We start from the raw sequence: 69,676 nt of genomic DNA, 5'->3' as shown, positions 1-69,676 counted from the left end.
TCTTAAGACCGTCTTCGTTTTAATCTCACATGAGGCAAAGATGTGTCGCTCTGGATAACCTGGGTTCATGAAATGAAATAATTTCAAAGTGTAGAAACAAATTAGCTTGATGTCGGGAGCATAAGGGGATTTTTTTTTCAACAGTTTTTTATTTAACAACACAAAAAGTTATATTGACCAGGAACTTCAAGACATTTTGATCAATTTTATTTCCAGTAATTTGCAATCCTTTTTGCTACGTCCAAAAGTTTGCTTGTGATTGGATTTTACTCTTATTTTTTTGTCCACTTTTAGATACGCAATTAAACACTCAATGTAATATTTTATACTTACTGTAGCCTACATTGTATCTTAGTATCCTGGTGGAGGGAAGTGTCTTGAGCCAAACAGTTCTCCCGGATCCGCACTTCTTATACATTGTAAAGGGGGATGGAGGAGGCGGTCCCAGGGTTATTCTGGGGAAAATAGATCAGTTTACAGGTTAATAATAGACTACAGATGCTTGGTGTGCTTTTGCCCTATTTGGGTGGCAACTGTAGCCTACTACTACAGTCTGTAGGCCAACCAGGACAGGTGGAATTACCCGGCATAATATTGTGTAGGGGCGGCATGGTGGTGTAGTGGTTAGCGCTGTTGCCTCACAGCAAGAAAGTCCGGGTTCGAGCCCCGTGGCCGGCGAGGGCCTTTCTGTGTGGAGTTTGCATGTTCTCCCCGTGTCCACGTGGGTTTCCTCCGGGTGCTCCGGTTTTCCCCACAGTCCAAAGACATGCAGGTTAGGTTAACTGGTGACTCTAAATTGACCGTAGGTGTGAATGGTTGTCTGTGTCTATGTGTCAGCCCTGTGATGACCTGGCGACTTGTCCAGGGTGTACCCCACCTTTCGCCCGTAGTCAGCTGGGATAGGCTCCAGCTTGCCTGCGACCCTGTAGAACAGGATAAAGCGGCTAGAGATAATGAGAATGAGATGAATATTGTGTAGGGGGGGAAGCAAATAGGCTATATTATAGCTTATGTGTAAAGATATGAGCTATAAAATAACTGTTGTCCAGTTACTTTCCAAAGTCTGTCATCATAATTTTAATTACACCCATATCATGCTGCTAGAGGCCATTCCAGGAATTATTTGGGAGCAGCGGACACATTACACATTTATGCACTGCGTAGTAACTGTATTCAAGATATCGCTCACCCTATATCTTGGATTTCGATATGTTGGTGGTTACATCAGCATAACACCAATTTATTCTTTATCATGGTGATGTTCAGGTTGCATATGTACTTTGTATATAATCACATGATCCACATGGTTTTAACACACTTCATATGTGGATGTGTGTGTGTGTGTGTCCATTTTCCATGTGCTTTCATTCATCAGCATGATTTGCTCACCACACATTGTTCACGTGATGTCACGTGTCTACTTGAGTTCACATGCACAGTTTCAATGTTGGCATGTTGACTTGTGATCACATAGGCCTATTATTCACACAATCAGAGGTGAAAATCCTGTGATCACATGGGAAACATAGTTGAATTCAGATATTCCAATAGTTTCCTACTTTTTTGTTAGAAATATTGCAGAATTAAAGGGTTTGGTAGGATATAAAGTTACTCTCATTCCATTGTACAGACTGGTTATCTGGAACTTCTCATGTTCAAACCAATCTCCTTCGTATGGAAGCGTGTTTCTGCCACAGAAGTCACATAGTATGTCATAATAATGAGAACGCATATGAGATCTCATATTTATGACTTTATATCTCATAATTATTAGATATGTCATAATTATGACTATAATAACGACTTAGCCTACTATTTCATAACAATGAGGACTTTTTCTCAAAACTAGCACTTACTAGGCCTATCTCATTATTATGAAAATAAAATCATTGTTATGAGAACTTAAGTCACAATTATAAGATATGAAATCATAATTATAAGACAGGACCTCGTTATTATGAGATAGAAAGTCATAATTGTGAGAAAATGATCTCATTAGGTGATATTAAGTCATTATTATGAGAACTTAAGTCATGTAATTAGGCTAAGGGAAAATTTTTTATTATGGTAGCTGAAACGGGCCGCCATATCTTCACTTAGATTTGTTTAGATTGTTTCATACTGTATGGTTGCAGGCTATAATTCAAGAGCAGGCTTTTTTTTTTTGGGGGGGGGGGGGGGGGGGGGGGTTCCCCCAGTAACTGAATGTATAGCGCCATCTTGTGCAAGCATCCAGTTAAATTGTTTTGTTCCTCAGTCTGGTCCTGGAGTATCTCCTGTCCTGCACATTGTAGTGTTTCCCTGCTCTAACACACCCACTTCAATTCAGAATGCACTTTTAACTCACTGATTAGTTGAATCAGGATTATTTGAAACATTCAAATGGACAGGGAGGAGTTTCCAAGGCCAGGTTTTGGAAATTTAAAGGTAGTCAGATGTTTGCTTTGAGGAGCATATCCACATGGATGACGCAAGTGGAAGCTATGACGTTTAAAATAAAAGAGAGAGAGAGAAAGGCCAATTTCTCAAATTAAATATTTAACAATTATTCCACAAAATGGAGTCGTACGTGAGCTGATAGCCGACGTGGCGCATAGAGCTGAGTTGGCTATTAGCCATGTACGATGAGATTGAGTGGAATAACTGTTTTATTCTATCCACATTCACTGGATTTTGAGAAACAGAGCATGTTTATTTTTATTTTTTGCAAATTTGATAAATAAAAACTATCCAAAATGTCCAACAAAATAATTTCCGCTTAGGCGGACTTCTTAAAAACCTATCGATGAGCTGCATGAATTGACTTTAGTGTTGTTTTTTTGTAGAAAGCATCATCTTGCTCTCATGCCAAGGTATAGAATAACTTTAGACATTTATTTAATTCTTCCTTGGACATTTCAGTGATGTAATTTTCAAAAGTCTTTGAGCTTTTGAACCGGTCTAAAAAAATTCAACAAATTTTAATGCTTAAAGATGAAGAATGTAAACAAATCAGTGAAATGACAGAAGCAATTTGTGAAAAACGTGATAATAATACCCACAGGAGGTCGGGTATTATTCACCACCCACAGAGGTAGCCGTAGGGGGCTGGTGCAGTGTGGATTAGGTGGCAGTCGAAGGCAGGGGCCTCGATGACCTGATCCCCGAACACAGCGGCTAGCTGTTGGGACATGGAATGTCACTTCACTGGGGGGGAAAGAGCCTGAGCTTGTGCGGGAGGTTGAAAGGTACCGGCTAGAGATAGTCGGGCTCACCTCCACACACAGCTTGGGCTCCGGAACCCAGCTCCTCGAGAGGGGTTGGACTCTCCACTTCTCTGGAGTCGCCCATGGTGAGCAGTGGCAGGCTGGTGTGGGCTTGCTTATAGCTCCCCAGCTCAGCCACCATGTGTTGGAGTTTACCCCAGTGAATGAGAGGGTAGCCTCTCTGCGCCTTCGGGTCAGGGAGAGGGCTCTTGCTGTTGTTTGTGCCTACGGGCCGAATAGCAGTATAGAGTATCTGGCCTTCTTGGAGTCCCTGGGAGAGGTACTGAGAGGTGCTCAGACTGGGGACTCCATTGTTCTACTGGGGGACTTCAACACTCACGTGGGCGATGACAGTGACACCTGGAGGGGCGTGATTGGGAGGAACGGCCTCCCTGATCTGAACCCGAGTGGTATTTTGTTATTGGACTTCTGTGCTAGTCACGGTTTGTCCATAACGAACACCATGTTCGAGCATAGGGGTGTCCATAAGTGCACGTGGCACCAGGACACCTTAGGTCAGAGGTCGATGATCGATTTTGTTGTTGTTTCATCTGATCTCCGGCCCTATGTCTTGGACACTCAGGTGAAGAGAGGGGCTGAGCTGTCAACTGATCACCACCTGGTGGTGAGTTGGACCCGCTGGTGGAGGAGGAAGCCAGACAGACCTGGCAGGCCCAAACATATGGTGAGGGTCTGCTGGGAACGTCTGGCCGAGCACTCTGTCGGGGAGGTCTTTAACTCCCACCTCCGGGAGAGCTTCTCCCAGCTTCTGAGGGAGGCGGGGGACATTGAGTCTGAGTGGACCATGTTCTCTACCTCCATTGTAGACGCAGCTGTTCGGAGCTGTGGCCGCAAAGTCTCCGGTGCCTGTAGTGGCGGGAATCCCCGAACCCGGTGATGGACACTGGAAGTAAGGGACACCGTCAAGCTGAAGAAGGAGTCCTATCGGGCCATGTTGGCCTCCGGGACTCCGGAGGCAGCTGACGGGTATCGGCAGACCAGGCGTGCCGCAGCTCGGGCAGTTGCGGAGGCAAAAACTCGGAACTGGGAGGAGTTCAGTGAGGCCATGGAGGAGGACTATCGGTCGGCATCGAAGAAATTCTGGCAAACCATCTGGCGCCTCAGGAGGGGGAAGCAGTACTCTGCCAACACTGTTTACAGTGTGGGTGGGGAGCTGTTGACCTCGACTGGGGACATTGTCGGGCGGTGGAAGGAATACTTCGAGGATCTCCTCAATCCCACCGTCACGTCTTCCATTGAGGAAGCGGAGGTTGATGACTCAGAGGTGGACTCGTCCATTACCCAAGCTGAAGTCACTGAGGTGGTTTTCAAGCTCCTCGGTGGCAAGGCACCGGGGGTGGATGAGATCTGCCCCGAGTATCTCAAGTCTCTGGATGTTGTGGGGCTGTCTTGGCTGACACACCTCTGCAGCATCGCGTGGCGGTCGGGGACAGTGCCTCTGGAGTGGCAGACTGGGGTGGTGGTCCTTCTTTTTAAGAAAGGGGACCGGAGAGTGTGTTCCAATTATAGGGGAATCACACTTCTCAGCCTCCCCAGGAAGGTTTACTCCAGGGTACTGGAGAGGAGAATTCGGCCAATAGTCAAACCTCAGATCCAGGAGGAACAATGCAGTTTTTGTCCTGGTCGTGGAACACTGGACCAGCTCTATACCCTTCATAGGGTGCTTGAGGGTTCATGGGAGTTTGCCCAACCAGTCCACATGTGCTTTGTGGATCTGGAGAAGGCATTCGACCGTGTCCCTCAGGGTATTCTGTGGGGGGTGCTTTGGGAGTATGGGGTTCAGGGCTCTTTGCTAAGGGCTGTCCAGTCCCTGTACAAATGGAGCAGGAGTCTGGTTCGCATTGCCGGCAGTAAGTCAGACCTGTTCCCAGTGCATGTTGGATTCCGGCAGGGCTGCCCTTTGTTACCGGTTCTGTTCATAATTTTTATGGACAGAATTTCTAGGCGCAGCCAGGGGCCGGAAGGAATCCTGTTGGGAACCACAGGATTTCATCTCTGCTTTTTGCAGATGATGTTGTCCTATTGGCTTCTTCAAACCAGGACCTTCAGCATGCACTGGGGCGGTTTGCAGTCGAGTGTGAAGCGGTTGGGATGAGAATCAGCACCTCCAAGTCCGAGGCCATGGTTCTCGACCGGAAAAGGGTGGCTTGCCCTCTTCAGGTTGGTGGAGAAGTCCTGCCTCAAGTGGAGGAGTTTAAGTATCTCGGGATCTTGTTCACGAGTGAGGGAAGGATAGAGCATGAGATCGACAGGCAGATCGGTGCAGCCTCCGCAGTGATGCGATCGCTTTATTGGTCCATCGTGGTGAAGAAGGAGCTGAGCCAAAAGGCGAAGCTCTCGATTTACCGGTCGATCTACATTCCGACTCTCACCTGTGGTCATAAGCTTTGGGTAATGACCGAAAGAACAAGATCGTGGATACAAGCGGCCGAAATGAGTTTCCTTCGCAGGGTGGCTGGGCACTCCCTTAGAGATAGGGTGAGAAGCACAGTCACTCGGGAGGAGCTCGGAGTAGAGCCGCTGCTCCTCCACATCGAGAGGAATCAGCTGAGGTGGCTCGGGCATCTCTTTCGGATGCCTCCTGGACGCCTCCCTGGGGAGGTGTTCCAGGCATGTCCCCCCGGGAGGAGGCCCCGGGGAAGACCCAGGACACGCTGGAGGGACGATGTCTCTCGGCTGGCCTGGGAACGCCTCAGTGTTCTTCCCGAGGAGCTGGCCAAGGTGTCTGGGGAAAGGGAAGTTTGGGCTTCCATGCTCAGACTGCTGCCTCCGCGACCCGGCCCCAGATAAAGCGGATGAAGATGAGACGAGACGAGGCGATAATAATAATTCTTGAAAAAAATACATTCTTACCATCAAATACGGGGCAGCATGGTGGTGTAGTGGTTAGCACTGTCGCCCCACAGCAAGAAGGTCCGGGTTCGAGCCCCGTGGCCGGCGAGGGCCTTTCTGTGCGGAGTTTGCATGTTCTCCCCGTGTCCGCGTGGATTTCCTCCGGGTGCTCCGGTTTCCCCCACAGTCCAAAGACATGCAGGTTAGGTTAACTGGTGACTCTAAATTGACCGTAGGTGTGAATGTGAGTGTGAATGGTTGTCTGTGTCTATGTGTCAGCCCTGTGATGACCTGGCGACTTGTCCAGGGTGTACCCCGCCTTTCGCCCGTAGTCAGCTGGGATAGGCTCCAGCTTGCCTGCGACCCTGTAGAACAGGATAAAGTGGCTAGAGATAATGAAATGAATGAGACCATCAAATACTTTTATTCCATATTTTGTTGCTTTTTTGTATTTTTGGAGGTTTTGTTTCTGAGTAGAGTTTTTATTTTGTCGTCGGTTGGTTCAGCAACACGCTCTGCCATTTTGTTTTTTCTACTCACGGTATTTATGACTTGCAACCATGTGATCAAAATGTGCTACGTCATGAGCGTCTGCCATGATGGTGGATATACAAAGCAACTAAGATGGCAGCCGCTGAAAGCATGTCTGTAAACAATTCTGAATTTTCTCAGCATTATCACGATTTGAATGGTTGAGTGAAGATTCGATACAAAGAGGAGATAGATATGTGTGGTTTTGACCAATATTATTTAAAAAAGTCAGACTTTTCTGAAGATAAGATGCTTCTACCGACCATCGAGTACCACTACAGGTCATTTTGTCCAATGCCTTTTTGTCCAGTAGTTGACATTTCGTCCAAAGCCTTCTTAATACGCACTATCAATTATTTTATATTTCAGGTATTTGTTTGTTCAAAAAAAGAAGCAATTCTCAATAGAATTTGGCCAAAGCAAAACACATTTTTATAAAGCAAATGAGTACCATAATACATGCGCTTTGACACTAAAGAGCGTACTAAGGGGCGTAACCACGTCTGCCCATGCCACTTGCTGAACCTGGGATGAGTTCACTCCCTTGTCATTGCAGGCTGCTCACTTGCATGTCTATGTTTCCGGCTGGATCATATTAAATCTTCAGGCGTGGAGCAGCACTCTCGCGGGGGCTTTGCTCGTGAATCCCGGGCCGAGGCACAGTCCTACCAACCCAAGACCATGCTCTTTCGAAGGGTGAGGCTTAGAGGGAGGTGCCTGTAAAATTTGGCTTCGCTACGAGCTCCATTGGCCAAGTTATTAATTTTTAAATCCGGCTGGATCAGGTTAAATCGTTAGGTGCAGAGCAGCACTCTTGCGGGGCTTTCATTCACGAACACAGGAATACCTGAAATCTAAAATAATTGATAGTGCATATGAAAAAGACTTTGGACAAAATGGTCATTGGATGAAGTGACCTGATCCCCTCGTTTCCTCTCCGTACTAAGCCACAGAGTTTCCTCACCTTCTTTTCGAATCACAGACGGAATTCTAAAAAATCGAAACATGCCACGGTCATGAGTGCTGGTGTGACCACAACCATATACAGCACAAAAATATGGCATAGCTAAAAGAACGCTTAAAGCAGCAGAGAAACAAAGAGAGTTGTACACGCGTGGATATGTTTTGTATGGAATGTCACTTGACCCCACATTTGTATCTCCACCAACATGGCCGACATCCGGGTTTCTATTTTGCTTTGATGTCACTTGCAAGTCAAGGATATGAGCTGATAGCCTAGTAGTAGAGTGAGTAGCCAGTCAGAGCACACAATTGCTCATATCCAATGAATGTGGATAGAATAATTCTATATATTTTATTTCAATTTACATGTATTTTACACAAATTTCAAGAGGAACAATACTGCAACTATGAAGCCTACATAGCTATATTATTATGTGACCATTTATTTTGCATCATACTGGAAATTCTGTTAATAATCACCTAAGTTTGTGTTCATGTTCCGTCTTAGTTCCTCAGAGGCAAATATCCTTATTATCCAATATTTTGGATGTTGATATCCATCCATCCATCCATCCATCCATTATCTGTAGCCACTTATCCTGTCCTACAGGGTCACAGGCAAGCTGGAGCCTATCCCAGCTGACTATGGGTGAGAGGCGGGGTACACCCTGGACAAGTCGCCAGGTCATCACAGGGCTGACACATAGACACAGACAACCATTCACACTCACATTCACACCTACAGTCAATTTAGAGTCACCAGTTAACCTAACCTGCATGTCTTTGGACTGTGGGGGAAACCGGAGCACCCGGAGGAAACCCACGCGGACACGGGGAGAACATGCAAACTCCACACAGAAAGGCCCTCGCCGGCCACGGGGCTCGAACCCGGACCTTCTTGCTGTGAGGCGATGGCGCTAACTACTACACCACCGTGCCGCCCCTCAAAATAAATCTCATCTCATCTCATTATCTCTAGCCGCTTTATCCTGTTCTACAGGGTCGCAGGCAAGCTGGAGCCTATCCCAGCTGACTACGGGCGAAAGGCAGGGTACACCCTGGACAAGTCGCCAGGTCATCACAGGGCTGACACATAGACACAGACAACCATTCACACTCACACCTACAGTCAATTTAGAGTCACCAGTTAACCTAACCTGCATGTCTTTGGACTGTGGGGGAAACCGGAGCACCCGGAGGAAACCCACGCGGACACGGGGAGAACATGCAAACTCCACACAGAAAGGCCCTCGCCGGCCACGGGGCTCGAACCCGGACCTTCTTGCTGTGAGGCGACGGCGCTAACCACTACACCACCGTGCCGCCCCTCAAAATAAATCTGAATCCTAAATGTTATGTAGTCTTCAACAGAGGGAGCAAGAATAAGCTATTTTTTTTTGTTCATAAATGGTGGAAATTGTGTGCCAATCTCACCACCCCTGTTTAAAATGGGTCTAGGTCACTAGATATTTTTTTCTGGCCAAATGTCGTTCCTTTGGGTCCCCTGTCCACCCAAGCTGACTGCAATCACCCCAAATAGGACACCCCTGTTATGGATCAGTGATAGAATAAGGCTAAACCTGTATTGAGAAGGCAGCTTGTAGTTTCGGACACTATTTAGCGCTGTAGCATGTGGTTTGGGACGCTGCCAAAAAGTTTCCTAGCAGGCGTATTCTGTTCACCGTTGGACAACAACCAGGACAGTTCGTGGTTTGAGCACATGCCAGCCCTGAGACAACGTTCTCCACGTTGACAGACACGTGACCTGAAACTGGCGCCTGTGCGTAAAGTTTGCTTTGGGTCAATACAATTATGGGCCGGAATGATAGCACGAGCTACGTGGACTCGGGTGACAAAGAGTTAAGTCAATTTTCTCGTCGAAGATGAACCCTGTCTGTGCATGCGTGTGTAAACTAGATCGTTTTTGACAAATGACCGGCCGGCGCGCCTTCTTCTAGTCCACTTCTAGTTTCCTCTGGTTTCCACAGTGCAGGGAAGAATTAGTGAAATCAGTGAGCTTGTGGAGTTGTGTCAGCCTGTACTCTTCAGAGCGAAAAAGAAATCGTTTTGTGCATGATCAAGATGGCACAAGTGGTCATTTTGGTTTTATGCTGCGCGCTGGAGAGTTTGGTCGTGGGGCAGCACGCGCAGGACCGAGTCGGACCGTGGATGCAGAGGATCCAGTGGGAGAACAACGGGCACGTGTACAGCTTACTGAGTACGGGCAGTGAGTACCACTCACCCTTACACTCCAGGAGGGAGTCCCGCGTGTACCTGAGCAGCCGAAGCCAGGCGGCCAGCCCACTTTCTCCTGCAGAAGCGCGAGACGCTTTGGCGCACTTTCGCGTAACGACGTCGCACCCGGGTGCCAGCGGAACAGCGTCCGCGCTCACGGGACATGACAACAGATACAACGTCCTAGCGAGCGGCCGCGCCACAGGTGCCAGGTATGCGCATCTGGTCTCACCTCCATCACGCCGAGGACTCACGGGGGCACCAGGCGCAAGACGTTACGCCACCGGTGCTGCGTCAAACAACACGAATTCAGCGCCTCTATCAGAATACTCAGGAAGCGGCGTCCCGAGAAGATCAGCCTCGATCACTGAGAACCAAGTTGTCCAGTCGCCCAGTCCAAACCCGGAAAGTGCGCGCTTGGAGAGTATGAACCCGCACCAGTCCTATCCTGATCCTCCGGTCAGTGTGGAGGAGAGCCCCGGTGATGTCGTAGCTACAGCGCCTGGTCCACTCAGAAGAAGACACCAAGAAACGACATCCGACAACATGGTCGGCGATGATCCTCGGAACCCACTGAAAAACCACAGGAATACCGTTTTCTATAACGTGTATCCATCTGGCCGTCGGGTTGTCACCGCGCGCACGCGCCGTCCTCCACCGGGAACTGGGTACGGCACGAGATATTTCCACAACGGTGAGCTGTGCGTCGGAAAGACATGAAGAACCATTTCCTTGCAGAATGATAGACTTAACCTACAACTGTTCATCTCGTTATGTGTGTAGGTCTCCCGGACCTCGTGCCAGATCCGTACTCCATTCAGGCTGGCTCCTATGTTCAGCGCATGCAGATGTATGCGCTCCGGTGCGCAGCTGAAGAGAACTGTCTCGCACGGTAAGTCATCACTGATGAACTGTGTGCTACGAAAAAGAATCCAAGTATACCATGCGGATCCATTATGCTAAATAATGTGCAATCAGATATTGTTGTTTTGTTTGTTTGTTTGTTTTTAAATCAGATCCACAATCCCAAGTCCAAAAATGTTGGGAAGTTGTGTAAACTGTAAATAAAAACACAATGCGATAATCTGCAAATCATGGCAACCTTATATTTCATTGAAAATACTGCAAAGACAGCATATCAAATGTTGAAACTGAGAAATTTTATTGTTTTTTTTTTGAAAAATATATATATGCTCATTTTGAATTCAATGTCAGCAATGCATTCCAAAAAAGCTGAGAGGGGCCAACAAAAGACTGAAAATGTTTTACGAAGTGGAAAATTGTCCTGAGGTCTGACGAATCAAAAGTAGAAATTCTTTTTAGAAATCATGGACACCACATCATCCAGGCTAAAGAACAGAGGGACCATCCGGCTTGTTATCGGTGCACAATTCAAAAGCCAGCATCTGTGATGGTATGAGGGTGCATTAGTGCACATGACATGGGTAGCTTACACATCTGGGAAGGCAAAATCTTTTTCAGGGAAGGCCTTCCTTTTTTTCAGCAAGACAACGCACAAAACTGCTTTCTGCACGTATTAAAACTGCATGGCTCTGTAGTAAAAGAGTCCAGGTGCTAAACTGGCCTGCCTGCAGTCCGGACCTATCTCCCATTTAAAACATTTGGCGCGTTATGAAGCGCAAAATATGACAAAGGAGACCCTGAACTATTGAGCAATGTATATCAGTATATCAGACAAGAATGGGACAGCATTTCTCTTTCAAAACTACAGCAATTGATCTCCTTAGTTCCCAAACGTTTACAGTGTTGTTAAAAGTAGAGGTGATGCAACACAGTGGTAAACATGCCCCTGTGTCAACTTTTTTTGAAACGTGTTGCTGGCATCAAATTCAAAATGAGCATTTTTTTTCAAGAAACAATAAAATTTCTCAGTTTCAACATTTGATCTGTTGTCTTTGTACTATTTTCAATGAAATATAGGGTTTCCATGATTTGCAAATTATCACATTGTGTTTTTATTTACAGTTTACATAGTGTCCCACCTTTTTTTAATTGGGGTTGTAGGAACCAACAACAATGAACAACTACCTGTGCATGAATTATCACTCATCAGTACAGACCACACCCACACAAATACATGTCCCCATTCATTCATCCACCTGTTGTTGGTGTTACTGTATTTGTTCTTTCTAAGGTCAGCTTACAGACCAACAGTTAGGGACATCGACTTTAGGGTTCTGCTACGCTTCCCTCAGAAGGTCCAAAACCTTGGGACAGCAGACTTCCTGCCTGTAAAACCCAGACACCAGTGGGAATGGCATAGCTGTCATCAGTAAGCACGATTATACAATTACTTTTTTTCCTGAAGAAGTCCATCAGGAGCCAAAGTGTAAATTGAACGTTGTGGGGATTTTACTGTAGATTTAAATGTAATAAATAGGCTACAACTTCCTTTGTGAACATTCCGTAGGCATTACCACAGCATGGATGCGTTCAGTGTCTATGATCTATTGGACATAAACACTGGCCGTAAGGTGGCAGAGGGACACAAAGCCAGCTTCTGTCTGGAGGATACTGGCTGTAGTCCAGGCTTCCGTCGGCGCTACGCTTGCACTGCGCATACACAGGTACACCCACATACAGCACAGAAACAACACACAACCAAATGTAGACTCGCATGAATGAGGACATACAATGCTCATGCACACACACACACATAACACACTGATTACTTTATGTGTTGTAGGGTTTGAGTCCTGGATGCCATGACACCTACGCTGCTAACATTGATTGCCAGTGGATCGACATCACAGATGTTCCTCCTGGTAACTACATCCTTAAGGTGAGAAGTGTACTTCGTATTGACTCTAGCACTCAGATATAACGACAGAAGTGCTTTATAGCATTGTTTCTTTGTTTTTAATGTCTGTAGATCACAGTTAACCCAAACTACTTGGTTCCTGAGTCTGATTTCTCCAACAACGTGGTGCGCTGTGAGATTTTCTACAGCGGTCATCACGTCCAGACTCATAATTGCAGGATAACCAGGTGAGATGAATGTTTTCTTATTGTTTTACTTCAATCATTATTAATCCATCATCAGTTTTTCATTCATTTTACTTATCTTGGTGGATTGTAATCTCTGGTGTCATTTGATTTAATTATTAACAATTCATTTTTAATCCTGCTGCTGGATTATAATTACATTCTTGACATACTTCAAAGACTTAGTGAGCAATTCACTTTTGTTTCTGCAGGAACTAAAACTCTTGGACATGTTAGTCAATCTTTTCCTCTAAATTTCTCGGTATTTTGTAAGCTGGCAGTTTATACAGTATGTCATTCCTTTCATTCGAATATTCAATAAAAACTTGAAATATTGTTGGAATAACGTGTTGGACTAGTTGTACTGTATATGTATTATTTGCTTAAATATTTCTTTGTCATTTTTAGTCTAATAGAATATCGTTTGCAGTATTAGAGTACAAAAAATACATTTTATAGCACATTTAATTTATAGCTTGTTATGAATATGTGCTTTGTGTTATTTTATGTGTATAGACAATTGCTTTTGAATTATTTGTATTTATTACATATGGAAATATAAGGGTATGGTATTCTTTTTTTTTTTTCTTTTTTTAATTTTAAGACCTGAGTATGTTTTTCTTGCTATTTGTGTTTAATTATGGTGACTCCAGAGTAGACCACTAGAAACGGTAATGACATGAAGGATTTCGTTCATGTATGCTGCATAAGAATGCAAAGATGCCTCCAAAAAAAATGTCCCAGTGCTTTCATTATTAAAAGAGACATTCCATGGCTAAGGCTGTTTCGCTGATACACAATAAACATCTTCGACTCTGACACCGAAATTGAGTTGTTTTTTTTGGTATTCAATTATAAACCCACTGAAGACTGTTTTGTCTGTCTGAGTGGACTATCAAGGTTGAAATAACAGACAGAATGGACATGCACTCTTTGCAAAAGCAAACACTGCTGCTGGTTCAATAAAATGAAGTCTGACCAATTGGTTGAGACAGTAGACTTTGCAGTATTTGGAAAGTTTTTGCATAAATGAGGCCGTGCATGTGTCAAGGACAAAGTCTTTCCTACCAGTCATTTTTTTTCTAGATAAATCGGGTGAATTTGCCTTGATTTTAATAACTTTGATATTTAAATCATATTTAATATGAGCACAATAATGCAGTATTTATTATAAACGGATTTTCTCATGCTGGTAAATGTTAATGATTCCCTCTTGTCATTTCCAATAAGTAATGGATAAAGAAATGGCTTTCTGTATTCACTGAAGTTGAACTAATGCACATTCCTCTGGTGTCATTTTGAGTAAAAGAATGCAAAACAAAATAAAACACATATCTTTCTAAATAAAATGTAACTGTCCTAAGCACACATACCAGAGTCTGTTATATGTCTGTATTTCTCTGCATATTACATTACATTACATTACACTGTAAAAAAAGAATAGTTGAGAATACTTGAAATTTCAAGGCAACAGTCTGCATTAAGAATTTTATGTTTTGCCAATGATGTGCCCATGATAATCCAAACTATGATAAAACTGTTATCTTTATTAAGAATTCTTAATTAAGTCAATTTTCAATTCCTCATTCTGCCAACATAGATTTCTCTTTTTGCTGAACAGTGGCATTCACAGTAGTACAAAAAGGCAATTGAGGTTATCAGACCTCAATTCAGACCTGAGGTTATCAGGGGGGGCTTTTTTCACCTTTATTTGGATAGGACAGTGTAGAGACAGGAAATGAGCGGAACGGGGAGGGATCGGGAAATGACCTCGGGTCGGAATCAAACCCAGGTCCCCAGATTTATGGTATGGCGCCTTATCCACCTGAGCCACAACGCCATACCCACAATGTGGGTTTTAAAAACTATTTCAATATTGAAGTTTTGTAATTGTGTAGAACAATGAAAAAAGGCATGTATAGTTTAATGATAAATTGTGATAACCTTGGGGGCGTCGTGGCTCAGGTGGATAAGGTGCCATACCATAAATCCGGGGATGTCGTGGCTCAGGTGGATAAGGTGCCATACCATAAATCCGGGGACCCGGGTTCGGTTCCGACCCGAGGTCATTTCCTGATCCCTCCCCGTCTCTCCCGCTCGTTTCCTGTCTCTACGCTGTCCTATCCAAATAGAGGTGAAAAAAGCCCCCCCAAAAAGTCTGATAACCTCAATTGCCTTTTTGCACTACTGTGAATGCCACTGTTCAGCAAAAAGAGAAATCTATGTTGGCAGAATGAGGAATTGAAAATTGACTTAATTAAGAATGCTTACTAAAGATAACAGTTTTATCATAGTTTGGATTATCATGGGCACATCGTTGGCAAAACATAAAATTCTTAATGCAGACGGTTGCCTTGAAATTTCAAGTATTCTCAACTATTTTTTTTTACAGTGTACTTTAATGACATTTAGCAGACACTGTTATCCAGAGCGACATACAACAAATCCAGAGCAGCCTGGGGAGCAGTTTGGGGTTCGGTGCCTTGCTCAAGGGCATTTCAGCCATTCCTGCCGGTTCAATGAATCAAACTGGCAACCTTTTGGTTGCAAAGCTGCTTCTCTAACCATTAGGTCATGGCTTATATTTGTAATTAAAAACATAAACCAGTTTGGTTGTAAATGCAACATAATGATTTCATTATGTTGGTAACAATAACCTGGATTTAAGTCCATAACTGAAATGATATGAGTGTAAAGTGCAGATAGAGGCTTTCTGATTGTCTTCAGACAGGACTCTCTGAGGATCTCGGTGTGTTTGCTCACAGTGACTCGTGAAGACTAAGCTGGGACAGTATTAAACTGTCTTGCGATGTGTTCACCGTGGAAGAATGACTTTCTCTCTCTCTCTCTCTCTCTCTCTCTCTCTCTCTCTCTCTCTCTCACACACACACACACGTTCTCACATTCTGAACAGGATTTACGTCACAAGTTAGGATATAACTGGTGTCTGATGACCTGGTATTCAAGTTCATATGGCTCAAGTTCTGTAAACTCACATTTATGCAGCCACGCGTTAGCTGAAATCATTACACAGCTCATAATTATGCTATTATGCACCTCATCAGTTGAACAGTAATGTGAAGGAAGGCCAAAAGCCAAATCTGAGGCTAATGAGAGCACTGTTTAAATGGAGAACGGTTTGTCCTGGCCAGCTAAAAGCTGAAGCTCAGCCAGAATACCCTCCTTTTCTGTTTTTAAAGATGTCTGGAAAATCCCCCCCGCTTTCTCTTCTCCTTGCTCTGTTCTTCCACATCTCTGTATTCCTGCCTAATATTGACTCACATGGACACTCGGGCTGACTGGCAGATCAGGCCGGTTCTCTCCTGCGGCTATTTAGGGTAAATTTAAAAAAAAGAACAGCGAATTCACTCTTTCCTTGATGTCAATAAAGAGGCCTGCAAAGGGTCTTTTGTAGCGGTGGGGAACTCGCCACAAGGCATGTTGCACAGTGAGCTTTTGCACTGAAAGACAAGGAGCTGTTGAGTCTGCCTGCGTCAGGGGCTGCCCATGGTGAGCTTCTCTCAAATATGTCACGCAGGGGAGAAGAAGGAGGTTGCTGTTTGTCCAGCTGCCTATGGACACCTCAGGAGGAATCATCTGCTCACTGGGTGTCTGCTCATGTCCTCTTATATTAAGCACCATAGCACAAACTATGCACTTATATGATTAACCATCTGGATGTAATGTACAGTAACTGGGATGTGTGTTGATGTGTATGATACTGCTCATCACCAAAAGTGTACTGATATCTAACTATCCATCCATTATCCAGAACCGCTTATCCTGTGCAGGGTTGCGGGCAAGCTGGAGCCTATCCCAGCTGATTGTGGGCAAGTGGTGGGGTAAACCCTGGACAAGTCGCCAGGTCATCGCAGGGCTGACACATATGCCGCTTTTCCACTACAAACGCGGCTGAGTCGGGCTGAGCCGTGCCGTGCTGAGTCGGGCTGAGTGGGGCTATTGGAGTTGCATTTCGACTACCACCGCGCTGAACCGTGCTGGCTGGAAGTGGGTGGACACATTGGGTGGAGTTAGCGAAAGTGGGTGGACGTCACGTGATGTCGTTAAGCGGCGCAAACAGTGACATCAGTGAGCTTTTAAGCGGTAGTCTCACGACCCGGATAGTAAACAATAAACATGGAGGACATGGAGTCGCTAGTGTTGCTGGTCTTGGTGCTGTGGCTTGTTGTCACCGACAACGCCAACTGATACTGGCAAGAGCGTATAGATGAGGCAAGGCGCATAAGGCTTCAGAAATTCTCGTAATTCGTAATTATTATTCTTCCGGGTTTACGGTGTTTACAGATCCCAGCGTGCTCGCGGGGCGTGTGTGGGCATGTGAGGACACTCCTCCTCACCAATCAGTGCACAGGGGAGTGTCTGCTCACGCCCCCAGCCTCACTCAGCTCGGTTTGGCTCGCTTCAGCCCCACTCCAAAACCGTGCGAGTTTTGGGTGCTAAGCAGGGCTGAAGCGAGCTGAGTCATGCTGTTTTGAGATAGTCGAAACGCGAGCCATGTCGGGCTGAAGCGAGCTGAAAAAGGGTAGTGGAAAAGGGCCATAAGAGACAAACAACCAGTCACACTCACGGTCAATTTAGAGCCAACAATTAGCCTAACCTGCATGTCTTTGGACTGTGGGGGAAACCGGAGCACCCGGAGGAAACCCACACAGACATGGGGAGAACATGCAAACTCCACACAGAAAGGCCCTTGTCAGCCACTGGGCTTGAACCCAAAACCTTCTTGCTGTGAGGCGACAGCGCTAACCACTGCACCACTCGGTATCTGACTAGCTATCTTGAATAACTTTTTTTTTTTTCCCCCTCTCTCTCTCTCTCTCTCTCACACTCACAGAGCCTAAAGGTTAGAGAAGCAGCCTTGGGCCCAAAGGGTTGCCAGTTCGATTTCTGGGACCGGCAGGAAAAATGTGAGGGGAGTTGAGTGAATGAGCAGTACTTTCCCCTCCCTCTGTATCATGGCTGAAGTGCCCTTGAGCAAGGCACCTAACCCCCAACTGCTCCTCGGTTGCTCTAGCATAGCTGCTCACTGCTCTGGGTATGTGTGTGTGCTCATTGCTCACTTGTGTGTGTGTTCACTGCTTCAGATGGGTTAAATGCAGAGGAGGAATTTCTTCTTCTGGCTAAAGCTGATCTCATACCAGAGCTGCACACTGTTAATTTCTGTAAATATCTGCCACAACTCGCTCACTCACATCCGGATGTGCAGTGATGTCATGCAATATTTTAATTGTGGAAATTGGTTATGTCAACAATTTAGGCATGCATTCATTATATTACATTAATGGCATTTAGCAGACAGTCTTATCCAGAGCGACATACAAAGTACCCAGAGCAGCCTGTGGGGTAGTTGGGGGTTAGGTACCTTGCTCAAGAGCACTTCAGCCATTCCTGCTGGTTCAGGGAATCAAACTAACAACCTGAAGATTCTTTCATGGAGAATCTTCTCCATGAAAGACTCCTTCCATTGATGTTAAATGCACATCTTCTTGCAGAAACCTTCACCATATCAAAGATTATGCAGCTTTTAAGCCATGCATGTGGAATGTTCACCATTCAAATTCCCATATTTGTTGTTACTATGAACATGGTAACAGATTACATGGCAGGCATATAGCAGATGCTCTTACACAGAGTGACATACAAAGCACCCAGAGCAGTTGAGGGTCAGGTGCCTTGCTCAAGGGCACTTCAGCCATTCCAGCTGGTCCAGGGAATTGAACCAGCAACCTTTTAGTCCCAAAACTGGTTTTCTAACCATTAGGCCAAGGCTTCCCCCATGGGAAAGCTTTGTGAGGGGGTCATCATTTCAAATTACAATCAGGTAAAAATTGATTTGGGTGTCCAAGATGGCTGCCGTAAAACTGCTTTTCATTTTAACAGTCCTAAACTACATACAGTCACTGGAGAACTGGTTGAAATTTGAAGAGAAGATATCCATAGAAAATATTTTTGGTGAGGTAGACTTTCATTACTCGTTGGCTGCATTATCTGTCGTTAGAGTAGACTAACAAAGCAAAAATAATATGCCTTGAATTGATCAAATATGGGTGGTGTAGTGGTTAGCTCTGTCGCCTCACAGCAAGAAGGTTCTGGGCTTGAGCCCAGTGGGACCTTTCTGTGTGGAGTTTGCATGTTCTCCCTGTGTCTGCATGGGTTTCCTCGAGGTTAGGCTAATTGGTGGCTCTAAATTGACCCTAGGTGTGAATTGCTGGGTTTCAGTCACGTGACTTTTCTTAATGGTTTTACCAGAAGTGAAATAGCTGGTGGTCTAAAACGGCTGCTGTAGTGCAAACAACTAGCGATAACTTATCAGAGTACGCTCGTAATCTAGAAGCCACTGCTCGCTTTAGATCTATTCAGAAGATTGCTGTGTGCAATGGAATCGACCCCTACAGTCTGGGAAAGAAGGATTTGTCATACGATCTTGAAAACTACCCTTCAGTCGAGTTCCCCGACATCTCGAACTATCTGGTGTTGCAGACGTCCTTCTACACCGCAAAACAGATGAAAGCATAGAAGAGTATGGAGGCTTACAACTTTTTTGTACGTGGCTGGGTAAAGGACCTCGCTATCAAGTAGCTGCCAAATGAATCCTGTATTGTTTTTGCCCGTGTAAGTATGTTTTTTTAAGCTTTTCGTTCATGTCTTTACAACGAAGTGCTGCAAGTTGAAGTGTAAACAAACAACAGTTTGCTTGATTCTCACTTGTGCTGGCTCTTATCTCTCAGGTAAATCATTCACAAAGATCATCAGAAACCCCTTTAAAGACCTGGATCTTCGTTAAACAAGACGGAGAAGTGATCACGGCGCATTGTAACTGTATGACTGGGTAAGAATTTTGTCACGACCTTCATGCATATGGACTTTGTGAGGAGTGAGGAGTAAACAAAGAAATAGCTGGGGACTTTAGCACTTCGTGACTAAAAAAAGTACCGTAAAATAATGACACATAGCACGAAAAGTACTTGGAAAACACTAATGACATAGCTGAGAGGGATATACAAACCTTTCACCAAGTGATCACTGCAAACTCAAGCATGCTTCGACTCCGCTACCTTAGATTAAGTGAGAGGTTCAAAAGCCACCTTTCTCGACGTCTTTCTGTGAAATCCTGTGTTCGTTCACCCTTTTTTATTAGTTCACGGGGAACCCTGAAGAAACTTTTATCAGTTTCTCGGTTTGATCAATTCGAACAACCTAAAACGACACAAGCGTAAGGCATTTTTCATGCGATCAATGCACCTTCTTCGTACAAACGCTTTGTCAACTGATCTTTGGTAGATCACCAGCTAAAGTTTTGAATAACTAATGAGGCGGCTGTGCCATCACGTGAAACCCAGCAATTGGTGTTTGTCTCTATTGCCGCTTTTCCACTACAAACGCGGCTGAGTCGGGCTGAGCCGTGCCGTGCTGAGTTGGGCTGAGTCGAGCTGAGTGGGGCTGTTGGAGTTGCATTTCGACTACAACCACGCTGAACCATGCTGGCTGGAAGTGGGTGGACACATTGGGTGGAGTTAGCGAAAGTGGGTGGACGTCACGTAATGTCGTTAAGCGGCGCAAACAGTGACATCAGTGATCTTTTAAGCGGTAGTCTCACGACCCGGATAATAAACAATAAACATGGAGGACATGGAGTCGTTAGTGTTGCTGGTCTTGGTTCTGTGGCTTGTTGTCACCGACAACGCGGACAGATACTGGCAAGAGCGTATAGATGAGGCGAGGCGCATAAGGCTTCAGAAATTCTCGTAATTCGTAATTCTTCTTCTTCCGGGTTTACGGTGTTTACAGATCCCAGCGTGCTCGCGGGGCGTGTGTGGGCATGTGAGGACACTCCTCCTCACCAATCAGTGCACAGGGGAGTGTCTGCTCACGCCCCCAGCCTCACTCAGCTCGGTTTGGCTCGCTTCAGCCCTACTCCAAAACTGTGCGAGTTTTGGGTGCCAAGCAGGGCTGAAGCGAGCTGAGTCGTGCTGTTTTGAGGTAGTCGAAACGCGAGCCGTGTTGGGCTGAAGTGAGCTGAAGCGAGCTGAAGCGAGCTGAAGTGAGCTGAAAAAGGGTAGTGGAAAAGGGCCATATGTGTTAGCCCTGCAATGATTTGGTGACTTGTCCAGGGAGTACTGTTTGCCTATAGTCAGCTGGGATAGGCTCCATCTTGCCCGTGACCCTGCACAGGATAAGCGGTTATGGATAATGGATGGATGATCAAATACATTTTGGGTATATAGAAAATTGCATGAAATTATTTCTGAACCACAGACTTTAACTTTAATGCAGCAGGTCGTGTGCGATAGATCCTCACAGCTCCAGGTTCCCTGATTTGATCCTGAGGTCAGGTTTCTTTCTGTGCATGTTCTTCCTGTGTCTGTGTGGGTTTCCTCTGGGTTCTCAGGTTTCCTCTTACATTCCAAAAACACGGCAGGAGGTGGACTGGCTAAGATAAATTGCCTCTAGGTGTGAATGTGTATGTGGTGTGAATGTGGTGCGCTGTGATGGACTGGTGTCCCATCAAGGGCCCATTCCCTTCTCATGCCCAGTATTCCCGGTATACACAGTCACAGATAGATGTGCGTTTGTGTGTGTGTGTATGCATGTGCATATGCATGTAACCCGGACACTGCACATTTGTGTGTGTATGTGTGTGTATGTGTATGTGTGTGTGTACTAGCCCCGTCACTGGTGCGCTGTCTTACACACATAGCAGAGAAATTCCTCTGCCCCTGAGTCACCACAGACAAGCAGAGGAACGGGATAAAGCCTAATCATCATCCAGCAACGATAACATCCACAGTGACTCCTTACACAACTCTCAGACACCAAGACTAACGTACAGCGTCCACATCTGGCACTGTTCATGGCTGTATGCATGTTCTCAACCATGTTATAAAAAGTGAACAGTTCAGGCAGCGCAGTGAGGCAGCTTCTGTTTGCACTACAGGACACAGACTGTGGTTTTTCCTTTCCTAATTGGAGTAAGCCTGTCATTATTTACTGAAAACATAATTTCTTAGCTAGTTGGCCGGTGTGTCCTAAATGCTTACTGAAACAAGAACCTGGTGTTTTAAAATGTTCTTGTTTAAAATGGTACTCAATAGCAGACATTATCTGCTCAAAGAAGGAGAGGAAAGTAATGGAATGAATCAACAACTCAAGATTTTTTAAGGATGTTTACTACAGAATTGCAAAATAATGTTTGTCAAGCTCATGATGGCTTTAGTTGTACTGTATTTATTGCTAGTAACAAATTAAAGGAAAAACCATCAAGTCTGTTCATAAGGTGTCGGGCCACTACAAGCAACCAGAACAGCTTCAGCGAGCCTCTTGCCCTGTGATTTGGGGCGGGGTCACCCTGGAAGAGACCACACCCATCCGAATGTAAATGTTTCATCATAAGAAACTGAGAAAAGCTTTGTTTTTACTTGCAGTGACATTTCCTTCTAAGGGAACAGGTGAATCCAAACCATGCTAGCAAATCGCAACCACAGCATACTTCTTCTTCTTCTTCTTTTGTTTGGTCACTGTAGATCTCAATGTTTTCATACAGCAATAGGATGGATTTCCCTACTCAAACCTGATATTAGAGATGATGATCTCATCCAGTTCTAGTCACAGGAAGCAGCTATGTGCCAAAACCAGCCAGGATGTTTTCTTCTCCACTTGGAATCTTCTCTGCAGGTACCAACACCAAAATCAACTTTTGGTTAACTTTCTGTCTACATGTACTCATATGTGGGTGTGAAACCATAATGTTTTGGGTGTGGAGGAAACCAAAAAATGCTCGGACTCTCCCACTCTGCCCTTCAGACGTAATAAATACAGGGTTTATAAAAACATGCATGACTTTGTATTTTTGGCTTGTATATCTGAACGTTTTCAGATTCAGCTTTACCTGTTTACAGAAACCATAAATATCCCTATGCTTCTTATTATTCAGCATTGGTCCTTAAGCCTGTTTTAGAAAGCTGTTTACTCTGTTTATTACAGGCTATGTATTATTACAAGGGTGTTGGTACATTTCCAACCACAAAGCACCAGGTTTATGTTAACTGGACACTGATATAACACAGCAGAGCTGAGAGAAAAAGAAACGTACTTCGAAAAAAAACCAGCCAGTTGGATTAAACCTGTCTTAAAACTGCTCTAAGGTTATTTGATAAAACTAATTTTAAAAACATATCTGAGTTGCTAGCCACTGGTGGTAGCAAGCTAGCCAGTTTATGATAGCTAGTTAGCAAAAAAAAGTGGGGGGTCGGGGTGGCTTGAGAACACAAATCAGATCAGATAACAAAATATTCAAAGAACACAGGTCAGGTAATGAAAACTCACACACTGTCAGAAATAGGGGTACAGTAGGGGTTCATTTCTGTCCCCTAACATACAACCTACACTAATGTACCCCTTACGGCTCATTATTGGACCTCAAGGTAACTATTGGCCCTTTTCCACTACCCTTTTTCAGCTCACTTCAGCTCGCTTCAGCTCACTTCAGCCCGACATGGCTCGCATTTCGACTACCAAAAACCAGCACGACTCAGCTCGCTTCAGCCCTGCTTAGCCCCTAAAACTCGCACCGTTTTGGAGTGGGGCTGAAGCGAGCCAAAGCGAGCCGAGTGAGGTTGGGGGCGTGAGCAGACACTCCCCTGTGCACTGATTGGTGAGGAGGAGTGTCCTCACATGCCCACACACGCCCCGCGAGCGCGCTGGGATCTGTAAACACCGCAAACCCGGAAGAAGAAGAATTACGAATTACGAGAATTTCTGAAGCCTTATGCACCTCGCCTCATCTATACGCTCTTGCCAGTATCTGTCCGCGTTGTCGGTGACAACAAGCCACAGCACCAAGACCAGCAACACTAACGACTTCATGTCCTCCATGTTTATTGTTTACTATTCGGGTCATGAGACTACCGCTTAGAAGCTCACTGATGTCACTGTTTGCGCTGCTTAACGACATCACGTGACGTCCACCCACTTTCGCTAACTCCACCCAATGTGTCCACCCACTTCCAGCCAGCACGGTTCAGCGCGGTTGTAGTCGAAATGCAACTCCAACAGCCCCGCTCAGCTCGACTCAGCACGGCACGGCTCAGCCCGACTCAGCCGCGTTTGTAGTGGAAAAGCGGCATAAGTGTACTTTTTCAGGGCCAAAAAGTTACAAATATGTTCCCAAGCAGTATATAAAGGGTACAAATAAGTACCTTAGAGGGTACCCATATGGTCCAATCCCACAGAAGAGTTACTGTAGCACAAACTGCTGAAAAAGTTCATGTTGACACCTTTCTGTTTTCACTAGCATTAACGTTTTCAGCAGTTTGTGCTACAGTAGCTCTTCTGTGGGATTGGACCATATGGGCTAGCCTTCGTGTCCCATGCGATGCCCCATCAATGAGCTTTCAACACCCAGGATCCTGTCGCTGGTTTACCGGTTGTCCTTCCTTGGATCACTTTTGGTAGGTACTAACCACTGCATACTGGGAACACCCCATAAGATCTACCATTTTGGAGATGTTCAGACCCAGTCATCTCGCCATCACGATTTGGCCCTTGTCAAAGTCACTCAGATCCTTACGCTTGCCCATTTTTCCTGCTTCCAACACATCAACTTCAAGAACTGACTGTTCTCTTGCTGCCTAATATATCACACTGCTTGACAGGTGTCACTGTAATGAGATAATCAATGTTATTCACTTCACCTATCAGTGTTTTTCATTTTATGGCTGATTGGTGTAAAGCACTGCTGCATTGCTCTCTTTAAGCCCAGTGTACACAGGCGATTTTCCGTCGCTTGGTTGTGCAACTTTTTGACACAAGCGAAAAATTGCTTCGTGTGTGGATATTTGCGAAGGCGATTTTTTGTTGCTTGCGACAGATCGCAGGTATCAAACATGCTTGATATTCTGTAAGAAAAAATTACCAGTCACTGACCTGTTGCAGAAATATCGCCGCATGTGCATGTCTTTGCAATAATGAAGCGATCACCTCCAAAGGCTAAGCCAATCCCCACCCGCGAAGTAGTCACATGATTTCCACATGACTTGCATCCCTCTCCCCAAATTCCCACTGGTCACAGATAACGTGCACATGTAGCTACCCGAGAGGGAAAAAATCTAAATACGCGTGCAACGGAAAATCACCCGTGTGCGCCAGGCTTTAGGTAGAGATAAAGCTGGGGCTAAATCCCATTGTAGGGCTATCAGCAGGTAGTCAAAAAGCACTGTGGGTAATGTAGGAAACTATTAACCAAAGTGAAAAAGACCAATATGCTGAAGAAAGAAGTATAAAATAATAATGTTTTTCTTAATGCAACTTAATCTTTGATATCATAGTTAATTATAAAATGTAATATATAAGTTTTTCAAGGTGGATTTTTCCTTTAATAATGTATTTATACCAGCAACAGAAATAAATAAAGATGCAGGCTCCATTACAGTCCTGTGCAAAGCCAATTGGTATAACTCTTAGCACACCCCTGCCATTCGACAGCTGATGAATACTTTGGCTTCATTGTCTCATTCTTTCTCTCCTCCTCATTCTTGCTCTACTTTTCCTCCTTCCTCCTTCCTCCAGCACTATGAACAGCCTGTCTGCTCAGAGCATCTCTGGGACTCGCTCACCTATTCTTAGCCAGGCGAGACTGGAGCACTTGATTACTTTATTATTCTTGGACCAAATACGGCAAAGTCAGAAGGTCGGTTGTTTGAATGAACATTAGTTTTAGGGTGTTGTTTTTGGTGCAAACAGCAGTCTGACATTCCACAAGGATAGACATACCATTGTGAAAAGGAGAGAGGGAAAGTAGACCGAGAATTCATAAACGCAGCTATCCATCTGTCACACAAAACTTCTAAAAAGAGGGTTATAATGTGGGGAGGATAGATACAGGTTCAAAGCCTGTCTAAATCTCACGCTTACCTAATGCCTGAGGTATCACCGAGGCCACTGAGTACACTGATGTTTTGTGTGAGCCATTGCTTTCCAATTCTACAGCTCCACTGCTCATTTACAGCCATGTATACTGTAATAAATCATTTCCTGCTTAGTTCTGAGTTGTAGAAATAAACACAAGGGGTCTGGAGAAGTATTGACTTCATGACTGTGTTTACTTATGTGGGTAACTCCTCATTTTTTATTCCTCAAACAGGAACAACACATTTTCTTTGGGTTTTTTTGAGTGTAAAATACCTTGCTTTTTTTAAACATGTTCTTGTTTTCAGAAATAAAATGGACATGAAATGTTATTTTTATTAAATACATTTTAAAACTGGGATATTAGAGGAGATATTTAACAGTTATTCCATGAAATCAAGTCGTACATGAGCTGATAGCCGATAAGACGCGTAGCACTGAGTTGGCCATAAGCCATGTCTGACGAGATTGAGTAGAATAACAGTTTTATTATGTCCACATTCGCTGGATTTTGAGAAACAGAGCATTTTTATTTTTTGCAAATTTGATAAATTAAAAACTTTATACAAAACATCCGACAAAATCATTTCCGTTTAGAATGTAAACAAATCGGCAAAATGACAGTAGCAATTTGTGAAAAATGCTATAACAATAATAATTCTTGAAAAATAAAAAAGATATGTTCTTACCATCAAATACTTTTATTCCATATTTTGTTGTTTTTTGTGTATTTTGGGGGGTTTTGTTTTCAAATAGAGTTTTTATTTCATCCTCAGTTGGTTCAGCAACACACGCTGCCATTTTCTTCTTCTTTAGGGTTTTTTTGGTGGTTGGCAAACCAACTTAAAGGAGAACTGAAGTCATTTTTCAACTTGCTTTATTTCTTAATTAACGTTATTCCATTACATTTTTGGTTTTAGTAACCTTATATCGTGACTCGTATTGGTAACTAATTGCAATTAAATATTATACTTATCGGCCTTTTCGGTTTTTAGCCATGTTGAATTTAGTTCGTTTGGTCCACGGCAGGCGTCACTTATCCACGCGATCTTCACGAGACTTGTGCGAGACTTCGAAACGTGAAGTGTCAGCCAGGTGTCAGTGCCACCATTTTGAAAACTGTTTTCCAAATGAAATATTGCACAAAAATGAGTTTAAATGACGATTGCTGCCGACTTTTTTCAAACTTTCCTGATTGCTATCAAAACAAACAAAACTTCCGGCTTGATTACATCAGCATTCAAATGAGTCTTTTGACAACGTTGGCAGATGTTGGTCACTTTGATTTCCGCTGTATGTTTTACTCCCGTCCTACGATGTCTCGCACAGGTCTCAACAAATCTCGTTTACAGCCATTGCTTTGACATATGGACTGATATATTACAGAGCATATTTCAGACACTCATAACTTGCTATAACAGTGACAAAATAGCTATCAAAAATGCATTCCTATATTTAATAAAATGAGATAAATAGAATTTTGATAATAAAAAATTTGCCTTCAGTTCTCCTTTAACATTTTGCACCATTCCTAACACTCCTTGCCGTGCTAAACTGGTTGGTGGGGGAATATATATATATATATATATATATATATATATATATATATATATATATATGTTTCTTTTAAATACTTGATAACAAAGCAATATATCTGACTTCATGCGCTCTGCCATTTTGTTTTTCTTTACTCATGGTATATGAGCTGATAGCCTGTTAGTAGAGTAGTCAATCAAAGTGCATGATTGCTCATATCCAGTGAATGTGGATAGAATTTTTTTTTTTTAATTTTGGTTGAATATTAAAAGATTTATCACATGCCAGTCTTTAGAAAGCCACTGATGTAGAATTGTTGCATTTTTGTGAAACATGATTTAACTCTTGGAGTATGTGTACAATAACTAAATCAACAACACACACCATTTCTCAAAATGAATATCCTTTCAGAGTTTTCTTCAGAAGAAAAATATAAAATACACAGCCAGCTCATCTACTATAAACCTCCTACTCATGTTTCTGAAAATTGGTTGAAGTCAAATGAAACAAAAACACACCCTAAACCTTTAAATAATGGCACCATTATTTTTCCCAATGGGAGTATGTGGACTGTATTAATAAGAATGTACAACTGCATTACCCAAATAAGGATCCATGTCCCAGACTTAGACTAATGAGCTCACGTAACAGGTAGTCTCAAGTCCAGAGGTCCTGTCAATCCCATACACCATCACTCTTCTGCAGGACAGCGGGTGGAGCCGTAACAGAGGGACCCGTGGTATTTACGGTTTTCCCTATTTGACATTTTGAGCTTTGTCTGAGTTCAGCAGTAATGATAGATTAGATGTAACGGAAGACAGCAGTTGGTGGAGTAGACATTGGTTATAGAGTAAACACAAGTCGTGAAAATAATGGACTTGGTTTGTTGTTCTAGTATATTGGCATTGCTGTGGAATTTAGCGCCAAGCGTCTGTGGCACCACATGCTGGTCAAAACAAACAAAAAAAACCCATCATGACTAAATATTTACAGCACTGTACTTCAGTGGTCACATATTAGTAACTAAACATTCAAATTAGGAAAAACACAAGCCCATCCTGCCAAAAGGAGGTCAAATAATGCCCACAACTCTCATACACATTAAACTACTCTATATAAAGAATAAAAGACAGCAGAGTGTGCTGTTATGGGAAAATAATCCAATAACAGCAAGTCTTTTATTCATCTTTTCCTGTAGCAACTTGCGAACAATTATCATTGTTTTATTAATCAATTACATTGTACTGTATTTTTATCCATTTATAGTTACAGTTCATGTTGTTGAGTAACCTTGAAACAAGTTAGCTCCTATTATCACTTAACTTAATTACAGGTATTTAGCAGACGCTGTTATCCAGAGTGACGTACAACGTACCCAGAACAGCCTGGGGAGTAGGTGCCTTGCTCAAGGGCACTTCAGCCATTCCAGCGAATCAAACCAGTGACTTTTGGTCTCAAAGCTGTGTCTCTAACCATTAGACCATGGCTTCCTGTAAGAGTGTATTATCTCATTATTAAACCCTTGATTTGATTTAAAGCCAGCAGTACTGGGATAAAAAATAATAGTAATACTCAATGTCTTCTGAACAGTGAGATTAAGAAAAAAAAATGTGTTGTGGATATGAAATCAGGGACGAGAGCAAGGCTGCTAATGTGCATCACTTACAGATACAAATTAGGGTGTATATGAGAGTAACTATGACTTATAACATTTTGAGCAAGGCCCAGGGCCTTGCTCAAGGGCCAAACAGTGACAGCTTCATAGTGCTGGGGCAAGAACCCCTAACCTTCACATAAGTAACCCAGAGCCTTAACTTTTGAGCCGCAGGTACACAGGTGGGCAGGTGGTCTAAGAATTGAGACACAGCCCTTGGTCTAAGAATTGAGACACAGCCCTCGGTTTAAGAATTGAGACACAGCCCTTGGTTTAAGAATTGAGACAGACCATGGTCTAAGAATTGAAAACAGACCTCGGTCTAAGAATTGAGACACAGCCCTCGGTCTGAGAGTTGAGACATAACCCTTGGTCTATGAATTGAGACAGCCCTCGGTCTAAGATTTGAGACGCAGCCCTCGGTGTAAGAATTGAGACACAGCCCTTGGTTTAAGAATTGAGACACAGCCCTCAGTATAAGAATTGAGACATGGCCCTTGGTCTAAAAACTGAAACACAGCCCTCGGTGTAAGAATTGAGACACAGCTCTCGGTCTTAGAATTGAAACACAACCCTTGGTCTAAGAACTGAGACACAGCCCTTGAGCTAAGAGTTGAAACACAGCCTTGAGTGTAAGAATTGAGACACAGCTCTCAGTCTAATAATTGAAACACAGCCTTGAGTGTAAGAATTGAGACACAGCTCTCAGTCTAATAATTGAAACACAGCCTTGAGTGTAAGAATTGAGACACAGCTCTCAGTCTAATAATTGAAACACAGCCCTCGGTCTAAAAATTTAGACACAGCTCTTGGTCTAAGAATTGAGACACGGCCCTTCGTCTAAGAATTGAGACACGGCCCTTGATCTAAGAATTGAGACACAGCCCTCGGTTTAAGAATTGAGACACAGCCCTTGGTTTAAAAATTGAGACAGACCATGGTCTAAGAATTGAAAACAGACCTCGGTCTAAGAATTGAGACACAGCCCTCGGTCTGAGAGTTGAGACATAACCCTTGGTCTATGAATTGAGACAGCCCTCGGTCTAAGATTTGAGACGCAGCCCTCGGTGTAAGAATTGAGACACAGCCCTTGGTTTAAGAATTGAGACACAGCCCTCAGTATAAGAATTGAGATACGGCCTTCGGTGTAAGAATTGAAACACAGCCCTTGGTCTAAGAGTTGAGACGCAGCCCTCGGTGTAAGAATTGAGACACAGCCCTTGGTTTAAGAATTGAGACACAGCCCTCAGTATAAGAATTGAGACATGGCCCTTGGTCTAAAAACTGAAACACAGCCCTCGGTGTAAGAATTGAGACACAGCTCTCGGTCTTAGAATTGAAACACAACCCTTGGTCTAAGAACTGAGACACAGCCCTTGAGCTAAGAGTTGAAACACAGCCTTGAGTGTAAGAATTGAGACACAGCTCTCAGTCTAATAATTGAAACACAGCCTTGAGTGTAAGAATTGAGACACAGCTCTCAGTCTAATAATTGAAACACAGCCCTCGGTCTAAAAATTTAGACACAGCTCTTGGTCTAAGAATTGAGACACGGCCCTTGGTCTAAGAATTGAGACACATCTCTCGGTCTAAGAATTGAGACACGGCCCTCGGTCTAAAAATTTAGACACAGCTCTTGGTCTAAGAATTGAGACACGGCCCTTGGTCTAAGAATTGAGACACAGCCCGTGGTCTAAGAATTGAGACACAGCCCTCGGTCTAAGAATTGAGACACAGCCCTCGGTGTAAGAATTGAGACACAGCTCTCAGTCTAAGAGTTGAAACACAGCTCTCAGTCTAAGAGCTGAGACACAGCCCTCAGTGTAAGAATTGAGACACAGCCCTCGGTGTAAGAATTGAGACACAGCCCTTGGTCTAAGAATTGAGACACAGCCCTCAGTGTAAGAATTGAGATACGGCCTTCGGTGTAAGAATTGAAACACAGCCCTTGGTCTAAGAGTTGAGACACAGCCCTCAGTGTAAGAATTGAGATACGGCCTTCGGTGTAAGAACTGAGACACAGCCCTTCATCTAAGAATTGAGACATGGCCTTCGTTGTAAGAATTGAGATATAGCCCTTGGTGCTATCGGTGTGGAAGACATGCACAATGGAGAAGAAGGTCTTCATAGGGAAGAGTGATAAATATCTCATCCAAGACTTAAATAAATACAGACACAGAGCCTGTCAAGGCTGGAGACACTACTCTACTGTGCAAATATTCTATCGAAGCCATACTTCTTCTGGTATTACATCATGAGTTTTCATTTTGCAGGAAACAGCAGGTTATTTAAAAAGAATATTAAGGTAGATACAAATAAGGTACTGTATGAATCTTTCTTGCAGGTTTATTTGAAATGATGACATCACTTTTTCAGAATATGTTCCAAAAGTCTCCTTTTTTATTTCATGTGAACGTCATCAAAGTTCAGGGACACTTTTCTGGCCTGTAGCGCCCTCTTCTGGACAGCATATATCAATGATACAGCTTAAATACAAAACTAAATGCCTTATATTTGGCTTTAAATAACTCATGAACTAATTGCAGTATAATGTGTATGGTTTACAAACTGATGCAGAAAACACAGGTTGAATATAATCCTCTGATACTCTTGCTTTTTTCTCTTAAACATTTAACCAATAATAAAGAATAATACAGTAATACACTTTCAATTCTCTTTGGTTGTCTGAACAGTCCACTCACAGGCTTCGAATCCCATGCAAGCTTTGGGAAGATCTTGCATTATAGGAACAGCTTATTCCTCTGTAGTGCCACCTTTAAGGGGCAAAAGCTCAGAGGGTGGTTCACAAGTATGGCAAAAAAAAAAATTAATTAAAAGGGCAGCTTGTTCTGATGGATGAAGTGCAGTCTGGGTTGGTGAGAGAGAGAGAGAGAGAGAGAGAGAGAGAGAGAGAATGAATTTCTAGTGCTTTCCATGGGAAAGTTCTGGTAAGATGCCCTTCCACTGCTGTTAGATGTACCTCTTCTTTTTGGCATCCCTATAATTTAAAAAAGAAAGAAAGAAAGAAAAAAAGTCAGTGTTCAGCACTTAAAAAGCTTTTTAATGCACAAAATCTTCAAAGGAGTTCACAGATTTATCTATGCTTAAATCAATACCTAGGCACAGATGGTTCAGACTGTTTTTAAGTGCAAAAATGTACACCCCCTGATGACCCGAACCCAGTTTCTGAACAAAATTGTTTTGCCATGACTCTGTCTTTCTTGAGCCTTCATCAGAAATGTGGCGAGACCTGGAAAGGCAAAGTTTGTGGCATGCAAATTATTCAATTTAAAGCAGGAAATGCAAACTTCTGAACTGATTTTGAACTCACTTTGATTTCTTCCACTATTAACAGCATAACACATTGTATTTGACTACTGTTAATATAGCCAAGGGTGAGATGGTGGTGTAGTGGTTCGCACTGTTGCCTCACAGGAAGAAGGATCTGGGTTCAAGCCCAGTGACCAACAGGGGTTTTTCTGTGTGGAGTTTGCTCGCCCTGTGTTTGTGTGGGTTTCCTCCAAAGACATGTAGTTAGGTTAACTAGCTACTCTAAAGTGTGTGTGTGTGTGTGTGAGAAGCAGAGAATTTCTATAATAATCCAGTAGAAGGCAATGGGAAACCACTACTGTAATTCTTCCCTAGAAATTTTGATGGCTGAAGCTGTCAGAACAGACCTCCCATCAGGCAGAATGCTGCTGAAGAACATCTCCAAGCCTAACACAATCGTCTTTTTAAATTTGTCCAAAGCACAAAGACTTTTCTATGCATCTGTAAAACTCCATGAACAACCCAAAGTGCTACATTTCCTGCCTCATCCATTTGTAGGTTTTATTCTCTGGATTTGAGCAATAGCTCACATTCGAGCCAAAAAAAATTAGGATGGCACCATACCAAGCCTGCTCTTGTTTTATGCCATGATTTAAGAGTGTGATTAATGTGTTCAGTGCTGGAGGACAGCAAGCTGATTAGGCGAGAGCTTTTCAGAGTGTTGCTCTTGCCACGGTTTAAATGCAGCACCAGAGGTGCCAGAGCATACATTTGGAACACATTATGCTGATTATAAAATGCCATTGATCAAGGATGAGAGTGGAAAAACATGTACTCATGATGAAAGTAAATCTACTAGGTTGTCCTAACAACCTTTCACTTTACATAACAATCATATATATATATATATATATATATATATATATATATATATATATATATATATATATATATATATATACACACACACACATTTTTCATACATTATATGTAGGTTATGTAGGACTGTGATGCTGGTCAGTCTTACAGGTATAAAAATGGGACCTTACACTAACCTTGTAACTATGGCAACTCGCCATGCTGTCAGATGTAACTCTTAAAACTACTTGGACACCTGCAGAATGTATAACAATTGATTTAAAAGACTGAATCAGTGGTTCGCTCGGAATAGAAATCGAACAGAAAAGAGTGTTCCTACAATAGTACAGTGTGCTCTCTGAGTAATGACGCTTATGTAAGGTTGTTTTGCGGCCTTTTATAGCTTAATTTAAAAGAGACAGACAGACAGACAGACAGACAGACAGACAGACAGAGGAAGCTTATCACAAAATGCAACCAGTCTCTATGCTTTTCAAATCCATACATCGGGCAAGCTTGCACTGTAAGCTCAGACTAATTAGGTCTGTCATTCTGGTGACGTTCAACTTCCTGAAAATAACCAAAAGCATCCTGTCATCTGTTGAATCATCCTAAGTGTCTGTACATCTCAGTGAGTCCAGAGTGAAAATAAGTGCAGTGTTATCAAGCCAAGGCTTTCTGAAAGACAGCGTTTATTATTCACACAGCACTCTGAAATAAAATGCCCTCTCGTTTTATTGTCTCTTAAGCTTTCAGGTACTTTTTTTTTTTTTTTACAGCGCTCATATAAAAAGTAGACGAAGGTTGATACGGTTTTATTGCCCTGCACTGGACTGGACTTTGATTAGTCGTGCTGGTTTTACTTGACATGGAAATTAGATGTCCTAATCTCTTTATTGACTGATTCAGAGGGCAATGACGAAGCTAAATAATGGTACAGCGGAAGGATTTTTTTTGTCTCTGGTTTGACACAAGTGACAATTCGCAGAGTATTTAACATACCAGATCCTGGGACGTTTGGAATGTTAACTCAATAAACCAGAATCAGGTCAGGCTAGCAGAGCACCATATGCTCAGACACTCATAACCATGTTGACTTTATAGTCTGTGTGGGCTACACAGTATAACACACACACACACACACACACACACACCATACTGGTCTCCTGTCAGACTGTGGGAAGTTAGATTGCATTTTAATGAATACCACCAGGAAATAATGAAATGTTCATAGCAGCCACTGCTGCAAAGGGAGTCACTGGTGAGGCCTAAAGATTCAAAACCAGTTTCTTTATCTGGTCGAAGGTCACTGGACACTGATTGTCCACTCCAAGCAAGTTTTATTAAAACATCTGCTGGGATGGATGTGTAGACAGAGCATTTGTTTAGCTCATGTTTACTTCTCGATGCTTCCTGCTTTGGGTGTTGAGGTACGTCATGCGTCTTCCCAGCTGTAGGCAGCTGCCATTTTGCAATGCAAATACTATACAAAGCCGCTTCGTTCAGTCCATCACTGAGCCAGGTGGCGTCTAATCAAAACCAGACTGACTCAAACATGGCTGGAGAAAGAAAAATAGCTCGTCGTAGCACATTCCATCCACAAGAGGATGGCAAGCAGTATGTGATCTGCCAAACCTCAACCACTGTTTTCAAAACATGGCAGAGGAAAAAATCAGGCTCTTCCTGTACACACAGGATTGTTTCAAAAGTTTGAAGACTAAAACCAGAGTAATGCAAGATAAATGTTTAGCTTTTAAAAATCGCCATTTCCTGCCACTGCTAAGCTGAAACACACCAAATACTTTCCAAGTGATTGCACCAGTAGATCATTACGTGATCCTCTAATCTAAAAACATACATTTCCATATGTTCATCATACAAGCTCATCCATCATAAGTCATGTGACTTGTCAACAAACACTTAAACTAAAGCAGAACATTAGTATCGCTTCATGCTCCTTTGTGCACTCTTGTTCTCGACTCATAAATACCGTAAATAATCCATTATTTTTTAATGTTTCTGAAACACGCTTGATTGCATGCAGGATTGATGAATAATATGGAAAAGCTGCATGCTCCAGGGCCCTCAATGAGCCAATCTTCACACTCGCCTGAGTTGATTAGGTCTGAAATAAACAGCACTCACCACCACTGACTTCAGCATGCAGGAAAACAACAACACAAACAGAAACCTAAGAACCCAAAGCACAGTCTACGGGCAAACAGATGGAACAAATCGTTCATGACTCACATTAGAACCATTTTAGCAGGCAAATGTGTGTTTTCTCAAATGGCAGTTTCAGTTTCTGTAGAAATGATTCACCTTCAACAACCCCCTTCTGCTTCCCAGAATGAATGACTAAAGGAGTAGGAGTCTTGGTGATGTTGATGGTTTTTTGTTCCTCTTTCAATATTGGCCAAGTACGTTTTTCAAATCAATTTGCTTTACAAATAAATGTCGTAGATTATGGTGTACGCACATTTGCCCCTGAAGCAGTCAAGAACTATGGCAACACACACAAATGCAAACACTGTACTTATTCTTAATGAAAATCGAGAGTGCCCATTGTCCACTCACCCTGTGTTACCTAACCATGTGGATGCTGAGGGAAAAAACATCCTATTTACGTTCTTTGTGTGTCTGTGTGTGTGGGTATGTGTTGTCCTCATGAGTGCAATCACAGCTCTGAGCCAGTGGAACTTCCCTTGTCACCCCACCTTTACACCATGGTGGAGCTTATCTGTTTCTGTTTTCCAGGGTAAGGAGGTGCCTTCAAGACATGTGAATCCTTTGAGGGTACTTTGACCAGTCCATTTTGTGGGTATGGTGGGGGTCTCTGAGTTTTAGCCAAGCTGATCTGTGTTAGAGGATAAGGAGGGTCGGGATTCTTTTTATGATCTGTTCTGTTTCTTGGATGCTGGAGCTCTTTGACTTTGACTCTAGGAGGTCTGGTTCGCAGGCAGTCTCCATTGGCAGTGCTCTTTGTCCTCTGGATCTCCGGAGCAGACGTATGATTCATCCGGCTGCTGTCTACAGACTCAACAGTCACCCAACCATGAACACGAGAGGATGGGTTTGTGTGGATCTTTGTGGTAGAATGGCTGTCAGGGAGACAGAAAATTGCACCAGCCAAGCTATGGTCTGACAGGGAACGAGTGGTCTGTGATTTGACACTAGCACATGTGCTGTGTCTTTGTGGTGATTGTGCATCTCTGTTTGCATTATGGACAAGTGCCACAACTCCAGTACGGTTGGCTTGGTGCATGGATTCCTGTGGCAGACCATTCAATGGGCCTTGCTCCTCCTCTCCCAGGTCAATGTTGGAAGTCAGAACATCAATCTGTTGGACCACCTACACAGACAAACACAGTTGTTGAAAATGGATGATCCAAAATATGCTTAAAGGATTATTCAATGTGCAGCCCAGATTTGTGGAGTGGCTTTGAAACATAGAAGTGGAATTATCAGGCAAAAGTGTTAGCCAACTCGCTCATTATATTCAGCTATGGAGTATCTTGAGAATGTTGGCTAAATTCTTCCTAGTGGACCTACCGCTTGTGGGATCGCTGCTTGTTAAATTAAAATTTTATGTCTAATGCGCTCGTAAATCAAGGCCATTTACAACGTACTTGAAAGGATTCTAAATACTAGCTTTACCCAACAATTTCTTAACTAGACATCATTAAAAAAAAGGTTGCACCCTACCGTTTCAACCCACCAGGTCTCAGCAACTCATCAGGTAGTTCTTTTTAATCTGATTCCCTAAAATTACCCCCAGCCACTTAACTGACATTTAGACCGCAACTAAAGGACGTCTATTTCAACGTACCACCCAGTTATAAATAATTTACCATTTCATCTCATGTAGTCCATTACTACTAATGCAGATCTACATAGCACATAGGTATCTTTAGTTATTGATTTTTATGGTGCTTCTTTTTCTAATGTTCAGACTGAGACCCTCTTAAAAGAGTAATACTCAAATCTTCTGAAGTTAAAATAGCCCTCTACAGCGGCTGTGATTTCCTTTTATTCTCCGGCCCAGATCTCCAATACCCTACCCAGATAAAGATACATTAAGATGTCCATTAAGACTACCTAAAGATTTCCAGCACTGATGCCCCATACCATGTAACAAGGAGAGGCTTTGATCTCATCTACATGTATATGCTTTAGTTCCTGCTTATTTTGGCTTAAGCTCATGTTCTAAAGAATTCCACGGTACCTTATCTTTCTGTAGTTGTAACACTGAATTCCTTACCAAGATGTCTTACAAAAAATACACTTAAAGGTCATCAACACAAGCTGGCACTGGATATTGTTCTAATGATGGCTAGGGTTTTACCTAACAAGGCTCCTTCTTACAAAGATCTGAAACAATGTCAAGATTAATACGAACAATAAGAGCAATATGGACTGTATAGTACATTTCCATTTATTCAGTTGTATGAAGCAAGTTATAATTGGGACAAGATACAGTGCAAACAGAGAGCTGAGTAATTGAGTATCAGGGGTTTTGCTCAATGCCAAACAATGGCTCTTTGGTGGTCCCCAGATTTGAACTTTCAATTTTCAGACCACTAGCCCAAAACTTTAACCCCTGGGCTACCACTGTCCCACTTTTTCATGCATCAAAGACTATAAAAAGGAAAATCTGGCTGCTGAAGGCAGTGCAAATAATAGCCATTCATTACTGCACACTTGTAGTAGCAACTTAGAAACCTCTTGAGTGGTTTCTGAACTAAACCTTGCACAAAATATTTTATGTACTACTAACAACAATAGTGTACTATTAAAACAAAAAGGTCCATTTAACTCATCATTGCTCCTCTTACCTCTTTCATCTCCATTTGAACCTGTTTGAGACCGCTGAGCACATCCTCTAACTCTGTCACCACTTGTTTGATCTGCTCACGCACTGTTCCCTGGCTCTTCCTGTGGTTACTCCGGCTCCCCCCTACCTCTGACCTGTCTGCTTGACCCAGTTCAGTCTCTCCACCATGGACTCCACTCACTGGCAGCTTAGGTCCTGATTTCCTGGAGACTATAAACTTGGTCTGGGGAACCTCAGTTGAAAAGAATGCCTTAGCTCCATTACAATGGTTCTGAATAGGACTGGCTGGTCCATTATTCTCCATGTGTCCATCATCGTGACCCTCAAAAGTAACATGCCTCCTTTCACAGTGCCCATTGTATCCAAATTTATGTCTATTGTCCCATTCTAGCTCTGGTAGATGTGTATTCTGGTGATAGTTCACACTCACACAGTCCGAGTGATGCTCCTCTGACACATTCCGTGCTTCCTTGTAGTACCGCTGGCTCCTGACCTTTGCCAGCATGGGGCTACCATTGAGGAGGTGTGGCAGCTCATGATGGTACCAGTCCCTCCCAGAACCACAGTCATTATGTCTCCCAAGCCTGCCTGCCACTCGCCCATCAGCAACCTCCTGCCCATGATGTCCCAGTGCCGATCTCTCCTGCACACATGTTGATGGAGGAAGCCAGGGGTCCCATCTAGATGCCCTCACCTCCCTCCACAAGTAGCATGGTGGACTGCACTTTTCAGACACAGTGTAGTGGTTTGGCCCCAAGTAGATCTGCCGCCTCTGCAGGTCATGATGGTTATGGTTCCCTGTCCTGTCCTCAAGTGTTTCCAGATCAAGAGGAAAGGGTAGAGGCAAGTCCTCCCTGCACACGTGTGACCTTAGACTTGGCTCCAGAGGTGGGTATTGCCCATCACTGAGCTCTTGCCTGTGATGTATTAACACTGGTCCCTGGTGTAGGCAGAGGTGGCAGTAGTCCTGGGCTGGATGGAGGGCACGTTGTCCTTTTGCCGCCTTCTCTGATTGCATAGCAGTAGGAGACTAAAAGCCGCCCAGGCTGATGACTTACAAAACAACCAGTTACCTCCTCTCTTTTTCCCCACCCAGGCCATTCACTAAGGCTGTTTTTCTCATCTGCGTAGGTCTTTTTATTTCACTTCTCTACCGTCTTTCTCTCCTTTTCCCCATTCTGTTCCCTTTTCTCACATGCTGCTTCTTTCAACTTCTCCTCCACCACTTTTCTCTTTCTCTCTCTTTCAAGACTCACCTCCCCCCTTCTTCCCTTTCTAACTTCCCCTTAGTTCCCCTCTTTTCTCTCTTTCACTTTCCCGCTCTACCTCTCTCTCCTTGACTTCTGTCATTTCCCGTATGCAGTCAGTGCTGTTGCCCTCTCTCCAGTGGTGGGCCTCTTTCTCTCCCACCTCCCCCCCTAATCTCTCACTCCATTGCAGCCTTTCCTGTACCTATCCGTCATTCTGTTTGCACTTTGTAGCTCCTTCTGTCATTTCCTCTCTCTATCTCTCCCTTCCATTCTTTCCATATCCTTAACCTTTCTCTGTTGACTGTATAAAAAAAAAAAATTCTGAGTCAGTTCACCCCCTCCCAAACTTAAGCTCACTTGTTCTCCGCCTCTCTGTTGAGTTTCTTCCTCCTTTTTCCTCTTTCTTTCTCTCTGTTTCAGAAAGTCAGAGTCACAGCTCGTAAAGCCAGTGAGAGCAGTTGCCTCTCCATGTGAGTCCCAATTGCTTCCTTAGATCTCCCACACTCCTGCTCTGTCTCTCAAGCCCGCCTGCCACTCGCCAATTAAACACAGCCAGGATTCCACACGGCCCAAGATGGGGAGGGGAGAAAGAGAGAGAGAGAGAGCGAGGAGGTGGGGTTTTGAGCACCGCCAAAGCAGGCAGGATCTAACATGAGCGGGAGACGGAGAGATAGGGAGGGTGGGAAGGAAGCACAATTCTTGTACAAGGGGGGATTTTCGAAATAACTCTTCCCTTCTGTGAAGCCCCTCTCTATACATGTTTGACAGACTTCAAAGCATATGCAGCTGGAAATCTTTTGTGATTCTTTTGTGTATTTTCCCCTGTGATTATCTGATTCCAGGCATTTGAGAGACGGTAATCCCAGACCACAACATGCTCATATAGAGAATTGTTAATCCAGATTGAAATTCTTACAGAATACACTGCAACTTCTCAAGGAAAAAAAAAAACTGTAAAGAGGACACATTGCTAACTGAAGATTTACATGCAGAAATTTCCACCTATGAATATTAGTCATACTAAGTGAATAATCGCTCATGACAGATGTTTGGAACAGAAGTTGAGAATACTCCAGATTTATAGCTACATCTGCACAGCTCAGCTAAAAAACACTGAAATACGACTGGGCTAAAACATGAAGATGAGTCATAAGATACACTACTGTATAAAGTAGTTGTAAAGTAGTCTCTCTCTCTCTCTCTCTCTCTCTCTCTCTCACTCCCTCCAGCATGAATGCCAAAGAGGCTCGAAGATGACAGAAAACGTTTTTTGGCAGATTAGGAACATCACATACACCCATTACGTTTTGGGGCAAGGACGCACAGGAGCGAAATGTGATGTAGGCGTCCTACATTCCAGCACACCAACCCTAATCAGCACATACTAAAATACACACACACCTGTGGGGTGGGGTGCTGGGGGTGGTGGAAGCACCTGTCAAAATGTGACAGAAGAGCGTGTGTGTGTGTGTGTTGTATATGTGCATCCATGTCTTAGTCTTTGGGGGAGGGATAGTGTCTGCATTTTGTCTCCAAATCTAAAAGCTTTCCCCTAAAGGCCTTTCTACATTGCAGAGCTTGAAAAAATTCTGCATGACAGAGTGTCACTCCTGCACAAATCCCAGATTTTGCCTTTCTTTCTGTTACATGCATCAACAAGCTAAACTAAGTATGGATTTTTTTTTCTTGCTACAAGACATGACATAGCGGACAATTACAGAACACTTTTAAAAACGTCCCTAAAATAAAGAAAGAGCTCGGAGTAGTCCTCAATATACGACTTTTTTTTCCTTGCAGTGTTCTCTTCACATTATAAACGAGTCCTACCTCTGTAGTTATCTCAATCGGCTCATAATTATGATGTGCTGGTCACATTTTTGCACAACTACTGTATGTTCCTATGGAAACAGTCTGTTCAGGGAAGCTGACGACCTGTATGTTCTGGCCTCTGTATTTTAGCATTTCCAACATGGTGGCAGAGGCTAGTAAGTACGTGTGCCCTTCTGCAATCATAAATAACTCCGATGAACAAGTGCTGCTCCGTACTTGGTGTAAGGTTCAAGTCAGACTTTCTTTCGAAAGAATATTCTATATTTTTATCAGCAGCAAAGCCCACACAGTCAATCCGTCTGTCATAAAGTTCAAAACAATCGAACATCATGCAATATGGAGATGGATTATCAGTTGAAGATGAAGTTTTAGACAATATAATGTACAGTATATTGTTTTGCCATGTATTACATGCATGCCCACGGAGTAGGTGTAACACTGATCATTGACAAATCCTGCTTATATTCAGAACATGTGCAAACTGTACGTACAAATATTTTACTTCTATTGCTTGCATCCTTTGTGAATCATGGTTGTCATACTTAATGATTGCATCAGTGATGATAATGATGATGATAACAGCGTTTGTTGTTCAGTGAATTAGAGCCTCAGTGTACAGAGCTACTAGGTTTGTAAGTACTCTGAGAAGGCTGTTGCTATGGTCGACAGACAGCAAATAATGAGACAAAAAAAGATATCAGTTCTTTTGCTTTCTGGATGGAAAATCACTTTGATATTTCAGAAAGGAGAGGCACTGAGTGAAAGAGATGTCTGATTCTTAGACAAAGAACACAAAGACTATATTTTAGAGAAAAAAAGCTTCTTCAGTTGGATGATTAAGGTTTCTTAACTTCCTAAAACAGTTCTACTGTGCTGATGTATGCATACACCTTGCAGTGCTCTTGAACACGCCATTAGTGATGGTCCTGGGTTCATCGGGTGTTTTGGGTCTTTCAGCATCATACACCACTGCCCAGGTGACCTTGCCAAGTTCAAGTAGCATTAAGCTGTTCCTGATGTCCCACCTCTCTTTATCCAAAGCCATAGTGAGGCCCTTTCAGCAGCCTCTGAGATATTGCCAATGGTTTTCCTCCTCTCCTTCCAACGATGCCCGGTATGCTGAAGGTCTTGAAGACAGCTTACCCTTCAAAACCCCTACAGCCATCCTTGATACGTATCAAAAGTTAAAGTCACAGTCCTTCCCATGCCAGGCCCTGGTCTTCCCAGGCAGTCTCCTGTCCCAGTACTAACCAGGCCCTTAAGGCACATTGGGCAGCACTGATCTCCACTTCTCTATCCCTCAGCCTCTCACCTATTCAGCTAGGGTTACAGTAGGGGGCTGGTCCTCTGGTAACCATGAGAGTTTGACTCCCCACTCACATATGTATTGCAGCATGCCTTGCCAGACAGCAGTAGGTACCATTTTTATGATAGTCTTTAGTATGACCCAACCGCAAGTAGAACTCATGATCTCTCGATCGAGAGGCAGACACTCTAACGACTAGGCCTGCTCGTGGTCTCAATGGATATGCACCTTGTCAAACAGTTCTTCAGGGGTTCTTCACAATTGGCTGGGTTCTTAACTTAATAAAACAGTTCTACTTGGAATGTTTCTGATAAGGAAGCACTTTGTTGGAGGGTTCTACATGCAAGGTTTTCACAAAGGGACAGTTGAACCAAGAGCATAGTTTAAATGGTTTGTGGGCAGTTGCTTTGGCTACTATATGACTTGTTTGAACTAGCAGTGTAAAAAATAGGGCATATTATCATAGTGTTTGATATGACATTCTAGATTCTATATGTCTGCATATACCGTAAAATACCAAATAATAGCCCGGGCGATTATTTGTCTCAATCACGTAAGAGACCCGGCGCGTATTAGAGACTAGGCGGCTATTTGGAACAGGCGATTAATTCCTTCTTCACAAATACCTTCCCCAAAATCTACCTCAAAACGGGGAAAAAAATCATTCTCAGATAGGCCTACTTTTAACCAGTATAACTTACAGTTTCTTTAGAGTTAGATTACAGATAGCACGGTGCCGACTTCGGGGAATTTTGAAGACGCAGAATGCATCTTCGCATGGCACAGTCGGGGTGGATAAAGGATAAATCACACACCTTTTCCTGTTAATGACTAGTTAAGCGCATGCTTTACAAAATAATCAAGAAACCACACCATTGTCTGTGCGCAGCACTGTGATTTAATTACTCTGCAAAGTTATGGTCACTTGCTATCACCCTCACCCATGCAGCCTCCACCCTTTGCGCTTCGCAATGTCTGTCAATCTGAAATTGCATGGAGGGCGCGACGTTGAAGCAACATAATTAGGGTGCGAAGTGTCAAACCAAAGGGTTTTTTCTTATGCTGAAAAATAAGTGACCTGCAGTGGCTACATACTGTCATCTTGCATCACGTTTCTCTCCAAGACGTCTCCCTATTTGGCCGATATGAGCCTATTCCCCGAGTGAGTTGGTACGGTGGCTCGACCCCGTAGAAAACTTAAAGTTCGGATGAAAGTTAGTTGAATAGGTTACTGACTTGTAGGCCTACATGTTGCCTGCCTGACGCGTGCTTCTGCCCAACTTGCACGACAGATTACTTGTTGAAAAGGCCCCTTGGATTAGATTGGCCGCGAGCAGACTGAAATGCATGTTAGAACGCTCTCACCTTTTTTGTAAAGCGTCTTCCAGATCCGAATGGGTAAGGGCAAGTGAAATGGTATAAGGTCTTTAATAAAACTCAGTGTGTGCTTTGACGCATGCATTCGGCAATTTAGGTCGTTTAACAGAAGCAGCAGTCCAACCTTGGAAACCCGCAGTCCTCAATGTCACCACACACGCTGGCTTTCGTTGGGTATACCCAAAGGGGTGGCTAAGACATCTGTCAAAAGTTACGGAGTTGCATTCCTCAAGAAATATTACGGTAGACCAAGATTATAACATTAAAATGGCATGTTTATTATCACATAACAAAATGTTGTAAACAGTATTATAGAAATAATCATTCATTCATTCATTCATTCATTCATTCATATTGTTTCGGTAGAAAACTATGTAATGCAAAATCGTTTAAACACCAGAAAACCAGAAAAGTGCTGGGCCTCAAGATTCTAGATAGAACGTTCGGACGCTTTTTTTTTTTTTTAGACCCCGGCGAGTATTCGGAACCGGCCTTTATTTGTCACAACACACGCGTACACCCGGCCGTTAAAGGGAACTCGGCGGTTAATTGGAACTCGGCTATTATTTGGTATTTTACGGTATAACAATACATTCAACAGATTGCATAATATAGGTTGGGTGGTTGGGGGCAGCCATGGCCTAAAGGTTAGAGAAGCAGCCTTTGGACCAAAGGATTGCTCGTTTGATTCCCAGGAACAGCAGGAAAATCCATGGCTGAAGTGCCCTTGAGCAAGGGACCTAACCCCCAACTGCTCCCCAGGCAATAGTGAAGAACCCCTGAAGAGCCTTTTGACAAGGTGTATATCCATTGAGACCACGAGTTGGCCTAGTCGTTAGTGTGTCCGCCTCTCGATCGAGAGATCATGAGTTCTACTTGCGTTTGGGTCATACTAAAGACTATCGTAAAAATGGTACCTACTGCTGTGTGTGTGTGGTCACTCTATGTCACTCTGGATAACAGCATCTGCTAAATGCCTGTAATGTGATGTGATTCACTGTAAAATACTGCATATTTTACATGAAGATTTCATACATATGATTCAGGCTAATTTTCAACTTGGTTTTATTTTTTGGATGAGATTTTTTCCCATGGATAATTCTTTTCCTCATGATCATGTATCCCATGATCCTGACAAATAAGCAATACAGATAATGGCTGGAGTGATGGATGGATGGATGATCACATATTACATACATAATAGCACTTGTGATTCACATGTGTGCTGCCATCCTTTGTTTTGACATCTTGTTGCTTATTATGATCAATTGAACATTATTAGCTATTTTACAATCATTCACACAACCACCAACTGCTACCATGGTTGGTCTATTATATACAAAATACACATTTGTTAGAAAGCATTCTGTTATGCATGCAGTGTTTATGTTCTTTGGAATTGCACAATAACATCCAGTTTTCCCTTTGTCATTGTCATTAACCGTGATGGAGATTAAGAGCACCGTAATATGCTGAGATGCTCAAATCCCCATCGCTGACAGGAAACAAATTTTGCACCCAACTCAATTCTGTTTAGGCTAATTTCTTGGAAGAAGTTTAATTTTTCAGATACTGAGCTCGAGCAGCAAGTAATCCAAAGTGGTGCTGAGGATGTTAGGCATACTTGATAACCTGTCAAAACAGACAGAATGAGTTGGCTTGTATTGACTTTTCTTGGCAGAGCAGCCCATAACTTGGAAGCAAAACTCACATCTTAGAAGTTAGTAGGACAACAAATAAACACATGAATATAGAACTTGGAAATTCATATTGGACACATGAGAGTAGTATTTGGACATGTTTCATTTTAGGATATGGTTCTTCTTAATCCTGGGGGTGTATGTAGGAAATCTTGGCCTTTAGGCTATAATATTTTGAATTAATGAATACACCTTACATATTTTTTTTTTTTCACCAGTTGTGGGTCCCTGGAACCATCATCATATTTTGCTGCACTGGCACTTGTGTTGTTTAAATCCCATAATTGGTCACGGTATTTGCCATTGATATTACTGTTGAAAGAAACCGTATTCCCTTGTCGGCTTATTAGCGACTAATAAATGATGTCACGATTTAAACCTTTGGTTATTCTGCATGGGTAGGCCAAGCCTGATCTGGAATGAAACTATTTTAAATATGCTGCTTTAAATATGATTACAGAAGCTGAAGGTCAACCAGTGCAAATGCCACTGGTAATTTAAAACATTGTGGTGATTAACGTTGGAGCATTTCTGGATCTCCTGAACCGTCATCAATAAATCCCATCAAATTTTTGTGCTTCTGAGCTAGATTTTTTTTCTTTTTCATGTATGCCTAAGAATAGTCTGGTTGGTGATGGTATTTATGGTACTTATGCATCCTGGAAGCTCTTTGCAGTATTGCTCGGAATGATCTCAGCCATAACTGGAACACAATGCTATCAGAGTGCAGCTTTAATTTCTCAGAGGAGATTCATCAGCTCTCAAAAAATGTTTTGCTATCTGGGTTTTTTTCCCACCATTTTGCTCACCAGTTTGGTCACTCAGTAGCCAGCCGTCCCCTAACGTACAGTAGCTACCACTGGTGCGTCCTCTGAGACACCACATCTTTTCAAAATGGATCACAGCCTAGGGCAGCATAACACACTTGGAGGAAAGTGCAATCTACCCTCTTCCAAATACATGAGCTTATAGCTATCCGTGATTGGCTATTGTCTCTGTGATTGACAGGGGAGGAAGAAAATGTCATTCCTCCCACCCAGAGACCACTCGTTTCACTCTCCTACTGTACCTCCTGACCACATTTGGTAGGGCAAGCACTTTTCTGCTGTAGTCATCTCTGCAATTTTTGATCCTGTTTATTCCTGAACTTTCCACTCATCCAGAGGCAGCTTTGTAACACAGTACATTATATTAACATAATTTCCTGGTTTTGTATATCATAAAGCAACACAGTCTCACAGAACCAGGACTCTAAACTATCTCTAATAAAAATATACTCATGTGGTTTTCACCCTAATCTCGGTTGTGCATCTATACTGGATGGGCCATTACTACAAACAAAAAGTTCAACACCTTTCTATGTTGTAAGACAAGGAACCAAAAAAAATATTTGCTTGAAATTGAAGGCGAAGGGCAGTTGTTGAATTCTACCAATCAATGTAGAAGCAAAACATATTTTTGTAGATCCTAAACTCCTCAGTGACATGTACATTGAAAATTAAAGGGGACATATTATGAAAAACGACCGCGAGTTGGCCTAGTGGTTAGCGTGTCCACCTCTCGACTGGGAGATCGCAAGTTATACTTGCGGTTGGGTCATACTAAAGACCATTATAAAAATGATACCTACTACCATCTGGCAAGGCATGCTGCAGTACAGATGCGAGTGGGGAAGTCAAACTCTCGGGGTTACCAGAGGACGAGCACCCCACTGTAACCCCAGCTGTATGGCCGAGGGCTAGAGAAATGGAGATCGGTGCCGTACCCATACACCTTAAAGAGTTGGTTAGTACTGGGACAGGAGACTGCCTGGGAAGACCAGATTCTGGCGTGAGAGGGACTTTGACTTGATTATGAAAAACTTACTTTTTCAATGCTTGTGCACTTACATTTGGGCATCCAGAGCCTATCAACCCACAAACTCTGAAATAAGACACCCAGTCAGTTTCTTTTGTGCTGCATATTTCAGAAAACATGGGCTTCAACAAGCCGTTCAGATTTGGCTCCACTTACTATGCCCCAAGCAGAGCTCATTAGAATAAGACCGTCCCCTCATCTGAGTATCTCCACTCATGGCTTGAGATCTACCTTTGCAAATACATATTCCTGAAGAAAGTGCTACCTGATTGGCTAGTGGGTGAAGTGAGCAGTGGCTTATTATCATTTAAAGGAACAGGCCATTCCTCAAATCAGCCATTTTGAACAGGATTGTTTAGACAGGGTGAGAAAGGAGCTGTGGTGCTTTATCATTGTAGGATTTTGACCAAAGCATGTCACAGACATTTCATTAAGACCTCAGGGAACTGTGTCAACTTGTGTAAAAGGGGTATAATATATCGCCTTTAAACTCTAACTTTGAATAATTCTAACATTCAGAGCTAGAACTACTTTTTCAGTAGAAATTCATCTCATCTCATTATCTCTAGCTGCTTTATCCTGTTCTACAGGGTCGCAGGCAAGCTGGAGCCTATCCCAGCTGACTACGGGCGAAAGGTGGGGTACACCCTGGACAAGTGGCCAGGTCATCACAGGGCTGACACATAGACACAGACAACCATTCAAACTCGCATTCACACCTACGCTCAATTTAGAGTCACCAGTTAACCTAACCTGCATGTCTTTGGACTGTGGGGGAAACCAGAGCACCCGGAGGAAACCCACGCGGACACGGGGAGAACATGCAAACTCCGCACAGAAAGGCCCTCGCCGGCCACAGGGCTCGAACCCGGACCTTCTTGCTGTGAGGCAACAGCGCTAACCACTACACCACCGTGCCCTCAGTAGAAATTATTTGCTACAAATAATCAATATAGCACAAATTAAGTGGTTCAGTTTTAGCGTAATCAAGTATTAATATTACAAAACCTGTGGAAACATGAAAGTAACTTCAGATTGTTGTACTGTTTCTCTAAGTTTTGAAATTTGCTTAAAATGTTCATATTAAATATTTGCATATTTCAACCTGACTGTATTTACTGTATTTATGAAATTCAACAACTGCCCCTAAACATTTATAATAAGTGAGTTTTGAGTCGGGCGGCACGGTGGTGTAGTGGTTAGCGCTGTTGCCTCACAGCAAGAAGGTCCGCGTTCGAGCCCCGTGGCCGGCGAGGGCCTTTCTGTGTGGAGTTTGCATGTTCTCCCCGTGTCCACGTGGGTTTCCTCTGGGTGCTCCGGTTTCCCCCACAGTCCAAAGACATGCAGGTTAGGTTAACTGGTGACTCTAAATTGACCGTAGGTGTGAATGTGAGTGTGAATGGTTGTCTGTGTCTATGTGTCAGCCCTGTGATGACCTGGCGACTTGTCCAGGGTGTACCCCGCCTTTCGCCCGTAGTCAGCTGGGATAGGCTCCAGCTTGCCTGCGACCCTGTAGAACATAAAGTGGCTACAGATAATGAGATGAGATGAGTTTTGAGTCATTCTGGGGGGGTTCAGTACAGGGAAACATATCAAAATTCTTGTCCATAGTAAACACACATACACTACAGATGCAGTGAATAGGAACTGTATTAAGTTGAAAACAATATCTTTAATATTTCACACTTAACCAAACATTAGTTTAGCACCATGATAATACATGCACAGTCAACTTCCAGAAACTGATTTCGCTCTGAAATAACGATTTGAAGGAGAGCTCAGTCGGTAAAGGTTAAAATCTTCCTCTAATGACAGGGTCTATGAGAATTGCTATTTTTCCGCCTGTTGGTTATGCAGCTAAAGGTGTGCTATTGTTCCCTTGTCAGAGAGAGCACTTAGATTGGACACATCAGGCTTGTGACAGATAAATGCATCTGCCAGAACTCTCATTATCATCCACTCAGAAGAGCTCTACAGAAAAGACATGAAATTTACACATATGGTTTTTAGACAATTCACGTGTGACTTTTACATGATTTGTTTTGTTTTACTGGGATTTTATTGATGAGATTATTTGAAATTAATCATAAGATAATTTTTGCACATGATTCATTTAGTTCACATGTGATTTTTGCATGATTTGATCATATTTTTTGTGATTTATTGACACAAGACATATTGACTTTCACATGTCATGTTTCCGGCGGCACGGTGGTGTAGTGGTTAGCGCTGTCGCCTGACAGCAAGAAGGTCCGGGTTCGAGCCCCGTGGCTGGCGAGGGCCTTTCTGTGCGGAGTTTGCATGTTGTCCGTGTGGGTTTCCTCCGGGTGCTCTGGTTTCCCCCACAATCCAAAGACATGCAGGTTAGGTTAACTGGTGACTCTAATTGACCGTGAGTGTGAATGGTTGTCTGTGTCTATGTGTCAACCCTGTGATGACCTGGCGACTTGTCCAGGGTGTACCCCGCATTTCACCTGTAGTCAGCTGGGATAGGCTCCTGCGACCCTGTAGAACAGGATAAAGCGGCTAGAGATAATGAGATGTCATGTTTCCATGTGATCCATTTATTTTAATGGGATTTTTTTTTTTTTTACACATGAACCTTTTTTTTTCAAATAATTTTTTTTACACAAATGATTCATTTCAGGTGGCACGGTGGTGTAGTGGTTAGCAATGTTTTCTTACAGCAAGAAGGTCCTGGGTTCAAGCCCAGTGGCCGGCGAGGGCCTTTCTGTGTGGAGTTTGCATGTTCTCCCCGTGTCCGCGTGGGTTTCCTCCGGGTGCTCCGGTTTCCCCCACAGTCCAAAGACATGCAGGTTAGGTTAACTGGTGACTCTAAATTGACCGTAGGTGTGAATGTGAGTGTGAATGGTTGTCTGTGTCTATGTGTCAGCCCTGTGATGACCTGGCGACTTGTCCAGGGTGTACCCCGCCTTTCGCTCGTAGTCAGCTGGGATAGGCTCCAGCTTGCCTGCGACCCTGTAGAACAGGATAAAGCAGCTAGAGATAATGAGATGAGATGAGATGTCATGTTTCCATATGATCCATTTATTTTAATTGGATTTTTTTTTTTTTACACATGAACCTTTTTTTTTTTAAATAAATTTTTTTACACAAATGATTCATTTCAGGTGGCACGGTGGTGTAGTGGTTAGCAATGTTTTCTCACAGCAAGAAGGTCCTGGGTTCGAGCCCCATGGCCGGCGAGGGCCTTTCTGTGTGGAGTTTGCATGTTCTCCCCGTGTTTGCGTGGGTTTCCTCCGGGTGCTCCGGTTTCCCCCAAAGACATGCAGATTAGGTTAATTGGCGGCTGTAAATTGACTGCGAGTGTGAATGGTTGTTTGTTTCTGTGTCAGCCTTGCGATAACTTGGTGACTTGTCCAGGGTGTACCCCGCCTCTCACTCATAGTCAGCTGGGACAGGCTCCAGCTTGCCTGCGACCCTGTATAGATAAAGTATGGATGGATAACTCATTTATTTAGTGGGATTATTTACACATGATTCTTTTATTTTCATATGTGATTTTTTTTAAAGCATAGAGTTAATTTATTTCATAGTGATTTTTACATATTTTTTTCACATGATTTTCAACATGTAGGGAATATGGTTATATTTAGTTGTTGTTGTTGTTGTTGTTGTTGTGATTTTCTCCCATGATTACTCCTTTGGCACATGTGATCACATAACATAATTGTACACACAATGAAATGTGTTTACATGAGTTCACATGTGCAGTTTCAGGGTTTAATATGGTGAAATATGCCATCTCATGTTTATTCATATAATCACATGTGAAAGGTGCATTTTTTTAAGGCTGATTTCTGAATGGTTTAGAAATGAGAAAAACATTTCAGCCATTTGTTTATACATTTACTTCCATTGCCATTCACAGTGGTGAGGAAGCAATAATTTAGTTTTCTGTGGAAAACGGTTACGGATCTCTCTGTCTCTTACACACACACACACACACAGACACTGCATTGTTCCCTTTTTTTCCCTTGGAATGTTTACTGCTAAAAACTGAAGTGTTATTTTGAAGCCATTTCTCAAAAAAAATATATTGTTTTTATCAGCATGAATTCAGCTGTTTATTTGACCTTCTATTGTATGTGGTCTGGTCATTCCCTTGTTTAAAATGGGAGTCAGGGACAAAAAGTTCAATGGGTACATTTTGTGGTTATGCTGTAGGTGGCCAGATGTCATGGATGACTCAAGAAGTTAGCGCAAGGTCTATTAATGAGGAAAACTAAAACCGTGCACAGCTTCGTGCTATTCAGATGTGCCGGTTCTCACTGAAATAACGATCTATTCAGTCAAGCAGATGATTCTGGATCGAGACCGTGAGAAGGAAAGAGAAGCAAAAGTCCAGTGAAAGCAACCACTGATGCCTATTCAGTAATTTATACAGTTGTTGCAGGCCTGCGGACAGCCCTGAGTCACCTGCTGACTCTGTGGGATTTTTAATTAACCTCAGTCGTTCTCAGGATTACAATAGATGGAGTTAAGGTCAGCAGAGCAGACATGTCTGAAAGGCTAATAAACAGTCTGGATGGCTAACACACAGGAATTCATGAAGGGCACAGTAGAGGGCACAGCTGGCCTGCTGATGATCAGAGCTCATGTGAAAACAATAGACAGGAGTGGATTTAGAGTCTGATTCAATGCAAGACACAAGAGAGAGGGAAAAAATAGTCTATTAATTTCAAAGGCTCTGTAATTAGATACCTGAGAAGAAGTGGACCAATGGCTACCATGTGTCTCCCTCTACTGGACAGAGCTGTAGACCAAAAATGCATTAAAAAATAATGAAATGAAATGTTTCAACATTAAAAAACACTATAAACAGTAAGCAGTGAACCATAATAAATGAAACAAATTCAATATTTGGTGTGAGATGACTCTTTGCTTTAAAAAAAAAATAGTAGTCTCAGGTAAAATAAGTGCAGTTTTATGCGGAAATGAGCTGTAGGTTTTACTGAGCATCTTACAGAACCAGCCACAGTTCTTCTGGACACTTTGACTGTCACACTTGCTTCTTAATTTTGCACCAAAACCCAGTAGCCTTCATTATATTTTCTTTCTTAATCTGAAAATTGTTCTCTTATGTAATATGCTGCTCAGATACAAAAAAAAAAAAATTCTTTAACATTTAATTTTGTGCTGGAAAACGAACGTTTGGAACTCTAAAATATTTTTTGTACTGACTCGATAATGTAGAAGTCATAAAATAGAAATCTATAACAAAATTTGTATTTAAAAAAAGAGGGGGCCTAAGACTTTTGTACAGTACTGTCTAAATCTATCTATCTTCAGCACTTTATCCTGGTTAGGGTCATGGCAGATCTGGAGCCTACCACAGGAACAGTGGGCTCAAGGTGAGAACATTCACTTCAAATAGATAAAGGCTGCCACCATACACACACACACAAATGTGAGGCATCAACACTATCTGCTTCTTCACCGTGCCATCCCTATTACAAAATACCCTCAATAATAATATTAGATTAAGAATGCAATGTTGATTAATAATATCACTCTAAGACCTCTAATATCACACACACACACACACATATATATATATATATATATATATATAACTTATAGAACATTGTAATATTTTGCGGGGGCCTTTCTGTGTGGAGTTTGCATGTTCTCTGCGTGGGTTTCCTCTGGATGCTCTGGTTTCCCCCACAGTCCAAAGATATGCAAGTTAGGTTAATTGGTGGCTCTAAATTGACCGCGAGTGTGAATGGTTGTTTGTCTCTATGTATCAGCCGTGCGATGGCCTGGTGACTTGTCCAGGGTGTACTCCGCCTCTCGCCCACAGTCAGGTGGGAAAGGTTCCAGCTTACCTGTGACCCTGCACAGGATAAGTGGTTACAGATAATGGATGGGTGGAATAATGCCGATCTAATCATGTACATGACATTATGAGTTCGGCGCAGTCTTTTCTGTCTTTCAGTTAATTAAATGTCAGTGGTTAGAGTTATGGTGACAGAAGTCTAGTGTGCCCATAATTATTTTTATTCATGAACCTGCTAATGTGCTTTGTGTTATCTGTGGGGGTTTTTTTCTCTCTGAAGAAGATAGATTCTACATGTACAAAGAAACTAATATAAAACATGTCTGTGAAGATTCTCAGTCATCCAGGTCATAGTAAACTGTGGGTGGTAGAAAAGGGCAACTTGACTTGCTTGAAGATTCTTGAAAACGTTTGACCGCTCATCCGAAAGGCTTCCTCAGTTCTGTCTGACTAATAAGGAGTATCAGATATTTACTCTGTATCAGTATATCAGTATAAATATCTGATACTCCTTATTAGTCAGACAGAACTGAGGAAGCCTTTCAGATGAGAGGTGAAACGTTTTCAAGAATCTTCAAGCAAGTCCAGTTGCCCTTTTCTACCACCCACAGTTAACTAATGTAAAACCAAACAGGACCTCCAATAAAGAGAATCTCATCTCATTATCTCATCTCATTATCTCTAGCCACTTTATCCTTCTACAGGGTCGCAGGCAAGCTGGAGCCTATCCCAGCTGACTATGGGCGAAAGGAGGGGTTCACCCTGGACAAGTTGCCAGGTCATCACAGGGCTGACACATAGACACAGACAACCATTCACACCTACGGTCAATTTAGAGTCACCAGTTAACCTAACCTGCATGTCTTTGGACTGTGGGGGAAACCGGAGCACCCGGAGGAAACCCACACGGACACGGGGAGAACATGCAAACTCCACACAGAAAGGCCCTCGCCGGCCCCGGGGCTCAAACCCAGGACCTTCTTGCTGTCAGGCGACAGCGCTAACCACTACACCACCGTGCTGCCCCCAATAAAGAGAATATTAAAAAATAATAATAACATCAGACGGTTGTTTCAGATGTTATGATTCGGTGTTGTACTTTAGGATGTGCCTGGCCTGATTCATCTTATTTTATGACAGCCCTTGGCAAATGAGATTTTATTATCATGCTTGCAAAGTACTAGATCATTATCCCTAGAGTTTATATTGCTGTCTCTAACTGCTCTTAGATACTAAAAGCTAAGTTGATAAATGTCATTAGGTTGTCATACCTTACGTTCACTCAACGACAACTTTAATAGGAACTCGTCCTTAATTCTAAGATTCCTGTTCTTGGCTGCAGGAGTGGAACCCAGTGTGATCTAATGCTGTTGCATGCTGAGATGCTTTTCTGCTCACCACAGTTGTAAAGAGTGTTTATATGAGTTGCTATATCCTTCCTGGCAGCTCGAACCAATCTGGCCATTTTCCTCTGACCTCTCTTATCAACAAGGCATTGATTTTCACCCACAGAACTGTCGCTCACTCGATGTTTTTTGTTTTTCGCACCATTCCGTGTCAACTCTCGAGACCTCTGTGTGTGAAAACCCCAGGAGATCAGCAGTTTCTGAAATACTCAAACCAGTCCATCTGACTCAAACCAACACCCATACCACAGTGAAAGTCACACTTTGAGATCGTAGTTTTTCCGGTTCTGATGTTTGAAGTGAACATTAACTGAAGCCCTTGATTTGTATCTGCATGATTTTATGCACTGTGCTGCTGTTAAGGGATTGGCTGATTAGAGAACTGGATAAAACAGCATGTGGTTGGATGTTCCTAATAAAGTGGCCAGTGAGTGTAAATACAGCATTACTTTTTCTCTGCTCCTCTTTCTTTCTTTCTTTTTCATCCCTCCATCCTACCATGAGAACTGAGTGATCTATTTATTTATTTATTTATTTCTATGTTAATATCTAACTTCCCCATCTATCTATCACTTCATTAACTTCCCCATTTCTTTTTTTAATTTCTGTCTTAACTCGATATAACCCCTCTCTCTCTCTCTTTCACTCCCTCCCTCATTTTCTATCTATCTATCTATCTATCTATCTATCTATCTATCTATCTATCTATCTATCTATCTCAATTTTTTTTTAAAGCACCAGTATTTCCTTCAGGAAATGCAAATCTAGTTTGTATTGCTTTGTCTACCTTCACAGCTTCCCAGTTATACCAAATTCAGTCAAGACGCTGGATTTCTATCTCTAACCATTCTATGTGCCGTGGCCTAATGGTTAGAGAAGCAGCTTTGGGACCAAAAGGTTGCTGGTTTCATTTCCTGGACCAGCAGGAATAGCTGAAGTGCCCTTGAGCAAGGCACCTAACCCCAACTGGCTGCTCTGGGTTTGTTGTATGTTGCTCTGGATAAGTCTGCTAAATGCCTGTAATGTAATATGACTACAAATATAAGTAAACAAAAGTGTTCAATCCATGTGAATCATCCTTTCTTATTCCCTGCTCCACGTTCCACCTTCAAATCCAAGCATTTGATTACATATGAGCACTTCAGGGTGTTTCAAGAGAACCTTGGAACTCCAAACTATTGTACAAAATTATTGTCTAGTTGTTCCAGTCGCCACAAATTAAGACTGAACTGTTGCTAACAAACATAGTGATAAGGCAGTATAGCTGTGTCACACCTCACATGTTTGGCAGGGTGGTGCTGCAATGGCATGACTTGTGTATACATCGTGGTATTATTGTTCTCTTACCATGAGGGAGTGTCAGTGTTAGCTTTTTTTCTTTTCTTTTTTTTAAATGGGGAAATCTAACTTCTTCTGGGAAATTCCCAATCTGCTAATTCTGGTGAAACTTTTTATTTTTTGACACATCAAAAATATGAAGTTGCGCTTATCCCTGTTTCACTATGACATAAACCTAAGAAATCGTGTTCTAAATGTGAAAAACATCCTGTCGCTTGCTCATTTTCACCTTATTGAGTTTAAATTCAAGTAGTAATTTTGCTCTAATGAGGGCTCTGAATAGAATCTAAAATCTAATTCATTCTAAAAGGTTAAGCTAGTCCAGATTTAAAATATATCAGGCTGATATGATCATTAAGAAGGCATTTCCTCTCCTCCTTCATGGTCCTCCTTACTTTAATAGACAGAAGGCAGGATCTCTAAATGTCACTGAATAAATAGGTGTGGTAAATAGGCTACAGTTCTGCCTAACTCAGCGATTAGCACAGAGAAATATGAAGCATTCGCATAAATATCACAATCAAATGTCAGAGTGCTCGGAAATGTGAACATGTTCCAGCAAATCACCCAGAATAGCATTCCCCCCCCCCCCCCCCCTTTATTTAAATGCATGTGTAGACCTGGTATTATGATTGACGCAAATGAATGAGAAGTAATCATAATAATAATAATAATAGAATCTCAAAGAGGGTTTTAGTCATAAATGTAAACTAAATCTGATAGAAATGTTATGAACATAGACAACTTTGCTTCACAGCTCAGTGTTTTTGCAGTACTCTTTAAAATGCCTCATTTTGGTATTGAATTCAAACCGCTTTTTCAGAAATATTTAGATTATTTTGCTTTTTTTTTTTAAATTTCATTCAGCAATAAATTACCAAAGATGGGCCCTTGTAACACTTGGACATTAGATTTCCTCCTTATCTGTAATAAAGAGTTGCTTTTGATTTTTTTTTTCGATATTCATAGCTATGCTGTGCTCATTCATAACATAAAAAATATGGCAGTTAGGTTATACAAGCACAATAAATAAACAAACGAGTACTTTGTGTACACATAACCTGTAAAACCAGTGATTATATCCAAGCTAATAATGCAATTAATAATAATAATAACTCAACAACTAACAGAGCAAATACAATATCACTTTTATTAGACGGTATTTCAAGAAGTCTTGAAGGTGGAACTCGGAAATGTGACAAATAAACAAGTAGAATGACGATGACAAGAAGTCAGAAGAGCAAGAAATAAGACATTGCGTGAAAAGCTGTATATAAATTAGATAAGGTCATTGGTTAATAAGTGTTTGTACACAATTAAGGCTTTACACATGAAGTGTGCATGCACGACATCTGTGTTTGGGTGCACTCATTGAGTTTTGTCTCATCATCATGCAAAAACACTGCAGCTGCTGCTGCTTGGAGTCTTCTCCTGTCTCAGGTAACTCGGCCCAGAGTCTGAGACCTATGACACGTCGTAGTGTAAATGCAATTGTCGTAGACTGGCAGTCAGTAGCCTTAGACAGATTCAGGCCTACCTTAGGTTAAACCACAGGCTAGAGCACTTCTGCATCAAATCTTCTGAACCTTTTGATCTTGTGCCATGTTTTTTTAATTAGATGCATACAGGAAATGAACTCAGTTCAGCAGGGAGGGTCTCAGAGAGTTCATAATAATCAGTTCATTTGCTACAAAATGGTGTAAACAAAATAGTATCGTTAAAAATAATAACAATAACAACAACAACAACAATAATAATAATAATAATAATAATAGTCTATGTACATGAGCACCAAAATCAATGTCCCCTCCCTTTTTTTTTTTTTTTTTTTGGCACTGTTCTGATAAACGCATGCCCGTCAGTACGCCTGCACCTGGGTGGGCAACAGCTGGCAACCGTTGTTCACGTGGTTCATGACCCGCTGTTTGAGCTGCGCGACTTGTTCGCGTAACACGCTGGCGGTGGACGCGAGCTCGCTGTTTTGCGTCTTCAGCGTCTTGACTTTGTCCTCCAGGCGCGAGATCCGTTCCAGCTTCCTCTTGCGGCACTTGGAGGCGGCGATGCGGTTGCGCAGCTTCTTGCGCTCCGCCTTGATGCGCTCCTGCGTGTCCATGTCGATCGGGGACAGAGGTGGACTCTCACCGAAGCTCTGCACGTCGGGGACGGTCTGAGGTTCGTCTTTGGGCGAACGGATCCGCGCGTGCGTCGCTTGGTGCTGCGTGTTGGTGTGTGATGATTGTGATGATGAGGATGAGGAGGATGAGGAGGATGAGGATGAAGAGGTCGGTGGTGGTGGTGGGAAAGGGATCGTGTCCGTGGAATAGTTCACAGCTGTCCCCAGTGCGCCTCCTCCTCCACCTCCACCTCCTCCAGCACCATACGTGCTTAAGTTCGTGTAGACCGGAAGGTCAGACGGTAAGGCAAGAGCGGCGCCTGTTGCCAAGCGGTTCAAAGTCGCCGTGCCGCCGTTCAGCTGGTTCTGCTTGTGCAGGTCCTCCAAGGCTTTAACGAAGCCTTCTGCGAACTCCTGCTCGTCGCTCACCGGTTTCGGATAGACGAACTGAGAGGTCGGGGTGGTCGTGACCATGCCGTTGGACTGGATGATCAGCCTCTCCAGCTCAGGCGAGGCCAGTTTTAGGAGTCCCAGGTCCTGGGAACTGAGTATGCCTTCTGCGTCCCGCAAATCAGGCTTCAGGTTCGAGCTGTTCTGGTCGTCCAGGTTTAAACTCATCTCTTTCTTCATGGTGCTGTCGCGCTGCGCTTCTGGACGAGCTGTGTTTCCATTCTACACCCCAGTAAGGGGTGAGACAGGCTCCTTATCCAAAGTTTTCCTGTCGCGTAAAAACCACTACGCACTCGCTTTCCTCTGTTGTATGTTTCTGGTTTTTTTCCCCCCCTTCTCTCAATATGTTTTCTCTTTCTTACGTAACTTATTCAATAGCTCCTATGTTTCCTGTTGAATGATCTTCTCTCCTAGTTCTCTAAACCGACTCTACACGCTCTTGAGAAACTCTATCTATGGGCGTAAAAATAAGCATTTGCAAGTTTTCTATCCCAGAAAATTCCATTATGTCATTTCAAAGCGCTGAGATTGGCCCAAAATGACGTTTTCTTCCGGTTTCATTTGAATAATAGGCGGTGCTAGGCTCCGTCGCTATGGAGAACTTGGGACAACTGCAAACAGCGCGGTGCATTGTGGGTTGATGTCATGAGGAACGTAGAGCGCGCGAGGGTGGGGACAGTGCGAGGGCAGCCACAGAGTCTGGCAGGAAAATGTTTTGCTTTCTTTCAGCCTGGGGACCGTCTTTGAACGTTTTAAACGTATTTTTTCCATTCATTTTTACATGACAGAAACGATACCAGTCAGGGGTTTGGTTTGGTTTTTTTTTTTCATGTTAATTGGATGGGTGCTGAAATTGAACACATATTTATCAAACTCTTAGAACCAAATGAGACACATGTATTTTTTTTTTTTATTAAAGATAGTACAACCCCGATTCCAAAAAAGTTGGGACAAAGTACAAATTGTAAATAAAAACGGAATGCAATGATGTGGAAGTTTCAAAATTCCATATTTTATTCAGAATAGAACATAGATGACATATCAAATGTTTAAACTGAGAAAATGTATCATTTAAAGAGAAAAATTAGGTGATTTTAAATTTCATGACAACAACACATCTCAAAAAAGTTGGGACAAGGCCATGTTTACCACTGTGAGACATCCCCTTTTCTCTTTACAACAGTCTGTAAACGTCTGGGGACTGAGGAGACAAGTTGCTCAAGTTTAGGGATAGGAATGTTAACCCATTCTTGTCTAATGTAGGATTCTAGTTGCTCAACTGTCTTAGGCCTTTTTTGTCGTATCTTCCGTTTTATGATGCGCCAAATGTTTTCTATGGGTGAAAGATCTGGACTGCAGGCTGGCCAGTTCAGTACCCGGACCCTTCTTCTACGCAGCCATGATGCTGTAATTGATGCAGTATGTGGTTTGGTATTGTCATGTTGGAAAATGCAAGGTCTTCCCTGAAAGAGACGTCGTCTGGATGGGAGCATATGTTGCTCTAGGACCTGGATATACCTTTCAGCATTGATGGTGTCTTTCCAGATGTGTAAGCTGCCCATGCCACACGCACTAATGCAACCCCATACCATCAGAGATGCAGGCTTCTGAACTGAGCGCTGATAACAACTTGGGTCGTCCTTCTCCTCTTTAGTCTAAATGACACAGCGTCCCTGATTTCCATAAAGAACTTCAAATTTTGATTCGTCTGACCACAGAACAGTTTTCCACTTTGCCACAGTCCATTTTAAATGAGCCTTGGCCCAGAGAAGACGTCTGCGCTTCTGGATCATGTTTAGATACGGCTTCTTCTTTGAACTATAGAGTTTTAGCTGGCAACGGCGGATGGCACGGTGAATTGTGTTCACAGATAATGTTCTCTGGAAATATTCCTGAGCCCATTTTGTGATTTCCAATACAGAAGCATGCCTGTATGTGATGCAGTGCCGTCTAAGGGCCTGAAGATCACGGGCACCCAGTATGGTTTTCTGGCCGTGACCCTTACGCACAGAGATTCTTCCGGATTCTCTGAATCTTTTGATATTATGCACTGTAGATGATGATATGTTCAAACTCTTTGCAGTTTTACACTGTCAAACGCCTTTCTGATATTGCTCCACTATTTGTTGGCGCAGAATTAGGGGGATTGATAATCCTCTTCCCATCTTTACTTCTGAGAGCCGCTGCCACTCCAAGATGCTCTTTTTATACCCAGTCATGTTAATGACCTATTGCCAATTGACCTAATGAGTTGCAATTTGGTCCTCCAGCTGTTCCTTTTTTGTACCTTTAACTTTTCCAGCCGCTTATTGCCCCTGTCCCAACTTTTTTGAAATGTGTTGCTGTCATGAAATTTTTAAATGAGCCAATATTTGGCATGAAATTTCAAAATGTCTCACTTTCGACATTTGATATGTTGTCTATGTTCTATTGTGAATACAATATCAGTTTTTGAGATTTGTAAATTATTGCATTCCGTTTTTATTTACAATTTGTACTTTGTCCCAACTTTTTTGGAATTGGGGTTGTATTTCATCCTTTCTGTTCTAGCAGATGTGAGTTTAGTGAAACCCTACAGTCTTTTCTGACAAATTTCGACATAACTTGATTCATGACTTTTCATCTCATCTCATTATCTCTAGCCGCTTTATCCTGTTCTACAGGGTCGCAGGCAAGCTGGAGCCTATCCCAGCTGACTATGGGCGAAAGGCGGGGTACACCCTGGACAAGTCGCCAGGTCATCACAGGGCTGACACATAGACACAGACAACCATTCACACTCACACCTATGGTCAATTTAGAGCCACCAGTTAACCTAACCTGCATGTCTTTGGACTGTGGGGGAAACCGGAGCACCCGGAGGAAACCCACACGGACACGGGGAGAACATGCAAACTCTGCACAGAAAGGCCTTCGCCGGCCACGGGGCTCAAACCCGGACCTTCTTGCTGCGGGGCGACAGCGCTAACCACTACACCACCGTGCCGCCCTGATTCATGACTTATATCATGTAATTTATCCAAGTGGGTAGGTGGTTAACATTTGCACCCAATGACAACAAACACAATTTAAACTTATTGTGTATTTTGGCTTTTAAATAATAGCCTTTGGATAGTCTAACTCTATCAAAGTGGAGTAAAATATGAATTATTCAAAGAACATGCATGCATCATGTTCATTGGAGAAGCAGCTTTGGGACCAAAAGGTCACCGGTTCGATTCCCTGGACCAGCAAGAATGGCTGACGTGCCCTTGAGCAAGGCACCTAACCCCCGACAGCTCCCCAGGCTGCTCTGGGTGTGTTGTACATCGCTCTGGATAAGAGTGGCTGCTAAATGTAACGCATCATACGGTATAACTCTCGCAAACCCAAAAGAATAGAAATGTCTCTATCTAAGTAGTGTTACTTCTGCAGCTTTCTATAAAAGTCAAATAATTCACTCCGATTCAGTGATCTGCCCGGATTGTGCATACAGAATCATTTTTTGTTTCATTTTGTACTACCTGTCTGAGATCTGTATCAGTAAGGAAACACTGGTGTCTTTCAAAAATGTGAATGAATCATGTTCGTGTCTGTGGTTGCTTCTATGGTTTCTATAAATAACCAAGTGTGCATGCAGAGAAAAAAGCGCGGGGGGGGTGGGCAAACTGATGTGACGACAGGGAATGGTGACGTCCGTGAACCATTTGCATCAGAGAGCAGCACCAGCATGACTTGTTACTATGGCAACACTGATATGGGGTCTGACGCAGAAGCAGGCGAATGAAGTGGAGGAGGGAAGAAAGGACGTGGAGGATGCGGGGGGTTTGAGAAGATGTGTAGGTGGCAGAGAACTGATTTTTCAACCTTGGAAATTATTAGCTGTTAATTGAGGGGTGAAGGGGGGAAGAGAAAGATAATGCATTCATAAAAAATGGTTTGGTTTTGTACTTACAGGAATTTACGCCTTCATTTTAGGAGTCACAGGCCTCTTAGTTCACTTACTAGCAAATCTGTTCTTATCCACAGGGATCTCTCTGGTCATTTTTCACGGTATTCATTCGGTCCAAAAGTGAGTGACATTTTGAGGTCAGACTCTGCAGCACTGGTAACACTGGTTACATGCAGCTGGATGGGAGCAAAGCACTCACACACTGAAACTACAGGCCCTTTTCAATGGCCTCCTCTGAGTTCAGTTACATGGCTCCACTTCATGACTCACACACACATGTGTGGAGCCCAAGGCCAAGAAGAACAGAGGTGATTATAATATATGAATACCACAATTGCAAAGGCATCGCTTTAAAACACAAGGACTTAACAACGCCCCAGCGTTTTTCTGAAAGCAACTCACGCAAACAGGTTTGAACCAGATCTTTGTTCTCAGCGCTGTCATGCAGGTCTGAGCCAGCGGGCCTGATTTTAATGATCTGTGGCTGCCACTCAAATCAGTTCAGTGAATATTTTTCAAATTTGTGGTTAGATGACTATTTAAACAGAGTAAAGAGATGTTCGTTGCCAAGCGCAATAGCTTGAGGATCTAGTCAAGTATTTATGCAATTTTTTTTATTTTATTATTTTCAGTTATTACATTCTAGAAAGTTTTACTTTAACTATAACTATAATATAACAATATTAACTTAATAGCCAACATAGTCTCAATGTGTTTTTAAATAGTATTTGTTATATTTTAGTATATGCGAAGAAAAATTTAGCTGTTATGATGTAGGGCCACTGGGAAATATGATATCTTCAGTTTAGAGTTGCTCCACTTGACAATAATTATTTCTCGAAATATTACTAGGAATATTTAGACCTGGGCAACATGGTAGTGTACTGGTTAGAAGGTTCTGGGTTCGAGCCCAGCGGCCGACGGAGGCCTTTCTGTGTGGAGTTTAAATGTTCTCCTTGTGTCTGTGTGGGTTTCCTCCGGGTGCTCCGGTTTCCCCCACAGTCCAAAGACATGCAGGTTAGGTTAATTGGTGGCTTTAAATTGACCATGAGTGTGAATGGTTGTTTGTCTCTACATGTCAGCCCTGCGTGACCTGGCAACTTATCCAGGGTGTACCCCGTCTCTTGCCAATCATCAGCTGGGATAGGCTCCAGCTTGCCCACGACCCTGCACAGGATAAGTGGTTACGGATAATGGATGGATAGATATTTAGACCTGCCCCAAGCATTCATAATTTAACAGAATTTTTTTTTTATCTGATTATTACACCATAGTTTGTATCAGTCAGACAATTCCAGAAGAAATTTAACACTAGAACTTTCAAGTTAGCTAGCTGGGTTTATATTTCTGAGTTTAAAAACGAATGACATACTGTATACAGTCACCATATGCTTCTGATGTTTACATAAAAACACATTACACGCCATTATTAAAATTATCCACTCGATTATCCACTTGGAGGAAATATTTACTTTTTCTGTAACAAAAAATGATTCTCAAGATAATCTTTTTGATGGCGTTTTCTCTTAAACTTGATTGACAGACCTATATAATATTCAAAATCAATACAAACAAATTGTCTCCTTTGTTTTTAAAGTTGTTCTTAGACTCTAGTGCCTCTATGGTTGCTTTTAACCATGGCCTTTTTTTCCTTTGGGTGTAAATGTGAGATCACACACACAAAAAAAGTTTAAACTACTATATGTACAAACCACTAAATTTTAAGGAAAATTCCATCCTGAACAATTTGCATATTAAAGGCAGGGAAGGTAATTTTTGAGAAACTAGCAAGAGTAAGCTAGATTTTGAAAATATTCAATAGACAAATCTCACCCCCTCCTTTCAGCCCTCCTCCAAAGCCACTCTTCCAAAACGCATGAACGTGCACCGCCTGACTACTGTTGAAGTACAAGTCCATGAGAGAGAGAGTTGGCCGGGAGCGTAGGGCATCATCATATCTAACTACCTCATGTTTCATTCACATGTAAGAAAGCACCTCACATTATCATAACGAATGTAAACAACCAACATAGCTATTGTTAGTACACACAACTGTCGGCTAGCTTTAGCAACATGTTCCCCATGACACCAGCATAGCAGACAACTGTTAATGAAAATACAGCACCAGTCAACAAATTAGCATCAGAATGTCGAAGCACATTACAAATATGTCAATATAAACATCTCATCTCATTATCTCTAGCCGCTTTATCCTGTTCTACAGGGTCGCAGGCAAGCTGGAGCCTATCCCAGCTGACTACGGGCGAAAGGCGGGGTACACCCTGGACAAGTCGCCAGGTCATCACAGGGCTGACACATAGACACAGACAACCATTCACACTCACATTCACACCTACGGTCAATTTAGAGTCACCAGTTAACCTAACCTGCATGTCTTTGGACTGTGGGAGAAACCGGAGCACCCGGAGGAAACCCACGCGGACACGGGGAGAACATGCAAACTCCACACAGAAAGGCCCTCGCCGGGCACGGGGCTCGAACCCGGACCTTCTTGCTGTGAGGCGACGGCACTAACCACTACGCCACCATGCCGCCCCAATATAAACATTTGTAATGTATTTCAGGGTGTAGTTTCTCGAAGGAGAGTTATGCTAGTTTGCTTGTTATGCTTACAAGCTAACTCTGGTTTCTGACCTAAAGCTAACATGGTGTTTGACTGCTTTAACACTTCTACTTCCCTCTTGTTTCAATTTTGGTTTTAATCAGTAAAAGTTAACATGTTTTTGGAAGTAGAAGTGTTAAAGCAGTCAAACACCATGTTAGCTTTAGGTCAGAAACCAGAGTTAGCTTGTAAGCATAACAAGCAAACTAGCATGAATCTTCTTCGAGAAACTACACCCTGAAATACATTACAAATGTTTATATTGACATATTTGTAATGTGTTTTGACATCTCATCTCATTATCTCTAGCCGCTTTATCCTTCTACAGGGTCGCAGGCAAGCTGGAGCCTATCCCAGCTGACTACGGGCGAAAGGCGGGGTACACCCTGGACAAGTCGCCAGGTCATCACAGGGCTGACACATAGACACAGACAACCATTCACACTCACATTCACACCTACGCTCAATTTAGAGTCACCAGTTAACCTAACCTGCATGTCTTTGGACTGTGGGGGAAACCGGAGTACCCGGAGGAAACCCACGCGGACACGGGGAGAACATGCAAACTCCACACAGAAAGGCCCTCGCCGGCCCCGGGGCTCGAACCCAGGACCTTCTTGCTGTGAGGCGACAGCGCTAACCACTACACCACCGTGCCGCCGTGTTTTGACATTCTGATGCTAATTTGTTGACTGGTGCTGTATTTTCATTAACAGTTGTCTGCTATGCTGGTGTCATGGGGAACATGTTGCTAAAGCTAGCCGACAGCTGTGTGTACTAACAATAGCTATGTTGGTTGTTTACATTCATTATGATAATGTGAGGTGCTTTCTTACATGTGAATGAAACATGAGGTAGTTAGATATGATGATGCCCTACACTCCTGGCCAACTCTCTCTCTCATGGACTTGTACTTCAACAGTAGTCAGGCGGTGCACGTTCATGCGTTTTGGAAGAGTGTCTTTGGAGGAGGGCTGAAAGGAGGGGGTGAGATTTTTCTGTTGGATATTTTCAAAATCTAGCTTACTCTTGCTGGTGAAAATATGTTGAAATGTAGCAGTGTACTGTAAGCTCTCACAATGATTTGATTTTGATTGACAGGTAGTCACATGACTGTAGTATGGCCTACCAAATGATACGTCTATTTATCATCATTTAAGAACTTTTATTTTTGGCATCTGCATCAAATTATTTGCTGTGAACAAATGACTTAAAGTGGATTATTTTGTGTTTTGTGGATCCAACTGCAACAGCACTACTAATGTTTGTAAGACAAACATACAGAAAGGTATGAAGTACCGAGGCTGGGGCTGATTTCTTTCAAGCCCAGACAGTAGACAGTTGAAGCACGCATTGTCCAAAGTACAAACTATACAAATGAACAACCTACAGAACTGTAAGTTTAGTGATTTAGGCTACATCCACACGACAACGGCAACGAGATTTTTTTTTTAGCGGGTAAAAAAAATATCGCGTCCACATGGGCAACGGATCAGTAAAATATCAGGTAACGCAACGCTTGCTGAAAACGATGCAATACACATGCCACACCTCTACGTACGCTGTAAGACGGTCCCATCGGAGACACCAGAACAATAGAAGAAGTAGGATGCATGCGCATAAACCCCTTCCTCTACCCGGCACTGAACTACTACTACTCTGGGGTCCACCATTGTTGCTGTTGTTGTTACAAATGATGCACGCGAGAGTGCTGCTTGTTCTAGTCATGTGGTTGTGATGTCATCATAAACAAATCCGTTCTACTCATCCAGACGACTTCGCAACGGCGCCGTTGCCAGATTTTTCCACTCTGGAAACCGTTCTCAAAAAATATCGTTTTGGGGCACCCAAAACGCCGGTGCCGTGTGGACGCCAGGCCAAAACGATAAAAAATGTTATCGGATTCACCTGAATCCGTTGCCGTGTGGACAGGGCCTTAGTTTAGTGGTTATAGCTTTTTTTGTTTACCATGTTTTTTTATTCAGAGGCAACGCACCATCAGTTGAACACTCCTGGGAAATCATGAATGCAGCTGCTTGTTTGCCTTTAAAGGTGCATTATGAAAGATTTGTTAAAATAAGGCTTTGGTTAAATGAGTTGAGTTGAATAAGATTTGAGTGATTTAGATTTTTTTTTGAGCACAGTGAGCCCTGCCGACCATTTCCACCCAAGTACACAAAGCTCTGTCCACAAAACATATAATGCTTCATCGTATGGCGTTACCATTAGCAAGGACTGTCATGACATCACTTTCAAATGGACTCGGATGTTCAACTGCTTGAAAGCCAAGTTATAACTCTTAAAACATGCAACTTTTAACTGATAATAATTTATGAGGATGTGAAGGGGTGTGTCTATAAAATGACTGACAAGAGGCAAGAGGCCAATCCAAATAAACATTTCCAGAAGAAAGGTTTCCAAGCTGTTTTTTTTCCCTTTTTCTCAGCTATGTAAGATACTTTCTCTGTATGGAAGAACACTGTATTCACAAAAGAAGGAAATAAATAGACAACTTATCTTGTAATTATGAGTTACTATCTCATAATTACGAGAAAAGATCATGTAATTGTGATATCAGGATCTTGTGATCAGTGGTGTAGTGGTTAGCGCTGTTGCCTCACAGCAAGAAGGTCCTGGGTTTGAGCCCAGTGGCCGACGAGGGCCTTTCTTTGTGGAGTTTGCATGTTCTCCCCGTGTCTGTGTGGGTTTCCTCCAGGTGCTCTGGTTTCCTCCGCAGTCCAAAGACATGCAGGTTAGGTTAATTGGTGGCTCTAAATTGACCGTAGGTGTGAATGGTTGTTTGTCTCTGTGTCAGCCCTGCGATAACCTGGTGACTTGTCCAGGGTGTGCCCTGCTTCTCGCCCATAGTCAGTTGGGATAGGATCCAGCTTGCCTGCGACGCTGTAGAACAGGATAAGCGGCTACAGATAATGGATGGATCTTGTAATTAAGAAAAGATCTGGAAAAAATGGAATGGTACCCAAAGTTTGGTTTATTTTTGAGGAAAAAAAAGTTAGCACTGTGTATGCAAATACATCATGAAATGCAAAGATGAGAAAGGTTAATCAAATTATTTTAACCTAGGGTTGTTGGGTTTTTTTAAGTTAGAAAACTTGTCGTATTTTGCACACAGCTAAGATATCCATCCATCCATCCATCCATCCATTATCTGTAGCCGCTTATCCTGTTCTACACGGTTGCAGGCAAGCTGGAGCCTATCCCAGCTGACTATGGGTGAGAGGCAGGGTACACCCTAGACAAGTCTCCAGGTTATCGCAGGGCTGACACAGAGACAAACAACTGTTCACACTCACATTCACACCTACGGTCAATTTAGAGTCACCAGTTAACCTAACCTGCATGTCTTTGGACTGTGGGGGAAACCGGAGCACCCGGAGGAAACCCACACAGACACGGGGAGAACATGTAAACTCCACACAGAAAGGCCCCCATTAGCCACTGGGCTCAAACCCAGGACCTTCTTGCTGTGAGGGGACAGTGCTAACCACTACACCACCGTGCCGCCCCTAGCTAAGATATTAATCGCTATAATGCCATCATTATCCCACAGTCTTATCCTGTAGCCTAGGTTAGTGATGATTGATAACGTGGCTACATTAACTTTTCTCATAATTATGATATCTGTTATTGTTATTTCCATATAGTTTTTTGTAATTATGAGATAGTAACTCATATCCATCCATCCATTATCAGTAGCCACTTATCCTGTTCTACAGGGTCGCGGGCAAGCTGGAGCCTATCCCAGCTGACTATGGGCGAGAGGTGGGGTACACCCTGGACAAACAGGGCTGACACATAGAGACAAACAACCATTCACACTCACGGTCAATTTAGAGCCACCAATTAACCTAACCTGCATGTCTTTGGACTGTGGGGGAAACCCACGCAGACATGATGAGAACATGCAAACCCCACACAGAAAGGCCCTCGCTGGCCGCTGGGCTCGAACCCAGGACCTTCTTGCTGTGAGGCAACAGTGCTAACCACTACACCACCATGCCGCCCATAGTAACTCATAATTATGCGATAAGGTCTTTTGTGACTGCAATGTGCTTCCATAGCTCTGAGACAATGGCTAAAACTATTTATTTTTCGCCATTTCTTGATAATTTTCCACATTATTTGTAATAGTAAGAAACAAAGACATCATGATACAATGCATTGCTCAGCTCTAATGGTTTAATGGTTGAGCTTTTGATAGATAAGATATTAAGAGATTAGCCTTCTAGCTAATCCAAGAAGGACACATCCAGGCTGGACAAACTGATCAGGCGGGCCGGCTCTGTGGTCGGCATGAAGCTGGACTCTCTGGTGACGGTGGCAGAGAAGAGGTCTATGGACAAACCACTGAACATCATGGATGATGCCAGTCACCCTCTGCACACCGTCATCAGCAACCAGAGGAGCCTGTTCAGTGACTGAATGTTCCTTCCCAAGTGCAGGACTAACAGACTTAAAGTGCATATCATGGGTAAATTCAGGAGCAAGATCAATGTAATTCTCCTATTTTATGTTAAACTTTGGTCAAATATCTGTCACATTTTGTGCAATTTTTTTACCTTGTGCATCTCATCTCATCTCATTATCTCTAGCCGCTTTATCCTTCTACAGGGTCGCAGGCAAGCTGGAGCCTATCCCAGCTGACTACAGGCGAAAGGCGGGGTACACCCTGGACAAGTCGCCAGGTCATCACAGGGCCGACACATAGACACAGACAACCATTCACACTCACATTCACACCTACGGTCAATTTAGAGTCACC

General features: G+C 43.0%; 3 protein-coding genes across 6 annotated transcripts; 1 reads left to right on the top strand and 2 right to left on the bottom strand.

Annotated features, from left to right (window-relative positions):
- Nucleotides 1–9,652: 9,652 nt before the first annotated feature.
- On the top strand, nucleotides 9,653–13,123 carry loxl5b (lysyl oxidase-like 5b). The gene is made up of 7 exons (XM_060905373.1): nucleotides 9,653–10,521; nucleotides 10,611–10,719; nucleotides 11,983–12,120; nucleotides 12,259–12,415; nucleotides 12,535–12,630; nucleotides 12,721–12,836; nucleotides 13,046–13,123. Exons 1-7 carry the CDS (start codon nucleotides 9,666–9,668, stop codon nucleotides 13,050–13,052), a joined length of 1,479 nt encoding a protein of 492 aa, XP_060761356.1. The 5' UTR covers nucleotides 9,653–9,665; the 3' UTR covers nucleotides 13,053–13,123.
- An 18,202-nt stretch (nucleotides 13,124–31,325) lies between these two features.
- On the bottom strand, nucleotides 31,326–39,727 carry si:ch211-178n15.1 (uncharacterized). Of its 4 annotated transcripts, none has more exons than XR_009651339.1 (4): nucleotides 37,911–39,727; nucleotides 35,653–36,427; nucleotides 32,064–32,197; nucleotides 31,326–31,945 (listed from the first exon to the last, which is right to left on the bottom strand). XR_009651339.1 is itself a non-coding variant. In XM_060906311.1 (3 exons), exons 1-2 carry the CDS (start codon nucleotides 38,925–38,927, stop codon nucleotides 35,795–35,797), a joined length of 1,650 nt encoding a protein of 549 aa, XP_060762294.1. In that variant the 5' UTR covers nucleotides 38,928–39,727; the 3' UTR covers nucleotides 31,326–31,945; nucleotides 35,793–35,794. The 4 variants fall into 4 exon arrangements, 1 of the variants encoding a protein (XP_060762294.1); XR_009651340.1 differs by having other exon boundaries at nucleotides 35,793–36,427; XR_009651338.1 differs by lacking the exon at nucleotides 32,064–32,197.
- A 17,197-nt stretch (nucleotides 39,728–56,924) lies between these two features.
- On the bottom strand, nucleotides 56,925–58,812 carry jund (JunD proto-oncogene, AP-1 transcription factor subunit). Its single transcript, XM_060905372.1, has one exon. The coding sequence runs from the start codon at nucleotides 58,517–58,519 to the stop codon at nucleotides 57,635–57,637; it is 885 nt and encodes a 294-aa protein (XP_060761355.1). The 5' UTR covers nucleotides 58,520–58,812; the 3' UTR covers nucleotides 56,925–57,634.
- Nucleotides 58,813–69,676: the final 10,864 nt, after the last annotated feature.

This window comes from Neoarius graeffei, chromosome 23 (genome assembly GCF_027579695.1).
Source record: "Neoarius graeffei isolate fNeoGra1 chromosome 23, fNeoGra1.pri, whole genome shotgun sequence".
Taxonomy (NCBI): Eukaryota; Metazoa; Chordata; class Actinopteri; order Siluriformes; family Ariidae; genus Neoarius; species Neoarius graeffei.
This window is presented reverse-complemented; position numbering and strand designations above follow the sequence as displayed.

Coding starts and splice junctions, on each gene's coding strand:
- loxl5b (XM_060905373.1), top strand. CDS start 9,666: ATGATCAAGATGGCACAAGTGGTCATTTTGGTTTTATGCTGCGCGCTG. Junction 10,522..10,610: donor CACGAGATATTTCCACAACG/GTGAGCTGTGCG, acceptor TTATGTGTGTAG/GTCTCCCGGACCTCGTGCCA. Junction 12,416..12,534: donor CTTGCACTGCGCATACACAG/GTACACCCACAT, acceptor TATGTGTTGTAG/GGTTTGAGTCCTGGATGCCA.
- si:ch211-178n15.1 (XM_060906311.1), bottom strand. CDS start 38,927: ATGCAATCAGAGAAGGCGGCAAAAGGACAACGTGCCCTCCATCCAGCC. Junction 36,428..37,910: donor TTCAAATGGAGATGAAAGAG/GTAAGAGGAGCA, acceptor TTGTCTGTGTAG/GTGGTCCAACAGATTGATGT.
- jund (XM_060905372.1), bottom strand. CDS start 58,519: ATGAAGAAAGAGATGAGTTTAAACCTGGACGACCAGAACAGCTCGAAC.